The 61,198-nt window shown below is 43.5% G+C and overlaps 1 protein-coding gene across 2 annotated transcripts; it reads left to right on the top strand.

The window, feature by feature from the left end:
* Positions 1 to 11,371: 11,371 nt before the first annotated feature.
* Positions 11,372 to 39,669, top strand: tmem119b (transmembrane protein 119b). 2 transcript variants are annotated; one of them, XM_073065825.1, is made up of 3 exons: positions 11,372 to 11,787; positions 22,437 to 22,492; positions 35,063 to 39,669. In XM_073065825.1, the coding sequence occupies exon 3, from the start codon at positions 35,091 to 35,093 to the stop codon at positions 36,138 to 36,140; it is 1,050 nt and encodes a 349-aa protein (XP_072921926.1). In that variant the 5' UTR covers positions 11,372 to 11,787; positions 22,437 to 22,492; positions 35,063 to 35,090; the 3' UTR covers positions 36,141 to 39,669. The 2 variants fall into 2 exon arrangements, with proteins under 2 accessions (XP_072921926.1, XP_072921927.1); XM_073065826.1 differs by lacking the exon at positions 22,437 to 22,492.
* The last annotated feature ends 21,529 nt before the right edge of the window (positions 39,670 to 61,198 follow it).

Here is a 61,198-nt window from a genome sequence, read left to right as displayed (position 1 = left end):
AGAACAAGATTTTGAGATATATAGGCCAAAAGCAGGAAAATGGGGCTAGCTCAGTTAGGAAAGCTAGGTTGGATGAGATGGGGCAAGGGGCCTATTTCCCGTTCTGTTTGGCTCTATCGATACCTAGTCTTAGATTAGGAGTTCCCAACCTGGAGTCCAGGGGCCCCTTGCTTAATGGCATTGGTCCATGGCAAAAGAGAGGTTGGGAACCCCTACCTTACGTAAAGAATTTCACCGTTCCTTGCAATCTAGGGGGCACAGCAGCAGCAAGTCATAAACACAAGGGATTCTGCAGTTGTTGGAAATCTTGAGCAACACACACAAAGAGCTGGAGGAACTCAGCAGGTCAGGCAGAATCTATGGAAGGAAATGAACAGTCGACATGTTGGGCCAAGACGCTTCATCAGGACTGGAAACGGAGGGGGGCAGGAGCTTGGGTATGAAGGTGGGGGGAGGGAAAGGAGTACAAGCTGGTAGGTGATAGGTGGAAGCAGGTGAGGGGGAAAGTGGGTGGGTGACGAACTAAGAAGCAGGGAGGTGATAGGTGGAAGAGGTGAAGAAGGAATCTGATACAGGAGGGCAGTGGACCATGACAGAAAGGGAAGGAGGAGTGGCGCCAGAGGAAGGTGATGTGCAGGTGAGGAGAAGGGTGAGGGGTGAACTGGAACGTGTAGCTACTGAGGGATCCTGCTATCACCAGTAAGCCAATAACATTGTGCTCATCAAGGGAAGCATCAGATCATTTATAGATAAACCATGCCACACGATAAAGAAATCTGCATCAGGGTCTGGAGATTATTCCGCAGCATCACAGCTGTGATTTCATTTGTTTAGCAATGCTTCCTCCACTTTAAAAATTGTCTTTTTTCCACATTCATGAAGCTTTTTGTGTTTCATCACTTCATAACATTATATGTTCAGGCAGATGGGGCCTGTCAGCCGTACTTGGCAGCTCATCTGGGAGAAGGAAAACTCTGATCTCAAACCTCCGCTGCTTTGCGGCTGCATCCACTCACGGGGAGGGCTTCGGGACTAAACCCCAAGGAAAAATCCAGAGCTGGAGTCCGTAAGGTAGTCTTACGCTGAGTTCAACACTGACTGGTAACTCCTGTGACGCCACTGGTGCTAAACTGTATCGATCTCTGCCGTTCCTTTGGATTCATCAGCTGTGTGGAGAGGGGGAGCGTGCTACATGGGCCACAGCTTGCTCTCCATATCATACTGCCGTGGCTTCTGTATCATGTAGGCTGCTGGGACGCAATATCCATGGCTGGTTGACCAACAGAGGGCCTCAAGATGGATTTCATCTTAAGAATCTGGGTATATACACATCAATTGCTGACCAATCACATTCATTTATAAACAGCCTGGCCAGTGAAGTGTTCGGAGGAGAGAATTCGGGGCCAACCTAAAAATAAGTAGCAATTGTATGTCTCTAAACATGCAGATATTACCCAGTAGACCTTGAGTTGTGTGGCAGGTTTGAAACCTTGACCTTCAGCTACCGTCAACCTCAAATGTGTTGGTGCATGATGACAGCGGTGAATTTGAGCATCTATGTCCGTCACCACTCAGAGTGGATTCTGAAACACGGGGCTGTCAGGAGGGGAATCTGCACATCACAAATTCAAAGTAATCTTACAAAATCTACAGTAACTCATATTAATAATCAGGAAATAATGTAAAAGCAAAATACTGCTGATGCTAGAAACAGAGATAAAAACAGATAACACTCAGCAGATAGAACAGCAACCGTGGACTGAGGAACAGAGTTAACATTGCAAGTTAGTGACTTTTTACCAATTATTGATCTTCCTTGAGGCTTCAGTGGGCAATAATAATATGTACCAGTACATTAAATATTACCATTTTTAATTCAAACTAATGCCTAACATTTGCCTAGAATGTGTTTTCAGTAGTAAAAATACTCATTTTTGCCAAAGTAATAACTCAGAAGACTCCACCAAACTGAACCACAAATAGCCCTCCAAATTATAGTCCTGTCTATATTTAAATGCATTCTTTCAGGACTTGTTAGATTCTGTTCCACCAACAACCCAACAACAAGCCAAGAAACACAGTAAAATAGAAACACTTAACCTTTCACACTTCAATATATCACCCAGTGCTTTAGAATCAGTGAAATGTTCTTCAGATGGGATCACTCTTGACATGTAGAAAATGGAGAGACATTGTTGGCACTGATTAGGAAGTAGCCCAGAGGTTTACAATTTTCTTTTTGAAAACAGTTCAATATTAGAAACATAGAAAATCTAAGGCACAATACAGGCCCTTCGGCCCACAAAGTTGTGCTGAACATGTCACTACCTTAGAAATTACTAGGCTTACCCGTAGCCCTCTATTTTTCTAAGCTCCATGTACCTATCCAAAAGTCTCTTAAAAGACCCTATTGTATCTGCCTCCACCACCATTGCCGGCAGCCTATTCCACGAACTCACCACTCTCTGCGTAAAAAACTTACCCCTGACATCTCCTCTGTTCCTACTCCCCAGCACCTTAAACCTGTGCCCTCTCGTGGCAACCATTTGAGCCCTAGGAAAAAGCCTCTGACTATCCACACCATCAATGCCTCTCATATCTTATACACCTCTATCGAGTCACCTCTCATCCTCCATCGCTCCAAGGAGAAAAGGTCGAGTTCACTCGTAACGCATGCTCCCCAATCCAGGCAATATCCTTGTAAATCTCCTCTGCACCCTTTCTATGGCTTCCACATCCTTCCTGTAGTGAGGCGACCAGAACTGAGCACAGTACTCCAAGTGGGGTCTGACCAGGGTCCTATATAGCTGCAACATTACCTCTCAGTTCCTAAATTCAATTCCACAATTGATGAAGGCCAATATATCGTACGCCTTCTTAACCACAGAGTCAACCTGCGCAGCTGCTTTGAGCGTCCTGTGGACTTGGACCCCAAGATCCCTCTGATCCTCCACACTGCCAAGAATCTTACCATTAATACTATATTCTAACATCATATTTGACCTACCAAGATGAACCATCTCACACTTATCTGGGTTGAACTCCATCTGCCACTTCTCAGCCCAGTTTTGCATCCTATCGATGTCCCGCTGTAACCTCTGACAGCCCTCCACACTATCCACAACACCTCCATCCTTTGTGTCATCAGCAAATTTACTAACCCATCCCTCCACTTCCTCATCCAGGTCATTTATAAAAATCACGAAGAGTAAGAGTACCAGAACAGATCCCTGAGGCACTCCACTGGTCACCGATCTCCATGCAGAATATGACCCATCTACAGCCACTCTTTGCTTTCTGTGGGCTAGCCAGTTCTGGATGCATAAGGCAATGTCCCTTTCGATCCCATGCCTCCTTACTTTCTCAATAAGCCTTGCATGGGATACCTTATCAAAGGCCTTGCTGAAATCCATATACACTACATCTACTGTTCTTCCTTCATCAATGTGTTTAGTCACATCCTCAAAAAATCCAATCAGGCTCGTAAGGCACGACCTGCCTTTGACAAAGCCGTGCTATTATTATTGTCCAATCTTAGTGTCCAATAATTCTGTTGGATGACATGCTCTTGGTGAATACTATGAACAGGAGTTTCAGAACGAGTGAAGGATCTAGTAATTTTCACATCAGCCATGTTTTTTGAAATCTCAAATGTCTCTATTAAATGATGCTCACAGACCAAGGTTTTTCATTTATTATATTAGTATTAGTTGTTGCACCTCGTGAGCCTCCTTTCATGGTCACAGCACAGCTCCACAGCACAGAAACAAGCCCTTTGTCTCAGCTGGTCTGTGCCAAACTATTATACTGCCTAGTCCCATTGATCTGCACGTGAACCATATCCCTCCCATCCATGTAGCTATACAAATTTTTTCTAAATGTTGCAACTGAACCCACATCTACTACTTCCACTGGGAGCACTTGCCCACCATCTAAGTGGCGAAGTTCTCCTTCATGCTTTACTTTTCACCTTTAACTTATGACCTCCAGTTCTTGTTTTGCCCAATCCCAGTGGAAAAAGCCTACTCACATTTACCCTATCTCTAACCCTCATAGGGTGGCAGGGTGGAGATACGTCTCTACCAAAGGAGGCGTAAAGCACTCCTTTCCCCCACTAGCCTGCAGTTCACCCTTGGGCAAGGTGTAGCACTTGCTTATCTTACCCCTCCCCCCCCACCTGGTCAGCGTCACGTGAAGTCATGGGAGCAGGTGGGGGGTGGTCACATGAGCAGTTGGTTTTGCGACCACTGATGCCAGGCAGACAACTATTGAAGAGTGTCGATAATGACTGGCGTCACCTGTCTTACAAGGCAATGGCAAACCACTTCCGTAGAAACATTTGCCAAGAACAATTGTGGTCATGGAAGGACCGTAATCACCTACGTCATACATCACAGCACATAATGAACAATAAATCCTCATAATTTGTTATCAAATCTCCCCTCATTTCCTACGCACCAGGGAATAACATCCTAACCTATTCAATCTTTCCCTATAATGCATGTTTTCAAGTTCTGGCAACAGTCTTCTAAATATTCTCTGTACACTTTCAATCTCATTATTTTTCATTCAACTAACCCAATCAACATATTCCCACACTCATATTTGGCTTCTATTTAAGTGCAACTATATTAGTGGTCTCCAGCTATAGTTATGGCAGTTCCAGTGATGGATTGGATAGAGAAGTTTCTGCTGGGTTCTTAAGGGTTTATTTATGATTCTATTAAACTTATGGTCCGTCACTTCATTTAATCTTTTTCATGTCTAATTTATCAACCCCCAACTCTGATTCCAAGGGAGAAAAAGCACCAGCCTGTTCATTTCTTGTTTTATTCTAGTAAATATCTTTTAGCAATTTCTCCAGTGTCTCAATGGTATTGTCAAACATCCTAAAATGGATGAGTTAATCTTAGGGGAAGCCAAATGCTGAAAGTTTGCATTGGGAAAAATGCATTGATTTAACACTCTGACAATCTGCTGGGCATAGTTTGGACACCCCAGTTGTTCACTGGGTCTGTTTCCTTCACTCGTTTTCTATGGTGGCGGAGTCTAAGACCAGAGGGCTCAGCCTCAGAATAGAGGGACATCCATTTAGAATGGAGGTGAGAAGGAATTTCTTCGCCAGAGAGTGGTAAATCTGTGAAACTTGTTGCCACAGGAGGCTTTGGAGGACAAGTCATTGGGTATATTTACGGCAGTGGTTGAGAGATTCTTGATTGGTCAGGGCAAGAAGGGATATGGGTAGAAGGCAGGAGGGTGGGGCTGACAGGGAAATGGATTAGCAATGATGGAGTGGCAGAGCAGACTCAATGGCCAAATGGCCTAATCCTGTTCCTATATCTTATGGCCTTATTTTAAACTCACCAGGCCCCCATTCCTACGCCCCCTTTAAACTCAATACTTCTTGTCTTTTTAAAGTAATCCAACTCACTAGAAAGTTTATTATACTAATCTGTAATATCTTAAAAAAGGGTGAATTGTGTGTGTTGCTGCATCAGTGAGGTAATATCCAGTAGTCTGGAAAAGCTGCCAAACCAGCCCAGCAGTGCCAGATCAATGGAGATTTACTATTAGTTTATATCAACTACAGGAAATGAGATGATTGAAAAGTGGGAAGGAAAGGTGGGAAGTATAAAAATGGAAAAAGGGAAATAGAATTACTTGGCTTCTATTATCACGTTGATGTGAATGGGGTGTCCAAGGAGGGGCAGCACTTCTGATGAAAGGGCTTGTTATGCCCCATTCCAGGATAGTTGTCTCAGCTTTGGTCCCCACTGGACACTCAGCTCTCACCTGTGGCTCCGAGTAGCTGTTTGCAGACAACGGCGGCCGCACCCTAGTACACTGCTCCGGCAGACGGTGGCCTCACATCCATTGAGATAGGGACATGCCTGTCCTCGCATGCAAAGTCAGCTCCGGCGGACTGGGTGGATGAGATCCAACAGCTTAGGTGGGCGGTACTGGAATGCTCTGTGGAGAGCGAAGGGCATGACAAGACTCAGAGATGTCGTGGTTATCTACTGCAACCAAGGAAGACCCCAGTCTGTGAGGACCATTCCACTGAACCCGGGTTTCTGAGGTTGAGAGAGTGGAACTGCCCCAGTGGCTTTTCCACTTTAAAAACTCTCCTACACAGGTTTCCTGTCATCACCAGACACGATGGACAACCACCAATACCATTAGCATATTATTATTGACCTCTGAAGCCTCAAGGAAGATCAATAACTGGTAAAAGGTCACTAACCTGCAATGTTAACTCTGTTCCTCAGTCCACGGTTGCTGTTCTATCAGCTGAGTGTTATCTGTTTTTATCTCTGTTTCTAGCATCAGCAGTATTTTGCTTTTACATTATTTCCTGATTACTAGTACGAGACTTTGTAAGATTATATTTAATTTGTGATGGGCAGATGCCCAGTTACTCTGCTCTCTTACCAGTCTCATGTTCCAGAAGCCACCCCTGAGTGGTGACGGACGTGGATGATCAAATTTACTGACGCCTTCGATCTGCCGATAGATATGAGGATGGCGGTAGATGAAGGTCAATGGCTCAAAGCTGGCACACAACTCAAGGTCTACTGGGCAATAGTAATTCCTGCCCTTCTAGGGGGTTTTAAGATTTGGATATCTTACAGCGGGCACCTCAAATCACTTGAAAAATACCCCCACTTGTTTGATGCTGCATGTTGCTGTGCTCGTCAAGTTTCATCGCCAGTCGAGGTGATGATAGAATTCAAAGGTCAACTGAAGGGGTAGCCAATCAGGACAGAGGCAAGTGAACAGGGGGCGGGGGCACTATATAAACGTGAGAACTCCCAGAGTGAAACGTCAACAAGACTGAGGATACCACTTCGACTGGTGAGGAAATGTCTGCAAGCTCGGCAGACACCAGAACATCAAATGCCTCAACTTGAGTTACCAATATTCACCACCATCCTAATGTCTCCTCCTCATTCACTGGAAGGGCAAGAGAACTAACACTGGATATGTGTGAGGTGGTGCACTTTGAGACACAGAGCATAAATAACAACCTAGGAGTATTGATGTAGAAAGAGACTTTGGGCTACAGGTCCATAGCTCCCTGAATGTGGCAACACAGCTGGATAGGGCAGTGAAAAGGCATTTGTCATGCCTTTATTCATAGGCTAGGACCTTGAGTATAAGAGTTGGGATGTCATGTAGCAGACATTGGTTAGGCCACACTTACCTTATTGTGTATCATTCTGGTTACCACACTCTGCAGGAATGATGTGGTTTTAATAGAGTGCAGAAGTTATTTAGAGTCATAGAGTCATAGAAAAGGACAGCATAGAAACAGATCCTTCTGCCCATCTAGTCCGTACCAAACCTTTTAAACTGCCTACTGCCATCGACCTCCTATTGTACCTATCCAAACTTCTCTTAAACTTTGAAATCGAGCTTGCATGCACCACTTGTGCTGGCAGCTCATTCCACACTCTCACGACCCTCTGAGTGAAGAAGTTCCCCCTCATGTTCCCCTTATACTTTTCACCTTTCACCCCTAACCCATGACCTCTGGTTGTAGTCCCATCCAAGCTCAGTGGAAAAAGACTGCTTATACTTACCCTATCTATCCCCTCATAATTTTGTATACCACTATCAAATCTCTTCTCAATCTTCTACATTCCAAGGAATAAAGATGTAACCTATTCAATCTTTCCCTATAACTCTCTTCCAGATCTGGCAACACCATTTACTATGAAGCTGCCTGGAAAAGAGGGTTGTCATTATAAGATTCTCATTACATTGTTTTATTATTCTCAGCCTCTTTCCTGAAGATATTTAATTAATTATTTACTGCTTCAATGATAGCACCAACATCAAGAGGGACAATCCTTGGCCCTCTCCCTCTCCATCTCACCCTGTTGCACTATTGCATTCTAATCCAAACTTACCCCATCACAACCTTCTCCTCAAGGAATTCTATGGGTAAGGCAGATGAACTTACAGCTTAGACAAGTGCTTGGAACTATGAAGATATGTCCATTACACCATTGACCAAAGGGCCTGTCCCTGTGCAGTATTGTTCAGAGATAGGGAAAGGCATTGAGATGTAAGGGGTTCACAGCAATAGAGAGGGGATTTGGACCAGATGGAGCTACAGAGAAAGGGAGCAGTGTTGAGGCCGGAAGGGTGGGTTATTGAGACTGGGGCCTGTGTAAGGCCTGAAGGGAAATGAGGATTACATAGATAGGGACGGGTGTAGGGAGCGAAGGGTTTACAGAGACAAGGAGGAATGTAGGAGGTGAAGGGGGTTGTAGGATGGTAGAACTGAGGGGGATAATAAATCAGCCATGATTGAATGGTGGAGCAGACTCCATGGACTGAATGGCCTAATTCTGCTCCTTTAACATGATCATATCTCATCACAACACCGTGTTTTCAGTTTTACCCGAGTCCCAATTCCACACAAACTATAACTGATTTTTACAAATAAGTTTCTCAGTCTAGTACAAGGTTAAGAGGATCGTTTGTTTGACTTGAAGCTACTTGGAGATGGGAGTTCAGGGTTTATGTACAGGCCTTAAAGACAAGAAAACAATTATCTGAACATTTTAAGTCTGGAAATGAAAGGAAGTTAAGGATTTATGTACAGCCCTTAAAGACAAGGAAACAAATATCTTAACGTTTTATGTTTAGAAAGGAAAGGGCAGCATTTTAATTAATAATTTTACTGATTCATTATTGACATTCTATTGACCAGTTCTTTTGGATTTTCAAAGATTGGGAAAATGTTATTCTTAAGCAAAATATGTACAAATGCTTTCTGTACAATTGGGTGGACTGATCACCATTATTCATCACTGTCTGACCCTTGAACCTGTGACACGGTGCTAGCTTCTCTCACTGCGCTACTCCGCAGCTTTCAGCTTGCTACCCTCCATCACACATGACGTTAGTGTCAGGGCAAATTAAATAAAAAGATTAATTGCTGGCACAGATGGATCTCGTCCTTGAATGAAACATCTTCAGATTGTGTCTGTTTGTAAAATTGATTGTTCATTTCTAACTTGTACATTTTGAAAGAATGTTGTCTTTCAATCTGAGCTATTTCATTCAAATGACACAAAACTGGAACACGGATGGGTAAAAATGTGTGCAATCTGTTACAAAGTGTGGATTGAAACAATGAATGTAGGACTGTAACTGTGCTAATTTGTGCCAAATCCGGTAGCTTTCTACCTGGGTTTATACCTTTTAAAATCCAGAGTGAGCCAAAGCTAATAGAGGGAACACCCTGTGTCTTGGTAGCACAGTGGAGGGAACTCAGGAATTATTTATTTATTGAGATACAGTGTGAAATAGGTCTTTTCGGCCCGTTGAGCCACCTCCCACCCCCAGCAATCACCCAATTTAATTCTAGCCTAATCACAGGACAATTTACAATGACCAATTAACCTATCAACCAGTACGTCTTTGGACTGTGGGAGGAAGCTGGAGCACCTGGAGGAGACCCATGCAGCCAAGAGGAGATCAGTGTTTTGACCAAATCACTCAACCCTCTCATACCAGGGAGGCCTGGATTCTCCTGTAGACAAGAGGATATACCTTACAAGACTGAATTTGAGCTCAGTTCATTAGAAACATCCGAAACAGCCTGATGAGATGAATCAGAAGTGGTGGCTATGGATTATCGTAGAGTCCAAGCGAGTTTGGAAATGAAATTGGCCATCTGTTTCTGGTTCCTGCACGATGTGATTGACTTTAAATTGACTTTCCAAATGGCTTCCGAAACCACATAGTGAGATTACCTTTATCGGTCACATATTCATCGAAGAATTGAAACACCAACACAGTTGGAGGATTGTGCTGGGGAAACCCACAAGTCTCACCATGCTTCTGGTGCCAATGTGGCACACCCACAACTTACTAACCCTAATTGTAGGTCTTTGGAATGTGGGAGTAAACCAGAGCACCCGGAGGAAACCCACATGGTCATGGGGAGAACAGACAAACTCCTGACAGACAACAGTGGGAATCAAATCTCGACCGATGATCGCCGGTGCTGTAAAGCGATTGTGCTAACTGCTACGCTATCGTGCTGCTCTCCATTATTGTTCGAGGGGCAATAATGTTTGTGAAATAAAATCTGGCCTTTCCAATGATACCTGCACCTAGTGAATTCCCATCTTAAAGCATCATTTTCCTTGATTCTCATTGTTAACCGCAAACCCCTCTCCCAGGATGGACCTTCCACCTCTGATCCCCTGAGTGAGTGTCACTTCAACACCAAGGCTCTGTTTCAACACGTGTGGACAACTCAGGCTTGCCTGGAATCCCACTGTTCCTGTTCAGCCAGTGAACACCAACTGCTTGAGACCTCTCCAAAAAGGAGAAGGGACCCATAGCTCAGCTCTTCCTATCCACACCTCCAGCTCATGGGGGAAGGAAGGACTTGCACTGACTTTCCAAAACTCACAGAAAACAGGCACCATGAGCTCAGCAAGTCAATGCTAACAAGTAACCATCTGCACTGATTTATTTACCAGTTCGTGCTCCATAGACTTCTAAGCCTTGATGAGACAAAGCTTGTTTAAATAAACCTTGAATATCGTGGGGTTACCTGTCCCAGGCAGTGTGTTTCAGAATCCAGCCACACTCAGGGTGAAAGCATTCTTCCTCAGATCCTTTTCAAACCTTTTATCTCATACTCAAAATCTATATCCGTTAGTTTTAGACACCTCTGCTACACTGCGTGGGGCGCTAAACTAATGAAGTTCCTTTGAAATGAAGGGAATGCTGTAACCATCTAATTCGTTGTCAGTGCTGGCAGAGTGCAATGTGATAAAGATGGGATAACCTGCATTTAGAAGCGTTAATTGAGAAATAAATATTGGCTAGCACACTGCATGAAGCATTCCAGTCCTTCTTTGAATCAATGTGATCTGCCTTCTGAGAGAGACCCTGGATTGTTATCACTTCTTGCAGAAAGGGAGTACTTCTGGCAGAGTGGAGCTCCCTCAGTGCTGCACACAGGAGATTAGGTTATGCACTGAGGTCTTTGCAAAGCAGCTCAAACCCGCTGTGTCCTGTCTCACAGGTGAGAGAACCACTGCAAGAGTCCCGGTTCTAATGCTGGCCACTCATTTGAAGCAAAGAACAAGAAATCTGATAAAACAGTTCACCCCACTAGTATTAGAGTCCAGAAATAACTCTCTATCTGTTATATAAATACATTCCATCACTCAGAATAATTATTTCCTTCTCATTTATTTACAGAACATTGAGACAAAATTTATTTATTTTGGAGGGCAAGTTGAAAAAATATTGACAACAGGATCTGCTCCTGCTTATCTTTTCTTTTTGCAACCAGTTATTCACTTTGCTTAGACTCTTCTGTTCTGCTGAAACACACAGCCTCGAGGTCTCCCCTCCCTCCCTACAGTTTCCTCGGCTGCACAAAGCAAGCGTTCTGGTCTCGGAGCAGCGGACAAAGGTCTGACAGGAAGTCTGCTGCTGAAGAATACTGCATCCCCGCAGCACACTCCCCACATTCAACTCCAGGCTAATGAAAACAATCTGTTGAGGAAGAGAGAACGCGAGTCAGAGAGAGAAAGAGAGAACGAGAGCAGAGAGGAGACAGATCACAAGCCTTATTCCCAACTGATGGCAGGAGGAAATTAAACACAAGAGGAAGCTATTGCAAGACCAAAGACTGAGAGAACTACGGTGACTTCTGCCAACTTTGTCCTTTACCTCCAAGAGCTCCTTCGTAGAAGCTGCTTGCTGAGAGAACGATTATTTCATCCAAACCAGTAGCTCAACACGGTAAGTTTAAATTGATAATGGATTTTGTTCGAACCGCTATGAACTACAGCACAAGCAAAGATTTTTTTTCTCTCTCTCTCACTCTATCCCTTGTCTCCAGCTGCAACAAATTATCTTTTGACCACTGTGATGAAGTTTACTGCACAGCCAGCCTTCATTTAATCTGGCAATGGAGTTTCACAGAAGGAAAGAAAACACTTTACAGAACTTTCTTTCTTTCTCTGTACCATATCCTCTCCTCAACCTCCACGTCTCAATTTCTGTTTGACCTTCTGCAAACTTAAGTTATGAATTTTCAGCTAAATATGGCTGGAAACATTCCTCTCTGCTCTGTTCAGGAACATTATGAAGTCAATTGTGAATCACTTTTTAATAATTCTCCCATCAATAAGAAGTCCTCGTCAGGCATTGTTCTTCACTGAAATATCCTCAGCCGCCAGCAAGCGATGGGTAATGGTGACCGTGCACCATAAAGAAGGGCTCTCCAGAATATTAGTAAACTACATTAAAAAAAGACACCGAGTGTTAGAAATCTGAAATGGCTGGAAGGAGGTAGAAAGGAGTGAACAATTTTCTAGCTTTGTTTTGACTTTCTGCCTCAAGGACTCTTCAAATGTTTTTTCTTTTCCTTCATTTCCTGCTGCAGTTTCTTTCAGTCATGCTCGTTTCTCTCTATTCACACGTTCCTGTCCTTCTTTCCCTTCCAATCCCTCTCCCTTTTTGTTTCCCAAATGGATTTTTCAGCTCGAGGTTCATTTTCCCTCATTTCCCTCTCCTCCTATACTGTCTCTTCTCTCATGTCTCTCTCCATTGTCTTCTGTTCTTTGCTTGTAAAAACTGTCAGATAAACTGACTGAGGTTATGCAGTTAGTCCACCTAATCAGAGCCAGACAGTGGATACTATTTTTCACGATCAAACACAAATTGACCTGTTAAGAGAGATTGACTTCCTTTGCACCTTCTGGTCATTAGAATGGGAAACATCATGTAGCTAGTGAGTGAGCACAACAGGAAAGTTCACAGAATGGCACAGGGCTGTACCTCAACTCGTGGCCAAAAAACCACTGTCCAGATCATTGATAGAAACTTCCAGGCACGTTAAATGCTTTGAGACAGATGCAAGTGTGAAGAGGGCTAGTGAACCATACTGGAAAAGTCAGTTTCCATATTGATGCATCAAGATTTTCTTCTCAAGTGGCCATCACAGGGGTGATCTGGGATGGAGACTCATCCCTGCCATGCTCACGGTGAATCATCTCTGCTACCTTTGGAGGTTTTCTGAAGGCCTTCAGGGCACAGATTATTTGAGGAAGACAGAGGCCTTGTGCTGATTGTCCAATTTTACCTGTTTGGATTTCTTTCTGTTAGCCAAGGGATGAAAGACCGATTACCCAGAGACTCCGTCACACAGCTCACAAAATCCCCGGGGATACCACCTCCTAGCAGCTATGCAGGCAAGATTGTAAAGCTGGTGAGTGGGCAGTTGGAAAGTGAGGTTGCTTCTCGATCACTTCAAGCCCCAGGAGAGCGCAGTTGCTCCTTGTCCACTTTTGCTGGCTTCGTCCATTACTGTGGCCATTCTCTGATGTTAGGTCTTGGTGTACCAAAAGGGAGAGGTTGGGGTTAGAATGGAAGCAAGAACCCCCATCTGAATGGTCAATAAATGAGTATCCCAGAACCTTGCTGGGCACACTTTATACTCCTCTGATCTCACCTGTCTTCTTCTTTAGCTTTTATTTCTCCCTTGTCTCCACCTCAGTTCTGAACAACAGTCCTGACAAAAGCTGTGCCCTGAACATCTGGTCCTTCTGTTAAACAAGCAGAATGTTTAATTCTAAATACAATGGTTTCATGTTGGTCAGTTCAATAGTAAATTATGTGATCATATCACTCTGAGCATCCTGGGATCTATTTCCTGATTTTCTCCAATTTATAATATTAAGTAGGAATTGGAGGCCATTCAACCCATCGATTCAGCTCCACCATTCAATAGGATCTTGGAAGATCCAACATTACTCATCTCCACCTTTCTGCCCTTTCCCCATAATTTTAATTTTCTTACTGAGAGAAAATCGATCTCAGATTCAAGAACTACGTCATAGAGTTCTCAGTAGCAAGGAGTTCACAAGACTCACAACCCTCTGATAAAAGAAACTCTTCCTCATCTCAGTCTTAAATGATCTCCTCCTAACTTTGATTTTATGTGCTCCAGTCTTCCGAGAGGGAACATACTGTCAACATTCACCTGACGAGCTTCCTAAGACTCTTACGTGTTTCAAAAAATAAACTCTTCTCATTCTTCTAAATTCCAAGGAGGAGAGCCCCAGCTGTTATACCCTTCCCAACAGAACAATCCTTCATACATGGGACCATCTCAATGAAATAATATCTCTATAATCATCTCCAGTGAAGTAATATCTTCAGGACAGGAGGCTAAGACTGTTTGCTGACTGTAGATATAGACTTGGAAACATCTTGTACATTACCAAAATCAGAATCAAGTTGTAAAATTTATTGTTTTATAACAGCCATACAGTGCAATCATTAAAAAATTACTGTCAGTTATAATAAGAAATTGCATATATTTAAAGGGGATGTTAATAGGTTCTTAACTACTAAGGGTGTCAAAAGTTTACAGGGAGAAGGCAGAAGAATGGGGTTGGGATAATAAATCAGCCGTGATGACAGGGTGGAGATACGTCTCTACCAAAGGAGGTGTAAAGTGCTCCTTCCCTCCACTCACCTACAGGTCAACTTTAGGCAAAGTGTAGCACCTGCTTAGCACCCGATTAGGGTCACATGAAGTCAAGGGAGTGGATGGTTGTATGAGCAGCTGGTGCATATCACAAGTCCTGGATATGCCACCACTGATGCCAGGCAGACATCTTCTGAAGAGTGTTGTAAAGACACTGCCCAGAAAGAGGCAATGGCAAACCACTTCTATAGAAAAAATTGCAAAGAACAATCATGGTCATGGAAAGAACACGATCGCCTACATCATACAACAAGGCACGTAATGATGGTGTAGTGGAGCAGACTCGATGGACTGAATGGCCTAATTCTGCTCCTATATCTTATGCCTTGTGTCTTATGTCAAAATTGAACTAGTGCTCATGAGTTCATGGTTCATTCAGAAATCTGATGCTGGAGGGGAAGAAAAAATTGCTAAAATGGAAAACAACCAAACTTAGAAACTCAAACGCTTGAAATAAGAGCCAACATTCTATTAGCCTTCTCTGTTGCTGCTGTGCTTGTGTGCTGGCTTTCTAAGCTCCACGCACAAGAGCCCCAGATCCCTTTGTACTGCAGCTTTCCGCAGGTTTTCTCCATTCACTGATATTCATGGTGTATTGTTCTTCCTTCCAAAGTGAACATCACATTTTCTGAAATTATACTCCACTTGACAACTTTTTCCTCAATCAGCCTTTCTTTGTAAATTGTTTCCTCCCCAGAAGTTGTTCACTTACTTCCTCAGAGAGGGTAATGCAGTTGACACAGCGTGCGTGGTTTTTAGTAAGATCCGACACACGACGGGTTTATAAGCATAGTACAAGCACATGGTAAAAAAGAGAAGTTGGCTAAGAAACAGACAACGGAAGAGGAAGGTGAACAGTGGCATCCCCCTGGGGACCAGTGTTAGCGCGATTGCTTGTTTTGATTTAGACTTGGCGGAGCAAACCAAGGCTTCTAAATTAGACAGGACTGTGAGCTCTGAAGCATAGAGTGCAGGTGGATATGAACAGGATGCTGGTGTAACAGCTGTGGGGTAGAGGGTACAACACACACAATGTGCCGGAGGAACTCAGCAGGTCAGGCAACATCTATGGAAAAGCAGACAGTCGACGTTCCAGGCTGAGACCCTTCATCAGGGATGGAAAGAAAGATGAGGTTAGATCAAGAAGGAGAGGGGAGGAGAGGAAGATGGTTTACTTTAAGAGTTATTGACGGCAGTGAACCTCAGACCTACGCAGAGCTCCTCTATCCAATGTGGGAAATCAGGGACTGTGGCGAATATTTGTGTAGGAAGTGTATCCAGTTGCAGCTACAATCTAGATGCATTCGCCATAAGACCATAAGATATAGGAGCAGAAATAGGCCATTTGGCACATTGAGTCTGCTCCACCATTTCATCATGGCTGATCCATTTCCCTCTCAGCCCCAAACTCCTGCCTTCTCCCCAAATCCCTTCAAGCCCTGACTGATCAAAAATCTAGCAACCCCTGCCTTAAATGTACTCAGTGACTTGGCCTCTACCAACAAATGCCAGAGATTCAGCACTCTCTGACTAAAGAAATTCCTCCTCATCTCCGTTCTAAATGGACGTGCCTTTATTCTGAGGCTGTGTCCTCTGGTCTTAGGCTCCCCCACCATAGGAAACAACACTCGCCAGGTTTTAACTAGGCCCCCACTCATTCTTCTGAATTCTAGTGAATACAGGCCCAATTCAGCGTGGAGCATCCATGACACTGAGACGTACACTGGGTATCAGATTCCGTGAAGGCAAGGCAGGAATGGGTGACCACCAAGCAGAGTAGGGGAAGGTGGATAATTCAGGAATCTCCTGTGACCATACATTTGCGAACAGATACATTGTTTGGGATACTGCTGACAGACGATGTTTCATTTATTTATTTGGTGATACAGCATAGAAAAGGCACAAGGAGCCACGTCACCCAGCAACCTTCCTATTTAACCCTAGCCCAATGACAGGACGATTTACAATGACCAATTAAACTATTAACCGGTATGTCTCAGGACAGTGAAAGGAAACCAGAGCACCCGGAGGAAACCCATGTGGTTGTTGGGAGAATGTACAAACTCCTGACAGATTGTGCTGGAACTGAACTCCAAACCCTGCAATAGTGACACACTTCACAGGCAGTGCTGCACAGAAGGAGAGAACTGGAGTGATAGGGGATTGCACTGATGGTATCAATGAGTACAGAAGGAGAGAACTGGAGTGATAGGGGATTGCACTGATAGTATCAGTGAGCACAGAAGGAGAGAACTGGAGTGATAGGGGATTGCACTGATGGTATCAATGAGTACAGAAGGAGAGAACTGGAGTGATAGGGGATTGCACTGATGGTATCAATGAGTACAGAAGGAGAGAACTGGAGTGATAGGGGATTGCACTGATGGTATCAATGAGTACAGAAGGAGAGAACTGGAGTGATAGGGGATTGCACTGATGGTATCAGTGAGCACAGAAGGAGAGAACTGGAGTGATAGGGGATTGCACTGATGGTATCAATGAGTACAGAAGGAGAGAACTGGAGTGATAGGGGATTGCACTGATGGTATCAATGAGTACAGAAGGAGAGAACTGGAGTGATAGGGGATTGCACTGATGGTATCAATGAGCACAGAAGGAGAGAACTGGAGTGATAGGGGATTGCACTGATGGTATCAATGAGTACAGAAGGAGAGAACTGGAGTGATAGGGGATTGCACTGATGGTATCAATGAGCACAGAAGGAGAGAACTGGAGTGATAGGGGATTGCACTGATAGTATCAATGAGTACAGAAGGAGAGAACTGGAGTGATAGGGGATTGCACTGATGGTATCAATGAGTACAGAAGGAGAGAACTGGAGTGATAGGGGATTGCACTGATGGTATCAATGAGCACAGAAGGAGAGAACTGGAGTGATAGGGGATTGCACTGATGGTATCAATGAGTACAGAAGGAGAGAACTGGAGTGATAGGGGATTGCACTGATGGTATCAATGAGTACAGAAGGAGAGAACTGCAGTGATAGGGGATTGCACTGATGGTATCAATGAGTACAGAAGGAGAGAACTGGAGTGATAGGGGATTGCACTGATGGTATCAATGAGTACAGAAGGAGAGAACTGGAGTGATAGGGGATTGCACTGATGGTATCAATGAGTACAGAAGGAGAGAACTGGAGTGATAGGGGATTGCACTGATGGTATCAATGAGCACAGAAGTAGCTCCAGCATTGTGTGTTGCCCCCTGGTGTTAGTATTAAGGAACAGCTGCAGAACATTTTGAAGGGGAAGGGAGAGGTTGCATTCTTACCAGTTAGAGGGGAAAAGGCTGAAAAATGAATTCTAGGAGTTCGGATAAATTAAAAGGCCACACCTCAAAGATTAGTTGTAGTGACAAGTGTTAGTGAGCATTGAAACAGGGCAATGGGTCAGACATGCTGCGGGAGGAAATGATTTACATTTGTGGGGTGCCAGAACGAGTCTTGGCAAAGGTGGGCCCTGTGACTGATGTCCTCATGGTGGCTAGTGCCATTCGGGATGGTTTGAAGTAGAATGGCAGGGAGTAGAGAACTACACTGGAAGTGTAGGGAGTGAGAAACAAGAACTGAAAGTAAAGAGTTGAACGCAAATACAGAGGCATGGAGATCAAGGTTGAAAGGACACGAAGGCCACAGTACAGCAAAAGTAAAAGGACTGAAAGGTATTCCCAAAGGCTTTGTATCTTAATACATGAAACATTTGTAATAAGGTACATGAAGTAATGACATAATTAAAAGTAAACAGACATGATCTAATACCCATAATGGAGATGAGGTGCAAGTGGATCGAAGTTAGCAACTTGATATTCAGAGACATTTGATTTTTAAGAAGGACATACTGTATAGGAAGCAAAGGGTAGTGGGCTAGCGTTGTTAGCAAGTACAGTTGTGAGAGATGACCTGGGAGGGAAGATGCAGGAGATTAAAAACAGGAAAACAAAGAAGACACTGGTAGGAGTGGTGTATAGATGCCCAAACAGTGGCCACCCTGGAGGAAAGGTATAAATCAACAAGTAATGGGGCATATAAACAAAGCACACGTTACTTGTAGAAGACTTTAACCTTCATGTAATTAAACAGATTCACAGAATGCATTCAATATAATTTTCTCAAAACAATACATTATAGGGCCAGCTAGGGAATAGATTACTTTGGATCCGGTCATGGTTAATGAGGAAGCTTTGATAAATTACCTTAAAATCCTCTGGAATTAGTCATCATGGCACGATAGAATTTTGTATTCAGCTTGGAAGTGAGAAAGTGGGGAAACAACTGAGTTTAACTTAAAGGGAATACAATGGCGGGGTAGAGTTTGCTAAAGTGGACTGGGTGGATAGAATAGAAGAAAGTAGGTAAGTGGTGGCAGAAGCTTAAGGAGGTAATTCATAACTCTCAGCAGAATTTATCCCAAAATAAAAGAAAGTCTCTAAGAGAGGAATGAACTAACTTTGGCTAAACAAAGAAGTAGAGAGAGTATTAGTTGAAAGAAAACTGTTTAAGAGATGAAAATTGGCAGTGGACCTGAAAACCAGGATAAATTTTAACTCGCAAAGACAATATTTTGTATATTTTATTAATTTAGTTAAGATAATATTTTGGTCTGTGTGCTATGTTTTGTGGGTGCACTGTGGTCTGGAGGAACATAGTTTCATTTGGTTGTACATACTGCATGTACAGTCAGATGACAATAAACTTGAATTTGAAATTAAAATAGTAAAAAGCAGATAGAAAATAAACTATGAGACCGAAGCAGAGGTTCAAGTGAACGTTAGCACCCAGATTAATTATGGAGAACTAGGAAATCTCAGAGGTTTTAAACAGATACTCTGTTCAGTCTTTCTATTAGACAAATCTTCAAAGATCCCATGAATCTGTAGGCTGCCACCTCCCCAGGTCCAGGTGGCTTGCATTTTGCAATCCTGTTAGAAGTGGCCACTGAGGCTGTAACAATCCAAATTTCCTTAGATTCCTGAAAATGTTCTAGCTTTACTTGAAGGTATATTGCACAGTCACAGTGTACTTAGAATTGTGCGTTGGAGAAGAAGTCAATTCTGTCCACTTTGTAAATACTAGCTCTTTGAAGCAAATAATTAGTCCCACACTTTTCTCATTCTCAGTGCAACTGTATCCTTATTAAGAATAGAGAATTCCAGGAGGGATCAATTTTGTGCAAAAAGTAAAGAGGCTTCAGGCATTTCCCTCTGAGTCAGAGGATTGTTGGTTGCATCCCATTCTAAAGATCTGAACTCAGAAATCTTGGCTAATGCTCTGAGGGAGATGTCACTACTTGGAAGAGACATCAATCTACAGCTGTATCTGCCCTGCCGGAGGGGTATAAGAGTTCCTGTGGAAAAGGAAGAGAATTATACCTACATTTACACCTGATTGCCATCATCATTATGTGCTGCGTTGTATGCTGTAGGCGATCGTGGTGACCACGATTGTTCTTGGAAATTTTTTCTACAGAAATAGTTTGCCATTGCCTTCTTCTGGGCAGTGCCTTTACAAGACTCGTGGCCCCGGCCGCTATCAATACTCTTCAGAGACTGTCTGCCTGGCGTCATTGGTTGCATAACCAGGATTTGTGATATGTACCGGCTGCTCATATGACCATCCACCACCTGCCCAATGGCTTCACGTGACCCTGATCGGGGGGCTAAGCAAGTGCTACACTTTGTCCAAGGGTCACCTGCAGGTTAGTGGGGGGAAGAAGTGCCTTACACCTCCTTTGGTAGAGATATACCTCCACCCCACCACCACTGATCAGCATCACTAAAACACATGATCTGTTTTCATATTGCATATGATCTCCAGAGTGATTCATGACATGCTGAGGATGTGAAAGGTGGTGTAGTAGTGGAAGCCTCTTTACTTTCTGCTCTTCAAGGATTCCAGATCATGCAAGCGGTCTTATTTACCAGGACTCTTTCCTGATGAGACATTCCACAAGAATGAAACATGGTACCGCTCATTAACAGGCTCAGTGTATCATAATAGACTGAATCTGGGGAATGGGATTAAGCTTAGCAACCCTCTGGACAGAGATAAAAACAACCACAAGCCCTCTTCTTTCCTCTGAGATTTTACAATTCTGTGAACTCTTGCCTCCCAATCTACAGAATGGTTATTGTGTTATATTTTTTTAATCAGACCTCTGTTTGGTCTGATTGACTGAGCTCATCTGTGCTTGCTATGTATCGCTAGGGTTTTTATTTTATTAAGGCAACTTTTTCTGAGCTATGGCAAGATAATTGATTGGAATTAATTCCAATCGATCGGGGTGGCACAGCGACATTGAGGTTAACGTAACAGTATTACCTTGCTGGTGATCCGGATTCAATACTGACGCTCTCTGTAAGGAGTTTGTATGTTCTCCCCATAAATGCGGGGTTTCATCTGGGTGCTCTGGTTTCCTCCCACATTAGAAAGATTTACAGGACAGTAGGTTAACTGGTCAGGTGGGTGTAATTGGGTGGCGTGCGCTCATTGGGCCAGAAGGGCCTGTTATCGCGTTGTGTCTCTAAATACAGAGTAATTAAATAATTGAAGAGCTCCGACAAAGGCCTCATTCGTTCAGGGGCTGAATGGGCTCTTGACCAGCAGTATGATCAGCATGATTCATGGAACCATAGAGCTTTACAGCAGGGAAAGAGGCCCTTGGGCCCAATTCATCCATGTCTAGCTGAGCTATCCCTACTTACCTGCAATTAGCATATATCTCTCTAAACTTTTCCTCTCCATCTAAATACATTCTAAATCTTGCAATAGAAGATCCTAGCTACATTAATGAAAGCACTTTGTTCCTCTCCTGTCCTAAAGCGCGTTTTTCAAAAATGTTTAATTTAGAGGCAAGTATCCAACTCAGTACAAGTATCAACGGAGAGGTTAACATAGTTATTTTTTCTACAAAATAAATTACAAAGTCTTCAGAATATATTACTGTCTTCACAAAGCTTCTCTGGTCATTAATAATGTTTGGTAAAGCCCCCAGCTGCACAATAAATGAGGAGCTTAATTAACATTACAAGGTCAAATATAACAGAATGATTTAGGACTAACTAGTGCGTTACTTATTTCTGCTTTCAACTTTTGAACAAATTTTATAGAAATCAACTTAATTAGCTTAAAATAAGTCTCTCTTATTTTTGCTTTAAGTCGCATATTGGTCTTTAGACTGTTCAAAGATGGGGTAGTGAAGGTAGATCTAGTTTTGCATTCTGCTGCCTTTTGTATTTGTATATCCTCTGGAGGTAGACAACCGATGATTGTTTTGTGTAGATAGCTTATTCAGAAAGTGCTTGGCTACATCGCTTGTGGAGTCACCTGGCTTGATCCAAGCACCCCTACTACTCTCCTTTACCCAGTCGCTCCCTGTCCCCTTGACTGATTCATATATTCTATCGCTGCACAGGTTGAAATTTCTGGACAATTTAATCATGTGTTTGGAGTGTTGACCTCTATTTAACATTTGTATGCGCTGCCTCCTATTTTACATCTGCTTCCCCCCACTCCTCTTCTTTCCAAATTTCTCTATTTCCTATATCTTTTGCTGCCCTCAGTAATTGACTGTTCCATTTTACTTAGCGATACGGCACAGAACAAGCCATACCGCTCAGCAACACTGGCCTAGTCACAGGACAATTTACAAAGATCAATTAACCTACTAATGCACAAGTCTTTGGGCTGTGGGAGGGAACCAAAACACCCAGAGGAAACTTACGTGTTCATGGGGAAAATGTACAAACTCCTTAGAGATGGCGCGGGAATTGAACTCTGGACTCTGGAACACCCTAAGCTGAAATAGCATCATGCTAACCACTGTGCTACCGTGGCTCATTCCTCTTTGATGTGTTCTTATTTCTTTTGTTTTCTCAGTGACACCTCCTCACCCTCTCAACCTACGTCCATCACAGAATAGCCACCATTATCCGGTAGGCAAGTTTCTAGATCACCCCTTTATCTTTCGCTCTTTCTATCATGACTTGAGCATTTGCTCCTTGCTAATTTTCTCTCTTCCTGTTTCTTTCACTGCTCTCTTTCATTAGCTCTCTGTCTCTTTCCTTCCATCTTTCCCAATCGCTTTATTCGTCTCTTTCCTAACCTCTACCCCACTTACTTTATCACACACTGCTTTCTCCACTCTCTTTTGTGACACCATTTCTTTTATTGTGGCCCATATTTTTTTCTTGTGCTAACTCACCTTCCTATCCCTTTTCTCTCTGTTTCATGTGTTATCCTTCTTTTAACCTCTCCTCCCTCACTAGGCCAAAAGAGGATCTAAGCACTTGAGGCACAAGGGGACTTAGGAGCCCTTGTGCAGGATTCCCTAAAGGTTAATTTGCAGGTTGAGTCGGTGGGGAGGAAGGCAAATGCGATGTTTGCATTCATTTCGAGACGATTAAAATATAAAAGCAAGGATGTAAGGTTAAGGTTTGATAAGGCACTGGTAAGGCCTCATTTGGAGTATTGTGAGCAGTTTTGGGCCCCTTATCTAAGAAAGATGAAATTGGAGAGGATTCAAAGTTCACAAAGATGATGCCAGGATTGAAAGGCTCGTTATATAAGGAGCATTTGATGGTTCTGGGCCTCTACTCACTGGAATTCAGAAGAATGAGGAGAGATTCTTTGAAACCTATCAAATGTTGAAAGGCCTCAGAAGAGTGGATTTGAAAAGGATGTTTCCTATGGTGGGGGAGTCAAAGACCAGAGGACATGGCCTCATTATAGAGGGTGTCCTTTTAGAACAGAGATGGGGAGGAATTTCTTTAGCCAGAGGGTGGTGAATCTGTGGAATTCTTTGCCACAGGAGGCCAAGTCATTGGGTATATTTAAGACAGAGATTGATAGATTTTTGATTAGTCAAGGGTATGAAGGGATACGGGAAGAAGCTGGGAGATTGGGTCTGAGAGGGAAAATGGATCAGTCATGATGAAATGGTGGAGCAGACTTGATGGACCAAATGGCCTAATCCTACTCCTATATCTTAAGGTGTTTTGGAGTTATCGTGGGAATATTCTGTACAATTATATCCTGGCTATGTGGTCACATTGCCAAGCTGGCCTCCTGTAACGTTTGGAATCTGCTATAACTCTGCAGTTCCACAGAACGATGATGACAGTTTCTACTGAATTAATCAAATCTTTGACCTTTTTTCACCTTCCTTTCTGGAGAGTGGCCCTTTATAATTCCTGGTGCTTCAAGGCCCATTTACAACTCAGCATGGGGCTTTATAATAAATCATATTTCCAAACTTTGTGTGGTCTTTTTATTTTCCACTTTTCTCAAGTTAAGTAAGAAAACAAAATCTGCTGCAAGCTAAAATAAATGGATTGAGCTTGGGATCCAATTTATCTTTTTTTTAAATCTGCTCTGGCTATCTGAAGTAAAACCATATGTGCTGCTGTTTTCCCAGAAGCGCTGTCCAAGAATGTGAGAAATCCCACTTGATCCAGTGTCTGACAAGGTAGCAGCCTCCTGGGGATTGGTTTCCTCTAATTATTCTTTCTTCCTGGCCTGGAATGCTAACATCGTAGTCTGGAATCGACGTCCCTTTTACCCCGGGGCACTTGCTAACTCATCTAAGTGGCTTTACTTTATGCACAACAGGAATATTCAGTTTACCAATAACTCATCCCATAATCTGTAAGCTTACTTTGATTGGTGACCAAGATGTCCAAACTTATTGCCTGTACTGAAAACCAATGGCAATTTATCCTTCTGTCAGTATCAGCTAGGGGCTGAAGTGGGAGAACCCTTGGACTTGTATAGCTCTGCTACACAGAATGAGACCCCTTGAGCTACTGGCAAGTTAACCTCTGTCTCTAAACTACCAAGAGTGCCATGGCAACTTTTCACCAAGCATCCTGCTCACCACAGTTTGATTTGCTGCAACATAAAGTTGCATTTAATAAAAATATCTATTCATATACTTATTGAGATAGAGCGTGGAATAGGCCCTCTGGCCCTTCAAGCCATACCGCCCAGCAATCTCCCAACTTAATCTGAGCCCGATCAGGAGTCAATGGCCAATTAACTTACCAACCATCTTTGGACTGTGGGAGGAAACCCGAGCACCCAGAGGAAACCCAAGTGTTTACGGGGAGAACATAAAAACTCCTTACATGCAGCGGTGCGAGTTGAACCTGGATCAAGGTTCAAGTGGGAATTGTACTGTAAGGCTTTGTGCTAACCACTACACTACCATGCCACCTGATATCAGACTATTCTGCCCCACGCAACTATGCTAGGAGATACACCTATCTTCAATAAAAATATCAGAACATTCTGCTCTACATAACTGCACCAGGAGATACACATTTTCATATCTTCCTTTATCAAAGCCTGTCAACAAATACTTCTATTCCCTTTCTCTCTTGTATTTATCTTGCTTCCCCTAAATATTTCTGTGTTACCTGCGTCAAACACCCCACTGTAGTGAGCTCTGTATTGGCTTTGCATGCAAACTTTTGTGAAGTTGTAAGAACTGCTAGTTAGTAATGGAAGTTGTAGTTAAAGATGTCATAGCGCAGCACTTAGAAAAATTCAAGGCAGCCTGAGACAGTACAATTGTGTAAAATTGAAATGTTGTTTAAACAGTTTATTGGATTCTTTGGAAAAGTGACAATTGCTTGGCCAAGGGGGAACCAGTGGAAGCCTTATATTTAGATTTCCTGAAGGCATTTGATGAGGGGTCTCATTGAAGGTAATAGGGGAAATGTTATTTAATTATTCATTGAGATACAGCATGGAATAGGCCCTTCTAACCCTGCGAGCCATTGTGCCCAACAATCCCTCAATTTAACCCTAGCCTAATCACGGGACAATTTACAACGACCAATTAACCTACCAACTGCTACGTGTTTGGAATGGAGGAGGAAAGCAGACACCCAGAGGAACCCACGCGGTCACGAGGAGAATGTACATGCTCATTACAGGTAGCTTTGGGAATTGAACCCAGGTTGCCGGTACTGTAAAGCATTGTGCTAACCACTATGTTACCATGCTGCCCCAGTACAAGAGCTCCTGGTGTGGAAAATAAGGTTTGACTGGACAGGAAACAGTGAACCAGGGCATATTTTTCTGATTGGGATGATGAGGTGATAAGACAATAGACGATAGGTTCAGGAGTAGGCCATTTGGCCCTTTGAGCCAGCACCGCCATTCAATGTGAAATGGCTGATCATCCACAATCAGTACCCTGTTCCTGCCTTCTCCCCATATCCCTTGACTCTGCTATCTTTAAGAGCTCTATCTAACTCTTTCTTGAAAGCATCCAGAGAATTAGCCTCCACTGCCTTCTGAGGCAGAGCATTCCATAGATCCACAACTCTCTGGGTGAAAAGGTTTATCCTGAACTCCGTTCTAAATGGCCTACCCCTTATTCTTAAACTGTGGCCACTGGTTCTGGACTCCCCCCAACATCGGGAACATGTTTCCTGCCTCTAGCGTGTCCACTCCCTTAATAATCTTATATGTTTCAATCAGATCCCCCCTCATCCTTCTAAATTCCAGTGTATACAAGCTCAATCACTTCAGTCTTTCAACATATGACAGTCCCGCCATCCTGGGAATTAACCTCGTGAACCTATGCTGCACTCCTTCAATAGTAAGAATGGCCTTCCTCGAATTTGGAGACCAAAACTGCACACAATACTCCTGGTGTGGTCTCACCAGGGCCCTGTACAACTGCAGAAGGACCTCTTTGCTCCTACACTCAACTCCCCTTGTTATGAAGGCCAACATGCCTGCTGTACCTACATGCTTACTTTCAGTGACTGATGTACAAGAACACCTAGATCTCGTTGTACTTCCCCTTTTCCTAACTTGACACCATTCAGATAGTAATCTGCCTTCCTTTTCTTGCCACCAAAGTGGATAACCTCTCATTTATCCACATTAAACTGCATCTGCCATGCATCTGCCCACTCGCCCAACCTGTCCAAGTCACCCTGCATTCTCCTAACATTCTCCTCATATTTCACATTCCACCCAGCTTTGTGTCATCTGCAAATTTGCTAATGTTACTTTTAATCCCTTCATCTAAATCATTAATGTATATTGTAAATAGCTGCGGTCCCAGCACGGAGCCTTGTGGTACCCCACTAGTCACTGCCTGCCATTGTGAAAAGGACCTGTTAATCCCTACTCTTTGTTTCCTGTCTGCCAACCAATTTTCTATCCATGTTAGTACCCTACTCCCAATACCATGTACTCTAATTTTGCCCACTAATCTCCTATGTGGGACCTTATCAAAGGCTTTCTGAAAGTCCAGGTACACTACATCCACTGGCTCTCCCTCATCCATTTTAATAGGTACATTCTCAAAAAAGTTCCAGAAGATTAGTCAAGCATGATTTCCCCTTCGTAAATCCATGCTGACTCGGACCAATCCTGTTACTGCTATCCAAATGTGCCAATATTTCATCTTTTATGATTGGCTCCAGCATCTTCCCGTGATGGGACACAGTGAGCAGTGCCGCAGACATAACTTTGTACAACGAACATAAATGATTTGGTTGGAAGCTCTAGAGATGTGGTTGCTAATATTCGTAATGACACAATATAGGTAAGAAGTCAGTCATTCAGACCAGTGTACAAAGGGGTATGGATAGGCTAAACAACAGCACAAAGATCTGGCAAATGGAATTCCATGTAGGAAAATATAGTCGACTATTTTGTCTGAAAAATAAAAACATGTCATATCCAAAGAGTGAAAGATTACAGAGTTTTTAGATGCTGAGGGATCTGGGCATCTCAGTGCATGATCCCAAAATGGCTAGTACACTGGTGCAGCAAGTAATTAGTTGAATGAAAAGAATATTATAGTTCATTATTAGGAAAATGAAATATAATTGAATACTTACAGTCTACTGGGCATTGGTGAGATGAGACCGTGTTAGGAAATACTGTACACTGTGTGTGTATATATATGTGTTGTGTACTTACACACACACATACTTTATTGATCCCGAGGGAAATTGGGTTTCCCTCGCATGCATGCACACACACTCATATATCATCATCATTATATGCCATGACACAAGTCTTTCCATAACAATGATTGTTCTTGGCAATTTTTTTTCTACAGAAGTGGTTTCCATTGCTTTCTTCTGGACAGTGTCTTTACGAGATGGGTGACCCCAGCTGTTATCAATACTCTTCACAGACTGTGTGCCTGGCATCAGTGGTCACCACCACCTGCTCCCATGGCTTCACATGACCCCGACTGGGGGGTGGGGGGTAAGCAGGTGCTACACCTTGCCCAAGAGTTACCTGCAGGATAGCGGAGGGAAGGAGTTCCTTACACCTCCTTTGGTAGAGACGTATCCCCACCCTGTTACTCACACACACACACACACACACACACACACACACACACACACACACACACACACACACACACACACACACACACACACACACACACACACACACACACACACACACACACACATAATATTAGTCCCTTATTTATGGAAGAACATTAGTACATTGGGAGCAGTTCAGCTGAACTAATACATGAAATTGATGGTTACCTATGAGGGACATTTAGACAGGTTGGAAATTAGTAAAGTGAGAGGCAACTTCATTTAAAAGATTGTTTAAGATAGTGAGAGATCCGGGCAGGGTGGGTGTTGAGAGTACCTATAAAAGAATCTAGAACTGATAGTCTGTGTTAAAAGGTAAGGGATCAACCATTAAAGACAGATGAGTCACCAGGATGCTGGTCTTTGGGACTCTCTTCTTGCTAAGCAGTGGGAGCAAGTTAGTGAATACTTTAAGGCATGGATACTAGATAGATCTGAGTACTGTTTGTGAAGAGGTACTAGGACAGGTGGAAATGTGGATGTTAAATCAATTGGATACTCAGATCAGCTGGTCCTGGTGCAGGAGTTTTGACCTGAAACCTTGACATTTCCTTTGCTCCTCACTGAATTCCTCCAGCAGATTGTGTGTGTTTCCTGATTCCAGCATCTGCTAGGAATCAGCTAGCCTTGCCCTCACTGAATTCCTCCAGCAGATTGTGTGTGTTTCCTGATTCCAGCATCTGCTAAGAATCAGCTAGCCTTGTCCTCACTGAATTCCTCCAGCAGATTGTGTGTGTTTCCTGATTCCAGCATCTGCTAAGAATCAGCTAGCCTTGCCCTCACTGAATTCCTCCAGCAGATTGTGTGTGTTTCCTGATTCCAGCATCTGCTAGGAATCAGCTAGCCTTGTCCTCACTGAATTCCTCCAGCAGATTGTGTGTGTTTCCTGATTCCAGCATCTGCTAGGAATCAGCTAGCCTTGTCCTCACTGAATTCCTCCAGCAAACTGTGTGTTTCCTGATTCCAGCATCTGCTAGGAATCAGCTAGCCTTGTCCTCACTGAATTCCTCCAGCAAACTGTGTGTTTTTCCTGATTCCAGCATCTGCTAGGAATCAGCTAGTCTTGCCCTCACTGAATTCCTCCAGCAGATTGTGTGTGTTTCCTGATTCCAGCATCTGCTAGGAATCAGCTAGCCTTGTCCTCACTGAATTCCTCCAGCAAACTGTGTGTTTTTCCTGATTCCAGCATTTGTAGTCCCTCGTGTCAGCTAGGATCTTATTCAATGGCAGAACAGTCTCGATGGGATGAATGGCCTGCCCTCACTCTGTTTGTTTGGCTCTATCTCTGAGCTACTCACCGTGAAAATATTTCTTCTACATCACTTTAGATGCTCAATCACTGAATTTATTTAAGGCTGATTGAAATACATATTGGTAAAGAAACTGAGTAGGTCAGGCAGTAGAGAAAGAGGGGTCGTCAATCAGAAACATGGACCATTCACTGTTGCCTGACTTGTTGAGTTCATTCTTTTTGCTCCAGATTACAGTCTCCAGCGTCCCTTTGTGTCTTTTACTCAAGTCTGTATCTGATGGACTTTCAAACTGTAGGAATGGGCAGGAGACTGACATAAGACACAAGATGATTCACTCTGCAGTACTCAGCTGTGGATCTTCCTCAGTCACATTCTACAATGGCACAAAAAACATTTGGTTATTCACAGTGTGGTTGGGCCATTTCAGGTTTTGCCTGGTAGAAAACAGACTTGGTGCAACTTTCCAAAAGGAATTGGATTAGAATTAGAAGATAGAAAATTATTTTATTTGTCACATATACATTGAAACATATAGTGAAATACGCTGTTTGCATCGAGGAGCAACACTGTCCGAGGATGTGCTGGGCACACCATGCCTCATCCACCAATGCAGTCGGGTGCCAACTTACTAACCATCTCTGGAATGTGGGAGGAAACCAGAGCACCTGGAGGAAACCGACCGGTCATGGGGAGAACGTACAAGTCTCTTACAAATGGCAGTGGGAATTGAACCCCAATCGCAGGCATTGCAAACTGTTGCATTAACCGTTACATTATCATGCACCCTACTATCGGAAGGAAATGGGAAAGCTTCAGGGATATGGAAAACTGCCTCCAAGTGGGATGAATTGGATTGCTCCCATGCACAGTCCGTCACACACTCATTGGGCTGAACAGTCTCCTTTTTGACATATCGCTCTGTGATTTCTTAAAGACAAACAAGGCTCCAGTGTATGTTTTAAATTTGCAAATGAAATTTGTTCCCTTTCAAATTTTCTGTCTGTCTGTCTGATCAGGGGCTGCTTTAGAGTATCCATGTGTTGTTGAATTCATGGCACAAAGATCGGGACTTCTGGGAGCAAGAAACTGCAAATGCTGGAAATTAAAAATGAAAGCAGGAAAATCTCAGCATCGGTGAAGAGCGAAACTGAGTTATGTCTCAAGACATCTATTTGTCCAGGACCTGCAGCTTTAAACTTTTCTGAAATACCTTTGTTTTCACTTTTTTCATTTGACTGCTTCCAGTTTCCACCATCCATCCTCAGCATTATTTTAAAATATTATTTTTAATTCAGGCTGTTGGTTATTGGCCACTAGAGGCCCAACTGGGCAGTCAGGAGTTCAGTTCAGTGCACACTCTCCAGGTGCAGGCAAAGTACAATTATTAATGACTCTAGTAGCAACACACAGAAGATTGATAGTAAGTAATTCCCTTGCTCCAAATGACAAAGTAACTGTGACCAGATTAGGTTGTTTTTCTGTTAGTTCAGGGTCACTATAGGAATCAATGGTGCAATTTAATATCAGAGAATGTATACATCCCTACTCTTCACAGACATCCACAAAGCAGAGAGATAAAAACCCCAAAGAATGAATGACAGGTGTTAGAACCCCAAAGCCCCCTCCTCCCTCCCATGCACAAGCAGCAGCAAAAGCATCAGCTCCCCCTCCTTGCCCCACTTGCTCTGGCAAAAGTGTCAAATGCCCCCACCACCCACCTTGCAGGCAATAGCACAGTCCCCAGAGACCACGTCGTTCTCTAATTTTCTGCTCTCGTCAGATATTTTGTCGGTCTAACAGACTGAGCAAGTGACGTTCCTAAAGGACAGATAATCCTGATTCGGGCCACCAAGTGCAAGTATGTGGAGGACACACTGAGCAGAGATTTCATCTTCCCCCATGACACACCTAGACAGAAGCTCAGACTCTGCTGCTCTCAGGGTCCTTCGTTCTGCTGTTGGATCGGTTTTGCTTGGTGTTTGCTGCATTTGGCGACTAGCTTGCAGACGTTTCGTCACCAGTCAAGGTGTTTCTTTCTGGAAGTGCTTGTATTTAGAGAGCACCCCGTTCTCTTGCCTTGGTCCTGATTGGCTACCCCTTCAGCTGACCTTTGTATTCTATTGGCTTGTTTCTCTTTGGCTTTTTTTTGTCTCTACTTGGCCACAACTATTTCTCAGCTCACATGCACGTGTTGAATGCTGACAGATCGGAAATCACCAGCAATAAGAGCAAGCATTTTCCACGCACTTTAGATGAATCTACAACACACTGTCCTTACTGTTTATTTTAATTGACTTCAATTGTGATTAAACAAAATGAGGAAATAAAAATTGTCACCCATTTCACACCATGGTACAAGGCCAAAACAGTATCTGGATTTTGCTTGCCAGACCAGTATTTAATGCTGATTACTGCCTTTGCATTAACTGGCTGCTTCTGGGAGTAGTTATGTGACCACCACTATGTGGGTCTGAAGTCACATAAAGACCTGACCAAGTTTATATAGCAGATTTCATTTCCCAAAAAGATGTCAGTCAGTATATGGATATAAGCCCGCAAGAAAATGAATCTCAGACTTGTATATGGTGACATATATGTACTTGGATAATAAAATTCACTTTGAATTTCAAAGATTCCCAAGGCATGCAGCAGGGAACAGTAGAGGCAGCTCAGTGGCGTAGAGGTTAGGCAATGTTTTACGGTGGCTGCAGTCACCAATCGGGGTTCAATTTCCACTGATGACTGAAAGAAGATTCTCCACATGACTGCATGGGTTTCATCCTGGAGCTCCTGTTCCTCCCACATTCCAAAGACGTGCGGGTTAGGGTTAGAGGGGGAGCACGCTATGTTGGTGCCAGAAACAATCCTTGTACCATGTTGGCCATCGATTCAAATGACGTATTTCACTGTATGTTTCAATGTCATCATCATCATCATCATCATCATCACTTGCCATGATGTTGGCAACCACAGTCTCATGACCATGATAGTTCTTGGCAAATGTTTCTACAGAAGTGGTTTGCCATTGCCTTCATCTGAGCATCTTTCCAAGGTGGGTGACCCCAGCCATTATCAATACTCTTCAGAGACTGTCTGCCTGGCGTCAGTGGTCTCATAACCAGGATTTGTGAAGACCATAAGATCATAAGACATATGAGCAGAATTAGGCCATTCAGCCCATCGAGTCTACTCAGTCACTCCATCATGGCTGATCCAGGATCCCACTCAACTCCATATACCTGCCTTCTCGTCATATCCTTTGATACCCTGACCGATAAAGGAACTATCAACTTACACCTTAAATATACCCACGGACTTGGCCTTCAACACAGTCTATGTCAGAGCTTTCCACAGATTCACTACTTTCTGGCAAGAAAAATTCTTCCTTACCTCTGTTCTAAAAGGTTGCCCGTCAAATTTGAGGCTGTGCCCTCTAGTTCTGGATACCCCCATCACAGGAAACATCCTCTCCACAACCACCCTACCTAATCCTTTCAATGAGATCCCCCCGCATTCTTCCAAATTCCAGTGAGTACAAGCCCAAAGCTGCCAAACACTCCTCATATGTTAACCTCTTCATTCCTGGAACCATCCTCGTGAACATCCTCTGAACTCTCTCCAATGACAGCGCATCTTTCTGAGATATGGGGCCCAAAACTGTTGACAATACGTACTCCAACTGTGGCCCGACTAGTGTCTTACAAAGCTTCAGCATTATCTCCTTGCTTTTATATTCTATTCACTTTGAAATAAATGCCAGCATTGCATTTGCCTTCTTTACCACAGGCTCGACCTTTTGGGAGTCTTGCATGGGGACTCCAGAGTCCCTCTGCACCTCTGATGTTTGAACCTTCTCCCCATTTAGATAATAGACCGCACTATTGTTCCTTTTACCAAAATGCATTTTCATACATTTCCCAACACTGTATTCCATCTGCCACATTTTGCCCATTCTTCCAACTTGTCTAAGTCCTGCTGCAATCACATTGCTTCCACAGCACTACCTACCCCTCCACCTATCTTCATATCATCTGCAAAGTTTGCCACAAAGCCATCAGTTCCATTATCCATTGACAAACAATGTGAAAAGTAGCAGTCCCAATACCGACCCAAAGGAACAACACTGAGGAACTGGCGGCCAATCAGAAAAGTCCCCCCTTTATTCCCACTCGTTGCCTTCTGACTGTCAAGAGATTTACCATAATGCTGCCTGGCTTAGTGGTATGGAGAAGAGAGGTTTTCTCCCCCTCTGGAGCAGCAGAGGCTGAGGAAACCTTACAGAAGCTCAAACAGTTGTGAGGGGCATAGACAGCTATGCCCCTCATAACTTTTCCATGGCTGAAATGTTTAATAATAAATGTAGGCATTTAAAGAGAGAGTGGGAAAGTTCAAAGATAATATTTGGGGCAGTTTCTACACAGGGTGTGGTGGGCCTGAAATGAAGGCAGATACTGTAGAGGCATTTATGAGAGTCTTAGATAAGCATGTGAATATTCAATGGCTCCTTTTAATATCAGAGAATGTATATAGTATATGACCTGAAATTCTTACTCTTCGCAGACATTCATGAAACAGAAGAAAAACCCCAAAGAATAAATGACAGGAACATTAAATCTCCAAAACCCCCACTCCCCATCCCATACACAAGCAACAGCAAAAACGTCAACCTTCTCCCCCTCCCCCTCCCCCACCCCCAAATTGCTTCAGCAAAAGTTGTAAGCACCTCCACTCAAACTCTGTCTTTTTGTGTGTTACCCCCTAGCTGTCAGTCTGTGGTTTTGTATTACCATGTACTCCTGCTCTACTCCGGCACCTGTATCACTGAGTACTCCGTCTCTCATTATTACCTGTGTTGCTGCCACCCGTGTCTCATTGTGCTCCACCAATCATCTGCCTCTCTGTTTATTGCTCAGTGTATTTCAGTCCTGTGTTTTCACCTGTTTGTGGTCAGATTGTGCCAGTGAAGTTCTCTGTGTCTGTCCAGCAAGGCGGGCTGTTTCTGGTTTTTGAATTTCTCTGGGTGTTTTGATCTCTGTCTGAACATTGATGCCGACTTTGTTTTGCACCTTGGGATTTGTTACTCAATATCACTGTGTGTACAGTGCTAGGTCTGAGATTGGATCCCTGCTCCAGCATCCTGACAAAAGCATCAATTCCCACCACCCATGACGCAAGGAACTGAAAAGATCCCAGATGTGATGATTCAGAGTCCATCACAAGAACTACTGTCTATCCCAACAGTTCAATATCTCAACACTTGGAATATTTAGAGATTGGAGGGATATGGTCTATGTGTAGGCAGAAGGGTTTAGTTTAATTAGCATCATTATGCTAATTAATTAGCATCATTTAGCATCATTATTAGCACAACATTGTGGGCCAAAGGCTCTGTCACTGTGCTGTACCATTTGTTCTATATTCAAATACAGCCTTCACACCTTAAAAAGGAGCAAGAATTTCATTATTGACTTTTTCTACCTTTTTAAACCAGGACTGCTTGGGAAAGTGAGCACAAACGTTATCCCAGCAGAGACCAGGTAATTCAGCATCTCACCCTAAAGCATACCTGTGTAGCCTACAACATTTAATCTCAGGAATTTTTGAATAGTATTGGAAGAGTATTATACTACAGATGCTATGAAACTTAAATGAAATGTTCTAAATGATCAGCAGGCCAGGCAGCATTCTTGGAGAAGAAATAGAGCTGTTGTTTTAGGCTGATGAACTTTCATCAACACACTTGCCTAAATTTTGAGTCTGTCTCTCTTCCCTGTGATGCTGTCTCACTGATGAGCCTTTCCTGGTGTTTATTGCTTTAAACAAATATAGACAGACTCTTTAAATTTTAATCTGCTGCTTTGTTCTTTTCCTGCTTTACTAGACCTTGGACCCATCCGCGGAAGTCAACAATGGCCATTTGGTTGATGTTATTACAGCTTGTTCCTGCGATCATGGGCCGGTATACATCAAAGTCCATCTCCAATTATACCAATATTACAGCAATGTCTTCTGTAGAAGCATCTGGTATTTCTGAAACTGAAGTCACAAATGCCAGTGTGCCATATTTTACCAGTGAAGTCTCAACAGATGTTGACATCACCAGTGTAAGCTACACATCCTCTCCTGCCATTACCTCTTCCAAGCCTCCCCTCATTGGCACAATTATAATGGAGTTTATTTCGAAGCATATGGTCTTCATCATCATCGCCGCAGTCGCTCTGGTCTTACTGCTGATCATTGTATGCACCATCATATTTATGAAGCTAAGCAAGGGTTCGGCTTACTACCCATCCTCTTTCCCCACAAAAAAGTATGTGGATGAGCAGGACAAAAGGGGTTCCAGCAAGAACTTTGAGGAGGTCACTGGGATGGTCAGTGGTGAGCCTAAAGAGGACACGGTCAACTCCACAGAGCAGCTGCAAAGTGACATCCTCTCAGTGAACCACAACCTCAAAAAGAAGGCGCCATCCAAAGGTGAGGAGAAGCAAGAGGTCGATGCATCAGGAAAGGGAGAGCCCAACCAAGCAGTGGGCAAGGAGACAGGTCCAGAGGTAGGAACCAATGCGGAGGGCCAGACATCTGACAGCAACACTGCCAGAGAACCTGAAAAGGACTGGAATGAAAGATCAGCAGAGCAGGAAGACAAGAAGGGAGGAACTGAGGGAGCAGAGAAAGGGAAGAGGGGTAATGAGGAGGAGGATGGGAAGGATAAAATGGAGTTAGAAACTGGAGTGGCCCTGGGCCACAGCTTGCAACAGCCGTCCAACCAGACTGCTGATAAACCACATGTTGATGCAGACGCAGCCTCAGACAAAGTAGGTGAAGTTGGGGGCCAAGAGCCAAAGGAAGTCAAGTTTGCTGAACAGGGTGTAAGTGAATCATCCAGTGTTGCTGATCATTGCAAGGACCTCGAGGCCACCCCACTGATCTTGAAGCCCAGTGACAATGGGGCTCTCTAACCGACAGGCTGAATCGATGTTAGATTGACGTGAGGATTACTTGAATGTTGCTGACACAGAGAATTTTCTCAGCTTATACCAATGCCACTTATTTTCAAGCAGATGCTTTCAAAAACATACTTTTCAACAGTAGAATATGCAAGAGAAAGTTTTTCAGGAAAATATAAACTGTGGAAAAAAACAAGGTTTTATTACTTCTCTTAATGTTACCCCACACCTGTAAGATTAAATTTTGGTTCCCTCTATATCAAGAAGAAAATAATTAACATAAAACTTGGATAATCTAAACTATATAAATAGCTCTTACTTTAACCACCTTAAACAATTGCGGGCTTGATTAACAGATTTGATGCTTTAAATTGGAAGAATGTTCAGTCAGGTCACCCACAAGTCAAAAATCCATTGTTAACTTAACCTTGGAAATATTTCAGTTGTGCTGTCATCAATCTGCCTCATTATTAACTAAATTTCATCCATCCAGCTTGATATTTACAGCTAGCCGGTGGTGTAATGGCATCTACCTTGGACTTCGAAGTGAGTGGTCCCGGGTTCGAATCTAGCCGTCTCCTCTCACGTTTTCCATCTGTGCTAGTATTGAGCTAGCAACTCAGCCTCACAAAAAAACAGAAAATGCTTAAGAAATGGCAAACATGCTGCCCAATGAACCACAAGGTGCAGAGAGGAACAACTTGAAGCCCATTCTGAATCCCTGCTTTTGAGTCCACTGAACATCTGGGCTCAGAGAGAAGCACAACTGTTTCATGGCCCCTTCAAATCTTCCTGCAAACTGGAATTCAGTGATCTTCCTCGACTCTCAAAATTGTTCACATATCAGGTTAAGGGAACAGATTCATAGATAAGGTCCATTCCAAAGAAGCCATTTGTCAAAAAAGCAGCTAGATAATATCGTTTCTCAAAATCAAAGAACTGCTGGATGTTTTAGCCTTGCATCGGCAGGACCCAAAAATTAAAATGTTTTTTTTATCATGAGGAGTTATCTATCACAACATTGGATAATTCAGTCCTAACACAAGTGCCCATGGATTGAAAAAGCTCAATGCAAAGCATTCTTTTTTTTAATTGATTGTTCGGGCAGGATCTGAACAAAATTAAACATATAGTGATTTTAATTGGGGTGAAGCTCCTTGAAGGAAACTTAAAGCTTGTCAGACTGAGTTGCAACAGCAAATCATATAGCTTGAGCACAACTCTTCCATTTTAGCAGTAACTTTAGCCAAGAGGTCTACTTGTATTTTTTTTTAGTAAAACTAGGCACCATGTGACAAATGCTCTGAAATCTACCAGAATGCAAACATACTGGGTTCTTTATATGTGTGGAGTGAGTGATTCAGAGTGTTATCAGCTGCAGGGTGAACCCAGTGCCAGTATAACTGGGGTGCTATGGTGGTAGGCTTAATCAGTAATCACCTACGTACTTTCTTACTTACCGTCCATTACGCCGATGGTGCTTGGGGCAGCAATGAAGGTCCTCCATCTCTGTCATACTGTCGCACACAGATATAGGAGCATTCTTCATTGCTGTTTCTGTAATTTTTTTTTGACCAGTCAAGGTTGCTAGCCCTGAGCTGAACCTCCGATCCTGGAGGACTGACCGGTGGACCACTCTTGGTCTGGTCTCTACCCTTTGATCTGTTTGTTGTGGGTGACCCTACCAAGAACCAAAGCATAAAGCCCTCACTCCAGCCAACATCGCTCTCCAGGTCTTTGAGGCACACAAGCTTCCAAACCATGACAAAGTTGTGATCCTCTTGTGAGTAATCACCTATTTCGCCGGTGTTCAGCGAAATGGTCTCCCAGTCTGCGGCGGGCCTCCCCAATGTATAAATGGCCACATCAGGAGCACCGGATACAGTATATCACCCCAGTTGACTTGCAGGTGAAGTGGTGCCTCACCTGAAAGGACTGTCTGGGGCCTGGGATGGTGGTGAGGGAAGAAGTGTGGGGGCAGGTGTAGCACTTCTTCCGTTTGCAGGGATGAGTGCCCGGAGGGAGGTCGGTGGGGAGGGATGGTGGGGATGAATGCCTGGAGGGAGGTCGGGAGACCCGCCGCAGACTGGGAGACCGTTTCGCTGAACACTGGCGCTCAGTCCTCCAGCAGTGGCGGGATCTCCCTGTGGCCACACGCTTCAATTCCACAGACCACTCCCACTCCGATATGTCTGTCCATGGCCTCCTCTACCGTCAAGATGAGGCCACACACAGGTCGATGGAGCAATAACTTATCTCCCGCCTAGGTAGCCTCCTACCTGCCGGCATGAGCATTCAACTCATAGACCTCTGTTGATACCCCTTACCCCATCCCTATCTATAATTTTAGTCTGTTTCTCTTTCTCTCTCTTTTTCCCCCTCACTATAATCTCCCCCCAGCCCTACCTTTCTTTCTCTTTTATTTCCCATAATTCTCCACCTTCCCCCTAGCCCATTTCCCTCCAGCCTATCACTTCCCAGCTCTCTACTTCATCCCTCCCCCCACTTCTTATCCCCCCCTCGACCATCCCATGTTACTTCACTCCTGATAAAGGGTTTCGGCCCGAAACGTCGTCACTACCTCCTCCCATAGATGCCGTCTGGCCTGCTGGGTTCTTCCAGCATTTTGTGTTTTTATTTATTTCCAGCATCTGCAGATTCACTCGTGTTGCCTCTCAATGGAAAAATCTTGTTTTTATTTGTCTTATCTATAACCCTTATAACTTTTATTACCTCTACAAAATCTCCCCTCACTGCCCAGTCCATGGGTGCTGGAGTCTTTGCCTTGACCTTCCTAGAACAGCTCGTGCTGGGACAGCACACAAGTGCAGACATGGAACATTAGGAGAAAAGAAAGCAAACTGTAAATATTGGAAATCTTGAGATTCATGGCATGTTATCACTTCCAGATTACAGTGGAGGGTGAGCTAGCTTTGCCCACTCTGGGCAAACAACCTACTCCTGCCTTTATTGTTCTGAAGGAAGCTGATGCAGAGAATCAGTACAGTTTACATCTGTTTTACCATCTACAGTTACACTGGACATTCTTAAAACAGCAAATGCCTCCTTCCAGTTTTGATCATTCTTCCACCAGCCTTCCCCCTCCTGTTCCCAGTGATGCTCAAACTCCAAGGGATCTATCTCTCATTTACTTGGAATAACCCAGTGGGTGGTGTTGTGGTGTGGCTGAAGGGGAGTAGGAGAAGATATGGAAGGGGTCACCTGCAGCGAGAGCTTTTCAGCATTCTTCATCCCCACCCACCCCCAAGCAACCATTCAGCCTCTCCCCCTCTCCACAGGGGTGTCAAGTACTTAAGTGTGTGCAGCTGTGGTGCATTGAATTTTGTGACCTGCACACACCCTCCCAGGATGTCCAACCCTAACTACACCTCCGCTGTCCTGCACTGAGGATCTCACACAACACACAGAGCTGGTCTACATGAACTTTTCTGTGTAATGCTTTTTTTGTTGAGTTTTAAGGTCGATGTAGTGGAACTTACTGCTGGCAATATGCAATAATAAATCATTTTTAATAAAACAAGAGCTTTCCTTTCTTTTGTACATATATTTTCTAATCATTCTGGGTTCTATCTCTACAGTCCTCCTTTATTTCATCCACAGGGATCTTCCTTCTCTACAGGGCTTTGAAAATTATTCTATGTGCAAGTTTGGTGAGCTGTTGTCCCTCTGACCAACCTGAAATCAAATGAGTGGCCTAACTGAGGTCATCCCAAAAGCACAAGCCAGGGATTGAACCGATGGTGGTCCTAGCAGGGACCTTTTTTCCACACTGAGCCATCAGGGAATTCAAAGGTTCAATGGTTCATTTATTATCAAAGTATGCAGCAGTGTACAACTCTGAGATTCATCTTCTCCAGATAGCCATAAAACAAAGAAAACCATGGACATCGTTCAAGAAACACCTCAAACCCACCCCCCCCGCAAAAAAGAACAGCAACATGACTATCAACCCCACCCCATCCCAAAACAGCAAGAACATCAACCTCCAAACTCCCCCCTCCTCAGCAAGAAGAAAACTTGGCTGCAAGGATCTTGCTTTACAGGGCTTCAGGAACCACTCTATGCAAGCTTGGTGCACCGTCAGCCCTCGAATCAAGCTGAAAACAATTGAGTGGCCTGACTGAGAAAAACTGGCCCTTTATTCCAATGATAGACCCTCCCCCCATCGCGATGGTGAACCGAGTCTCACATCCCTCACTGAATGCTCACTGTGCAGAGAGGCCATTTATTTTCATCTACAGCAAGGCGGCTGTGACTGTTTGTTTCCAGAGGACTATTTCTGTGCACAGGAAGCTGCAGTTTCATAGTCCACGAGCTCAGCATTGGTTAGCAAGTTGTTGACTGTAAATGGAAGGTGGGGGAGTTCCAGCAAGGCTCCTCAGTGTGAACCATCACTAGCTGAATGCCTTCATCCAATGCCAGGTCAGATATGAAACTCTCTGGGTTTAATTACTGTCTTTACCTACAGATGAAGGGATTGAACTTACCACCCAATGATAATACAATAGGTTTGGGATCCTGCATCAGTTTCTACTGAGTCCAACTCCATGTCACAAACAATGCCTAACCCAAACTATGTGAGCAAGTAATTTTTTCAACCAAATGGTACACAGACGGTAAGGGTCCTAGGGGACTATAAGCGCAGATTTGTCACCCAAGACCATTTCTCTCAGATTCTCGTAGAAATAGCTGGGCTCTTTTATATATTACCATGTGTTTGCAAATTCTGGGGGTTTTATGCCTGCATTTGTGAGTCATGAGACAGATTCACTGCTGAGCTTGAGGGAAAAGTGGTTACTTTCTTTATTGCTACACCCAGGACATCAGAGCAAATTACTGTATACACAACATTCTGAGGGGAAATTGCTCAAAGTTCTTAAAAGGGAAATGGAAAGATAAAGCATAAAAATCATTAAATGAACTAAACTTCCCCCCAACTGTCCATTCTCAATACAGAAACCAGTTCATTCATCTTGTTTCAAATATTCTATACCCTGCTTACCCAGAGTGCAAACTGGATATAATTTCACTGTCGTGACCCAACATAAGGTGAGTTGCAAACTCCATGGAGAGTCCCTCAACAGGACCACCTAATTTCACTACTCCATGCCTTTCCCAATGGCAGAGCTGTCTAGAACCAGATGGCATAGTTCTGAGGTAAAGAGTAGGAGGTTTAGAAGGGATAAAAGGAAAAAGTATTTATGGAAATCTCACAATGTCTAATAAGTACGAAGGAAATTATCTGAACCGCTGAGTCATAGATGGCTTTAGATGACATATGGGTTTAATATAGGTGGGTCCTCGATAGTCAGCACAGACATGGTTGGCCAAATGGCCTGTTTCTCTGCAGTGCGATGCTATCAAATCTCTCTGATTCTATAACTCTATAATGAATGTCACCAATGTTCCCTCTATTCTTTGTGCAGCTGCGCGGACCAACCATTGTTCTGAGCAGGAAATTTTTACACAGCCTGAAAACCGCGCAGCACTTTAAATGTTTAATTCTGTAATAGGCATACTATGAACATTCAGAATGAAGATTGAAAAATCACACACTTCTGATTTGATTTATTCATTGAAGGGGGTAATGAAATACAGTATAACAAAGAAAATCGTTCACGTTTTATAGACTTTTTCTAGCTGCGTCCAATTCTAGCTGGGCGGCAACGAAGGCGGAAGCATTTCAGTTAATGTGCAGCCATGCACCCACACAGCTTAGAGGAAACAGTGAAGATCACTTCCTCTAAGTCTAGACCAGGGGGTTCCCAACCTTTTTAATGCCCCTACCATTATCCGAGGGGTTCGTGGTCCTCAGGTTGGGAACCCCGGGTCTAGACAGTCGTGTGTACCTCCTCTCCACCCCACCCCGTCCATCTGTGGATCCTTTATTCAATATCCTGCTTTCTAACGGGCCTCCTCAATTTTCAAACCTACAATTTCAACTCTCTTGTTAGTTGTTTTTCTTGACTTGCTCTTAATTGCCCAATGTTGAAACCAGTAAAATATTCTGCCAAAACTGGGCTCCTCCAGGCCATACCTTTCCTCTCAGGTTTGCTTCACACCAAGCTCAAAAATATGCCTATTTGGAAAGGGTGTTACAGAGTGTTACACTGCTAAAGAGTATCACACCAGAAAATGTTATTGTTTTCAAATGTTATCACATCAAAGAAGTGGTGAATCTGTGGAATTCTTTGCCACAGGCAGCTGTGGAGGCCAAATCTTTAAGTATATTCACAGCAGAGGTTGATAGATTCTTAACTGGAAAGGGCAGAAAGGATACAAGGAGAAGGCAGGAGATTGGGGCTGAAAGGAAAATTGGTTCAGCCATGATAAAATGGCAGAACAGACTCGATGAGCCAAATAACCTAACTCTGCTCCTGTAGTTTATGGTCTTATGGTCTTATCAGACAGCAGCACTCTGACTGGGAAGGTTATTATCACAAACTCCACCATAGACTTGGGCCTGTAACAGAGGGTGATACTTTGCTCAATATTGTGAAAGACTATTTGGGTGAAACATTAAAACTGAGCTAGTGGTTTCCTGAAAAGCCCAGTAGCACTATAGGTGAAGGAGAAACCGTTTCTAGTCATTCTCTCTCATTCACCACTACAAACTGGTTGATTTGCCTATTGATGTTTTGCGGATGTTGGTGCGACTGTAACGAAACCCAATTTCCCTTGGGATCAATAAAGTATGTCTGTCTGGAACCTGGGGAGAATACATTGCCAGCTGTTGGAAAGATGCATGACTCCATTTCAAAAGTAACTCACTAACTGTGATGGTCATAGCCCATAACATAAGACCATAAAACACAGAGCAGGAACAGAATTAGACCATTCAGCCATTGAGTCTGATCCACCATGGCTGATTCATTATCCCTCTCAACCCCTTCTTCTGCCTTCTCCGTGTAACTTAGATGCTTTCACTAATTAAGAACCTATCAACCTCATGACTTGGCCCCCACAGCTGTCATTGGCAATGAATTCCAAAGATTCACCACTCTCTGGCTAAAGAAATTCCTCCTCATCTCTATTCTAGAGGGAAGTGCTTGTATTCTGAGGCTGTGTCCTCTGTCCTTAGACTCCCCTTCTATAGGAAACATCCTCTCCATGCCCACTCTACCTAGGCTTTTCAATATTCGATAGGCTTCAGTGAGATCTCCCCTCATTCTTCTAATCTCCAGTGAGTACAGGCCCAGAGCCATCAAACACTCCTCATACATTAACCCTTTCATTCCCAAGATCATTCATGTGAATCTCCTCTGGACTCTCCAATGGCAGCACATCCTTTCTTAGATAAGGGGCCCAAAACCATTCACAGTACTCCAAGTGCTTTAGAAAGCATCAGCACTACATTCTGTTGGAATGAATGCAATCAATGCATTTCCCTTCCTTACTACTGACTCGACCTGCAAGTTAACCTTTAGGGAATTCTGCATGAGGACTCCCAAATCCTTTTGTACCTCAGATTTCTGAATTTGCTCCCCATCTAGAAAATAGTCTATGCCTTGATTCCTTCTCCCAAAGTGCGTGGCCATACACTTTCCTACACTGTATTCAATCTGCCACTTCTTTGCCCATTCTCCCAATATGTCTAAGTCCTTCTGATTTCTCCTACCAAACTCTGCACAGACCCTGTGCATCAGTGGGAGGAACATCTGTGCAAAAGATCCTCGGAGCTGCTGGTAACAGCGAGGCTGTCACTCAGTGATGGATTGACAATCATAAGATCATTGTGTTCTGGCAGTTTACTTTTCAAAGGAGAGTCACGGCTTGGTGTTAATGAATATTAGTTAGGGCAACAGAATTATTGTTTCCAAATCAAATCAATGCACTACTGACCTAAACCTAATCTTCTTGCTCCTTTAGTGTTCCTAGATTTTCAGCTATTAGAATACACTTCGACACGTCTACAGAATGGGTGAGCCCACATGTCATCACCATTGAGTTCGTGAAAACTAAGTTCACCCTTCCTCTGCATTCTGTTTGTAGTCACTTAATTTGTTTATGTTCTTTTGTTATTTCCTGTTTATGTATTTGTAATTTATTGTGGCTCTCTGATCAGTGTCATCAAAGAGTCATGGAGTTATATACCAGGAAAACATGCCTTTCAATGCAAATCATGCATGCTGACCAATGTGTTAGTCCCATTTGCGTGTATCACTATTAACCTCTCCTATTCATGATCCCATCCATATGCCTTTTAAATGGATGGCACCCATCTCTACCATTTCTTCTAGCAACTTGTTCAACATACCCACCAGCACTTGTGGTCCGAGTGGGAACATAGCTATCTTCTATTCATGCTGTGTCCCTTACCCACAATGACGCCTCCAGAAATCCACAAGTTTTTTAGGTCTCTGAGATCTTGGCTAACCATTCTCTCCAGGACAGAGCAGACAGATGGGCCTGGTTATCTTATCTTGAGCTCAACTGCTGCTGCTGATATTTAGAAACAGAAGAGGACAAATCAGTCTTAGGCATGAGATGGCTTAAGATCAACTTGACAGCTTTTCTTTCAGTTACATGTGAGGCCCATTCTTATAAAACTAAAAGCTGCCTTACCTTTTGGGAAGGGAACCTTCAAAGAATCATGCTTCATTCAGGCCTTTTTGAGGTTTGAACAGACCTGCTCAGCTGCACAAGTAGTTGCAAGATGAGAAAGTGGGGACAAAATATAGCCACCCCCATTTCATTTCAGTTGTAACATTGAAACGAACCTGCATTTTGCAGATGGAGCTGAGGGGCTCTACAAAACAGTCCCTCTATCTACGTCAGGTCTCCCCAGTGTAGAGGAGTGCCAGAGGCAGTGGACGACTGTATCAGATTCGCATGTGAAGTGTTGCCTCAACTGGGAAATACTGTTTGGGCCTTGAATGGAGGTGAAGGAGGAGGTGAATGGGCAGGTGTAGCACTTCTGCCACTGGCAGGGATGTGCAATAGGGAGATTCGTGCGAAGGAACGAATGGACAAGGGAACCACAGAGAGAGCAATCCCTGTGGAAGGCAGAGATTGGGGGTGGGGGACAGGTAGAGTTGTATTTGGTGGTAGGGTCCTGTTGAAGATGGCAGTAGTTGCAGAGGATGATGTGTTGAATGCGGAGACGCGTGGGGTGGTAGATGAGGACAAGAGGAACTCTTTCCATGTTAAGGCAGTAGGAAGCTGGGTAGAGTGCAGATGTCCATGAAATGGAGGAGATGCAGGTGAGGGCAGCATCAATGGTGGAGGAAGGGAAATCCCGTTCTTTGAAGAAGGATATCTCTGATGTCCTGGAAAGAAAGCCTCATTCTAGGATATCAGTAGACAGTTTGTCTCCAGTAATGGAGACAGAGAGATCAAAAAAGGGGAGAGGGATGTCAGAAATGGACCAAGTGAAGTTAAGGGCAGGGTGAAAATTGGAGGTAAATTTGATGACTTTGACGAGCTCAGCATGGATACATGAAGCAGCACCAATGTAGCACAGAAAGAGTTCGGGAGCATTTCTGGAGGGAAGACTTGGAATGTGGACCGTTCCACATATGCAACGAAAAGGAAGGCATAGCTGGGGCCATGTGAGTGCCCATGCCCACCCCTTGAGTCTGGAGAAAAGTGGGAGGAGCCAAAAGAGAAATTGTTGAGGGTGAGGACCAGCTCCGCCAGCTGGAGGAGGGTGGTGGTGGAGGGTAAGTGGTTTGCCTGTTGTCGAGAAAGAAGCAGAGAGCCTTAAGGCCTTCTTGATGGGGAAATAGAAGTGTATAGCGACTGGACATCCACGGTGAAAATGAGGTGATTAGGGCCAGGGAACTGAAAGTTGTTGAGGAGGTTGAGATCATGTGAAGTGTCGTGGATGAAGGTGGGAAGGGACTGAAACAAGGGTGATAAAATGGAGTCAAGGTATGTGGATACGAGTTCAGTAGAGCAGGAACAGGCAGAAGCAGTGGGCCTACCCAAACAGTCGAGTTTGTGGATCCTGGGTAGAAATCAGGTTTCATTAAACTGGAAAACTGTAAAGTTAACTCCTTTATTTACAAAAAAGACAGTGAAACAGAAGTAAGTCATACAGGTCAGTTAGCTTCATAACTGTTGTAGGGAAAATGTTAGGAGCTAATATTAGAGATGTTATAGCAGGATGCTTAAAACTTTTAAGGAATTAGGAAAAGTCAGCCATGGTTTTTGAAAGAGAAACCATGTTTGGAGATCTTCGAGGAGGTGGAATTTGATGTGGGTAATGAAGAAATGGTGGATGGACTGGGATTTAAAGAAAACATTTAATAAGGCAATTTGATAAAGGATAATGCAGAAAATAAAAGTTCATGAGTAACAGAAAGTAACATATTGGCATAGATAGTAGATTGGTCAGCCAACAGGAAGTGTTCAATTGGTCTTTTTCTGATTTGTAAGATATTACAAAAGGTATCAAAATCAGAGTCAGGAACAGGTTTAATATTGCTGGCTTATGTCATGAAATATGTTATTTTAGAAACATAGAAACATAGAAAACCTACACCATAATACAGGCCTTTCAGCCCACAATACTGTGCTGAACATGTACTTACTGTAGAAATTAACTCGGGTTACCCATAGCGCTCTGTTTTTCTAAGTTCCATGTACCTATACAGGAGTCTCTTAAAAGACCCTATCATAACTGCCTCCAACACCGTTGCCAGCAGCCCATTCCACACACTCATCACTCTCTGCGTAAAAAAACTTAACCCTGACATCTCCTCTGTACCTGCTTCCAAGCTTCTCTTCCCCCTCCATTCCTGATGAAGGGTCTCGGCCCAAAACGTTGGCTACTCTTTTCTCACAGATGCTGCCTGATCTGCTGAGTTCTTTCAGCGTTGTGTACGTATTCTTAAAAATGTTCCCTCTCATGTTAACCATTTCAGCCCTGGGAAAACGCCTCTGACTATCCATACAATCAATGCCTCTTATCATCTTATTCACTTCTATCAGGTCACCTCTCATCCTCCATTGCTCCAAGGAGAAAAGGCCAAGTTCACACAACCTATCCTCATAAGGCATGCTCCCCAATCCAGGCAACATCCTTGTAAATCTCCTCTGCACCCTTCCTATGGCTTCATCATCCTTCCTGTAGTGAGGCCACCAGAACTGAGCACAGTACTCCAAGTGGGGTCTAACCAGGGTCCTATATTGCTGCAACATTACCTCTCGGCTCTTACACTAAATCCCACAATTGATTAAGGCCAATGCACTGTATGCTTTCTTAACCACAGAGTCAACCTGCGTAACAGCTTTGAGTGTCCTACGGACTCAAACCCCAAGATCCCTCTGATCCTCCACATTGGCAAGAATCTTACTATTAATACTATATTCTGCCATCATATTTGACCTACCAAAATGAACCACTTCACACTTAACAACAACAGCTTACTATCTTTCCTTTCAGTTAGTCCTGATGAAGGGTCTCAGCCCGAAACGTCGAAAGCGCTTCTCCCTATAGATGCTGCCTGGCCTGCTGTGTTCCACCAGCATTTTGTGTGTGTTGTTTGAATTTCCAGCATCTGCAGATTTCCTCGTGTTTGCACCTCACACTTATCTGGGTTGAACTCCATCTGCCACTTCTCAGCCCAGTTTTGCATCCTATCAATGTCCTGCTGTAACCTCTGACAGCCCTCCACACTATTCACAACACCTCCAACCTTTGTGTCATCAGCAAATTTACTAACCCATCCCTCCACTTCCTCATGCAGGTCATTTATAAAAATCACAAGGAGTAGGGGTCCCAGAACAGATCGCTGAGGCACACCACTGGTCAGCGGCCTCCATGCAGAATATGACCCGTCTACAACCACTCTTTGCCTTCTGTGGGCAAGCCAGTTCTGGATCCACAGAGCAATGTCCCCTTGGATCCCATGCCTCCTTACTTTCTCAGTAAGCCTTGCATAGGGTACCTTGTCAAATGTTTTGCTGAAATCCAGATACACTACATCTACTATTCTTTGTGGCAGTAGTACATTGCAATACATAATAATAAAAATTATACATTACAATAAGTTTGTATAAAAAATATAAATTAAATAAGTAACACAAAAAGATAGTAAAAACAGTGAGGTAGTGTTCATGGGTTCATTGTCCATTCAGAAACCTGATGGTAAAGGAGAAGAAGCTGGTGCTGAAAAATTAAGTGTGTGTCTTTGGGCTTCTGTACATACCCCTTGATGGTAGCAATGAGAAGAGGGCGTGGCCTGCATGATGGGGCCCTGAATGATAGATGCCACCTTTTTGAGGCATCACGTTTTGAAGGTGTCCTGGATGCTGGGGAGGCTAGTGCCCATGATGGAGCTGGCTGAGTTCCTGCCTTTCTGCAGCTTTTTCCCAACCTGTGCAGTGGCCCTTCCGTACCAGACCCCGATGCAACCAGTTAGAATATTCTCCATGGTACACCTGTAGAAATTTGCGAGAGTATTTGGTGACGTACCAAGTCTCCTCATGCACCTAATGAAAGACAGCTGCTGCTGTGCCTTCTTTGTAATTGCATCAATATGCTGGACCCAGGATAGATCTTCAGAGACGTCAACAACTAGATACTTGAAACTGCTCAACTCTTCCACTGCTGATCACTTGATGAGGACTGGAGTTGTTCCCTCGACTTCCCCTTCGTGAAGTCCACAACCAATACCTTAGTCTTACTGAAGTTGAGTGCAAGGTTGTTGTTGTGACACCACTCAACCAGCTCATCTATCTTACTCTCCTGTACGCCTCCTCATCACCATCTGAAATTCTGCCAACAAGAGTAGTGTTACCGGCAAATTTATAGATAGTGTTTGAGCTCTGCCTAGTCACACAGTTGCGGGTGTAGAGAGAGTAGAGCAATGGGCTAAGCACACATCCTTGAGTTGTGCCAGTGAAGCTGTTATTTCCAATCTGTACTGACATGATCTCCAGGTGACAGGGCAGGCTTGGAAAAAGCTGCAGAAATTTGTAAATTCAGCCAGCTCCATCATGGAAACCATTTACAGAGGGAGGTACAGAGGCCCAGTTTTTATTGACTGAATCAACAAACAGCAGCTTGAGGTAGGTATTGCTCTTGTCCAAATGATCCAAGGCCAAATGGAGAGGCAGTAAGATTGCATCCGCTGTAGACCTACTGTGCTGATAGGCAAATTGCAGTGGGTCCAGGTCCTTGCTTAGGCAGGAGGTGATCCTACTCATGACCAATCTCTCAAAGCACTTCATCACAGTAGATATGAGCGCCAGTGGGCGACAGTCATTGAGACGGCTCACCTTGCTCTTCTTGGGCATTGGTATGATTGTCACCCTTTTAAAGCAGGCTGGAACATCTGACTGCAGCACTGAGAAATTGAAGATGTTCTTGAACACTCCCACAAGTTGGTTGGCACAGCTTTTCAGCACCCTACCAGGTACACTATCAGGTCCTGACGCCTTGTGAGGGTTCACCCTCTGGAAAGATGTTCTGTTGTCAGCCTCCAAGACAAAGATCACAGGGTCAAGAGATACCACAGGTGTTTTCTCCCTTTCAAAGTGTGCATAGAAGGCATGGAGCTCAGCTGGGACTAAAACATCACAGCCATTCGTGATGTGAAGTTTTGATTTGTAGGAAGTAATGGCCTGTAAATCCTGCCAGAGCTAACATGTATCAGATTCCATCTCTAACCTCAAACAGAATTGTATTTTTCATCTTTAAAATACTCTTTCAAAGGTCATATCTGGCCTTCTTATATAGTTCTGGATCACTGGTTTTGAATGCCACCGATCCAGCCCTCAGCAGACTAAAGATCTATCTCTTGGTTCCTCCATGGTTTTGGTTTGGGTATGTCCGGTATGTTCTCGAAGGCACACACTCATCCACACAGATCTTGATGAAGCTGGTGACAACTGTGGTGTATTCATTCAGAAGGGAAGATGAATCCCTGACCACCTACCTCCCTTGACCATACCTTCTTGGTCCTATCACTGGTGCTGCAGTCTTCAGTCTCTGCCTATGCGTGGGAGTAGAAGTACAGCCAGGAGGTTGGACTTGCCAAAGTTTGGGCATGGGATGGTGCGGTAAGTGTTCTTGATGTGGTGTAACAGTGGTCCAAATGTGTTGGCTTCTCTGATTGCACAGGTGATATGTTGGCAGTAACTGTTCAGAGGTTCTTCAAATTGGCCTGGTTGAAATCCCCTGCAATGATAGGGAAGGTATCAGGGTGCACAGTGTCATGCCTGCTGATTATAATGCTCATCTCCTTCCATGCCTGAGGTGGAATGTACACCACCGCCAGGACGACGGCAGAAATCTCCCTCAACAGATAAAATGGATAATGTTTGTCCATTAGATGTTCCAAGTTGGGTGAGCAGGACTGAGACAGAACCGGCAGGTCTGTGTACCACAATGAGTTAATTATAAGGCATACCCCCGCTCATCTATCTTCAAACAACTCAACTGGCCTGTCTTTACAGTGAATGGTGAATGCAGGACTGCATTGGGAATAGTCCGGTGAGCCATGTTCCCACGAAGCAAAGTACACAGCAGTTCCTGAAGTCCCTCTGGTACAACAATCCTGCTCTGAGGTCTTCAGTTTATTTTCCAGAGACTGTACATTCGCCAGTAGGATACTTGGGAATGGAGGTCTAAAGCCTCTGTGTTTCAATTGTACCTGTCAAACCGCTCAACTTCTCAGCTTCCATTTTCTTAATAGGAACGGCACTGAAGACCCAAGTCTGTCATCCGGGATCCACCGATTTTGAGAATCAACAGATTTTTTAAACATCCTAAAATGATGTTGCTTACAGAAGTACCCATGGCGGTGACTGTGGATTTCAGCTACATTAGTCCTAAATGGGAATATTTGATCATTCTCATCGGAACTGCACACAAAGCATCACCATTTATCGGTGCTATCTAAACTGTGATGTCGCCACCGACATCAGAGCTTATGCCTCAATAATGCAAAATGTATATAAATGACTTGTATGAAGGCACTCAGGGCATGGTTGTACATGATACACAGGTAGGAAACTAAATGGTGAAAAGAACAGAAGTAGTTTAGTGAAAGGATTACATACTAAGCACATGAGTAAAAACCTGACAAATGATATACAGACATAAAGGTTTTAAAGCACAGTAAAAGACCCTTCAGCCAAGCAAATCCATGCTGGCTAACGTGCCTTCTTGAGCTAGACCCTCTTGCCTTCACTTGGGCCATATCTCTCAACAGTTGTACAACACCCACACTGAGCTTGTATGCAAACTTGGCTCATTAGTGTCTCTGTTAACAGCCATGGGACTCAGCGGTGAGGAGGCCACCTTTCACAAACAATATACACCTAGGGTCGGTATGATTTGGGGTTCAACCAAACAGAAACCTTATGATGTTTCGATTAAAGAAACATGGATTTAATCGAATGCTCTGTAAATATTGCCCATACAAAATTGTTGGCTGGCAAGAAATAACAGATCATACACCACATAGAATTATAAAGGAAGTATATTTACAAATTTCAGCTTTATGGAACAGTTAGTAGGAAAGAGAAAGGGGTAAAAAAGGACCCATTTCAGTTAACCCTGTCCAAATCCTCTTTGAATCCTCTTTGGCTGCAGGGGAAGTGCCGGAGGACTGGAGAATGGCAAATGTAGTTCCCTTGTTTAAAAAAGGTAATAGGGAGAAACGTGGGAACTATAGACCAGTGAGTCTTACATCGGTGGTATGCAAACTACTGGAAAGGATTCTTAAGGATAGGATCTATGAGCATTTGGAAAAGTACAGTCTACTCATGAATAGTCAACATGGCTTTGTGAAGGGAAGATCGTGCCTCACAAGCCTGATTGAGATTTTTGAAGAGGTAACAAAAGAAATTGACGAGGGTAGGGCAGTGGATGTGGTCTACATGGACTTTAGCAAAGCATTTGACAAGGTCCCTCATGAGAGACTCATCCAGAAAGTCATGAAACATGGGATAAGTGGAACCTTGGCTGTTTGGATAAAAAAATTGGCTTAAAGGAAGAAAGAAGAGGGTAGTTGTGGAAGGAAAGTATTCTGCCTGGAGGTCAGTGACTAGTGGAATGCCGCAGGGATCTGTCCTGGGATCCCTGCTATTTGTAATTTTTATAAATGACCTGGATGAAGAGGCAGAAGGATGGGTGAGAAAGTTTGCGGATGACAGAAAGATTGGAGGAGTTGTGGATGGAGCTGTAGGTTGTCGAAGGTTACAAGAGGATATAGACAGGCTGCAGAGTTGGGCAGAAAAATGGCAGATGGAGTTCAATCCAGACAAGTGTGAGGTGATGCATTTTGGAAGGACAAACCAGAAGACTGAGTACAGGATTAATTGTCAATTACTTAAGAGTGTGGGTGAACAAAGGGACCTTGGGGTTCAAATCCATACATCCCTCAAGGTCACTGCACAGGTTGATAGGGTAGTTAAGAAGGCCTATGGGATGCTAGGCTTCATTAATAGGGGGATTGAGTTCAAGAGTAGAGAGGTCATGTTGCAACTCTACAAATCTCTGGTGAGACTGCACAGAGTATTGTGTTCAATTCTGGTCACCTCATTATAGGAAGGATGTGGAAGCTATGGAGAGGGGGCAGAGGAGATTTACCAGGATGTTGCCTGGTTTGGAGAACAAATCATATGAAGCAAGGTTAGCAGAGCTGGGACTTTTCTCTTTGGAGCGTAGAAGAATGAGAGGGGTCTACAAGATTATGAGAGGCATAGATAGGGTGGATAGTCAGTACCTGTTTCCCAGGGCACCAATAGCAAACACCAGAGGACATATGTACAAAATTAAGGGAGGGAAGTTGAGGGGACACATCAGGGGTAAGTTTTTTACACAGAGGGTTGTGAGTGCCTGGAATGACTTGCCAGAGATGGTGGTGGAGGCTAAAACATTAGGGGTATTTAAGAGCCTCTTGGACACACACATGGATGAAAGAAAAATGGAGGGTTATGGGGTAGAGTGGGTTTAGTACTATTTTTAAGGATTATATGGGTCAGCACAACATGGAGGGCTGAAGGGCCTGTACTGTGCTGTAGTGCTCTATGGTAAATGTGCAAATTAAGTTGGAGCTCATCTTGAAATTGCCTTTTTTCCTCAGCGCTAGACCCATGGTCCATGTGAATCACAAACCACATTTCGAACTTTGCTCAAAAACCCTCCCAAGCAAACAGGCTCTCTCTCAGGAGTTTTGGCCCTTCCCCCTTGGGGCCATTCATCTGTACAAAGCACTCTATGCAATAGGGAAGCTCCTTTCTCAGCCATATTCCCTACTGTCCCTTCCACAGCTCCCACCAAAACATGACCCGCAGACCACCCTGTCCGTCACAAATCGCGCTCTGCCCAGCTCTCTCTAGAGCCTTCTCCCAATACCCCAACCCTGATTGGCTGACACAACATTCCCAAGTCAAACATCATAGCCCGTTATCTTCAGCCGAAAGCAAACGTTCCACCCGCAGAACACACTGCTCTTGCAGAAGCTGCTAAAGTGAAATATCACAGTAGAAATCTTAACCAGGGCACTACACACGAGTCTGGTCAAGTACCTTTTAAATTTTGTAAACATAACAGCCTCTAACACGTCCTCTGACAGCCTACTCCAAAAACCCACCACCTATCATGTGAAAAACGTGTCTGTTAGTTCCCTTTAAATCTTCCACACTCACCTTAAACTTATTCCCTCTAGATTCAACAGCCCTGGGGGGGGGGGGGGGAGCTATCTATCTTGTTCCTTCTGATTTTACATACCTTTTTAAGGTCAGCCCTCAGCCTTGCTCACTCCAGGGAAAACAGTCCCAGCTTATCCAAGCTCTCCAATAACTCAAGCCTGCCAATCCTGGCAATATCCTTGTGAATCTTTCCTGCACCTTCTGGAGTTTAATCATATGCTTCCTAGAGGGTGGCAATTGGATTTGAACAAAATATTCTGTTCATAATCTCACCAACATCTGTAACATGAATATCTGTAACATGACATCCCAGTGCTGTGCATCTTTTTTGACCACTCTAACTGTTGCTGCCATGTCCAGAGATTTAAAATGTGTGAGAAAATATCAGATTGTCTATTTTGTCCAAAATTTCTTTGCAATTAAATACACTGTATTACTTCAACAGTGGGAGATTATAGGGATCTGAGATGCTGGGAGATGAGAAAGTTGTAGTGCATAATCTCCAAAAGGATAAAATGCAGGCATGGGAAAGCCAACAAGATGGTTTGCTTATTGCAAGGCAAAATGCATACAGCAGTTAGGTTTTGCTTCAGTTGTAAAGCTCATTGTGAAGCCACATATGTAATTGTGGTGAACTACATATACCTGTCTAGCCATGCCCCCTGCTGACTGCTCCTGTGGCTCCTCCCACAGACCCCGGTATAAAGGCAATTGAGGCCTGAGCCCGGCCCTCAGTCTCCAGGATGTAGTATGGTGGTCAACTACTACTTGTTCTTTCTTCCAGTCAATAAAAGCCAATATCTCGCCTTTACGTCTCAGAGAGAGTTATTGATGATGCATCAGTAATACTGCTTCCTTATTTAAAGAACGATACTATTACATTGTAACACAGTTCGGACAAGGTTTACTGGAAAGGGTGGGTGATTTTACGAGGAAAGATTGCACAGGCTAAGCATATATCCACTGGAGCTCTGAGAAACAGTGTGACTTACCATCTTCAAAGGAATCTATTAAAATACTGAGGGATTTTGTCAGGTTGACTGTGAAGAGGAGGTCTCATCTTGTGGGAGAACTGAGAATTAATGGTCTTTAGTTAATCTTTAGGGAATCCTGGATCAGGACTACCAAGTCCCTTTGCATCCTTTCATAAATCCTTATTGACACCTCCCAATCCCAGTATTGTTTTTGAAACGTCTTTTTGCTACTCCCTTAAAAATTAGACATTAGCATTTTCTCTACTCCCGAAGTCAGGCAAACTGAGCTGTAGTTGCCTGCTTTATCACCCCTTCCCTTCTTAATTAAAGGGATTACATTTGCTGTCTTCCACTCTTTGGAACAACTCTGGAATCTGTAGACTTTTGGATGATGACGATCAGCGCAATATGCACCCTCTCTATAGCATTTTTTTTTTCACTTTATCCTGTAATGCAGACCATCCCTTTCTGAGAATGCATTGATTTTCAGTTCTATTAATTGCTGCAAAACTATTCTTATTCATTCTAATTCCTTTCATCTGCTTATTCTCTCCAATCTGTTGTTCTCAAATATTTCTAAGAGATTCTCCTGGTCCTCTTCCACAAATGCAAACTCAGAATATTTACTTTTCTACTGTTTCCTTAATTCCCAGTGTAATTTCTCCTGTCTCCATCTATATACAATTCACATTAATTTTTGATAATCTTTTCTTATTTAATTAAGTATGGAAGCTTTTGATGTAGTAAGAGCGACCTTGAAGAAATGCAACGACCCCACTGACTCTTGAAGAAACGCAACGACCCCGCTGACTCTTGAAGAAATGCAACGACCCCACTGGCTCTTGAAGAAACGCAAGGACCCCGCTGACTCTTGAAGAAACGCAAGGACCCCGCTGACTCTTGAAGAAACGCAACGACCCCGCTGACTCTTGAAGAAACGCAACGACCCCGCTGACTCTTGAAGAAACGCAAGGACCCCACTGACTCTTGAAGAAATGCAACGACCCCGCTGACTCTTGAAGAAACGCAACGACTCCGCTGACTCTTGAAGAAATGCAACGACCCCACTGACTCTTGAAGAAACACAAGGACCCCGCTGACTCTTGAAGAAACGCAACGACCCCGCTGACTCTTGAAGAAACGCAACGACCCCACTGACTCTTGAAGAAACGCAATGACCCCGCTGACTCTTGAAGAAAGGCAACGACCCCGCTGACTCTTGAAGAAACGCAACGACCCCGCTGACTCTTGAAGAAATGCAACAACCCCGCTGACTCTTGAAGAAACGCAACGACCCCACTGACTCTTGAAGAAATGCAACGACCCCGCTGACTCTTGAAGAAACGCAATGACCCCACTGACTCTTGAAGAAATGCAACAACCCCGCTGACTCTTGAAGAAACGCAACGACCCCACTGACTCTTGAAGAAACGCAACGACCCCGCTGACTCTTGAAGAAATGCAACGACCCCGCTGACTCTTGAAGAAACGCAACGACCCCACTGACTCTTGAAGAAATGCAACGACCCCACTGACTCTTGAAGAAACGCAACAACACCACTGACTCTTGAAGAAACACAACGACCCTGCTGACTCTTGAAGAAATGCAACGACCCCACTGACTCTTGAAGAAACGCAACAACACCACTGACTCTTGAAGAAACACAACGACCCTGCTGACTCTTGAAGAAATGCAACGACCCCACTGACTCTTGACAACTTGTGGCCCATAACAACTCAAAATAGAGAAGAAGCACTTGGGATGGTATTGGGAACCTCAACGCCCTGCTAAGTGACAGAAGGAGTGAACTACCCCACCAAGTACACAGATCCAAACACCTTTTGCACACACAATCACTCGCCAGCTATTGTTATAGGTGTGTGTGTGTGCAAGGTGGGGTGAGGGAGGGTGAAATGGGAAGGAGGCTTGTTTTGAATTTAACATGCTTGGGAATGTGGTGGAAAAGCAGGTGGCTGGGATTTGGGGTTGCTGCTTACATCAGTGAGTGTTTGGTTGGGATACTCACTGATAATGACAACATTGCCCAGGGTTGGTGAGGGTGTTTTGGGTTGGGAGATGCAGTTAGGATTGGGGGCTGTGGTTGGCATTGGGGGTGTCAGCTGCAGTTTTGGTGTAGTTGTCAGAATGGAGATGTTATGGGGTGTAGGAATGGAACCACCCCACAAAGTACACTGTGTCAAACACCTGCAATATTGGTGGAAGAGTCTGCAATTCCAATATTACTATTCATTAGTCACTTTAGACTCCACAGAACTGGAGAAGAAGTAAATGATCCTTGATTACAAAGTAGTGTCTGAGAAGAAGCAGGAAAAAGATTACCTCTACTACCTGAGGCCCTATAGACCGGGGTTCCCAACCTCTTTTATGCCATGGACCAAGGGATCCGTTGAACACAAGTTGCGAACCCCTGCTGTAGAATATGCTGAGAAGGGTTTTCTGTCCCTAATTGTTTAACTCCATCCACACTAATTCTACTTGATTTTCTCTTGGACCCTTTCTCTCCAATAGCTTTATCCCATCCTACATTAACAGGACTATCCCTCTATTTTTTTTCTATTTTGCCTATTATTTTTAAAGGTTTAGTGTCCTGGAGTATTTAACTTCTGACATTGATCTCTTTGTAACCAAATCTCCTTAATGGCCGTTAGATTTACACATCTTGATTTAAACTGTTGACAACTATTTCTATTTATGCCAGTAATGAATGCTACACACAGGCAGATAAAAAGTTGTCAATTCTGTTCTTTTAACGTTATTCTCTACTCTGATACTATCTGGAAGTAAATTCTTAAATTTATATGCTCTGTCCCTTCCTGGAATACTCTGGTTTTCATTACCCATTTTGCTTTGATGCACTATTGTGTTGTCCATTCTCTTTTACTTGATTACATTTTCCATCACCAAAACCTTCAATGCATTTTCCATCTCTCCCCCATCCTTACATATTTAGTTTCAAGCCTTATTCAACATTCGCTCTAACTTTTTTTTTACAGCTGCATGGGCCAACCATTGCTCTGAGCAGGAAAATTTTAATGGCCTGAACACTGCACGGCACTTTATAATAACATTATATAAATGAAAATTCTATCTGCGTGTTAAGAAAGGCTATGTGCACTTGAACATTCCATTTACTGTGCGGCCAGATAACTGCACACTTTAGAGGGAACAGTGGTCTTATTTAAGGCTGTAGTTACTCTATTTGCCAGGGCACTAGGCCACTCTTTTTCAACTGAATCCCTTTCTAATGGAATAGCCGCCTTTCTCTCCAGAAAAGGTGTAAATACCCCACAAGTTGAAATCCATTACTCTTACACCAATCTTTGGACTACATATTCTGATCTCATTAATTCCATATGAAATGGTGCATGTGGTTAAGACCATAAGACCATGAGATATAGGAGCAGAATTAGGCCATTTGGCCCATTGAGTCTGCTCCACCATTTCACCATGAGTGATCCAACTTTCCTCTCAGCCCCAATCTCCTGTCTTCTCCCCATAACCTTTACTGCCCTGATTAATCAAGAATCTATTAACCTCTGTCTTAAATATACCAATGACTTGGCCTCCACAGCTGCCTATTGTGATGAATTCCACAGATTCTCCACTCTCAGGCTGAAGAAATTCCTCCTTATCTCCATTCCAAAAGGATGACACTCTATTATGAGGCTCTATCCTCTGGTCTTAGACTCTCCCACCATAGGAAACATCCTCTCCATCTCTATTCCAAAAGGATGACACTCTATTATGAGGCTCTATCCTCTGGTCTTAGACTCTCCCACCATAGGAAACATCCTCTCCATCTCCACTCTATTGAGGCCTTTCAATAGGTTTCAAAGAGATAACCCATCATCTTCTGAATTCCAATGAGAAGAGGCCCAGAGCCATCAAATGCTCCTCATATCATAAGCCTATCAATCCTGGAATCACTTTTGTGGACCTCCTTTGAACCTTCTCCAGTTTCAGCACAGCCCTTCTTAGATAAGGGGCCCAAAACTGCTCACAATACTCCAAGTGAGGCCTCACCAATGCTTTATAAAGCCTCAACATTACATCCTTGCTTTTATTTAGTAGCAATAGTTAGGTTATAAGCCAGAAATTGTTACTGCTGTGGCTCTACTTTCTAACTTGGACCCGTAGCAGTAGTGAAAATAAGTATTCTGCCTAAACTTATCTGGTTAAGCCTGCCAATTTTAAATCCACTGGGGCCAGACAGCTTTGCATCTGATGATGGTTGAAGGAGGTATAGCGTTCTCGAAGGGGAACAACTGGGCCAGTCTCCACCTGCAAAACTCCTATTCTGCATATCTCAACAGGTGGCTATACAATTACAGCTCAGTCGTTGGCCTTTGAACATCTGCTTCCTTTTCTAATTTTATTTTTAAACAAAAGTCATGATCGCTCTGAAAACAGGAACTATAAGGAGTGTATATCCTCTTGAGAAGTTTTTAAGAAAAATAACCTTTATTACAAGAATATCTTTCAAACCTTTCTGCAACTTCATGTTGTACACATGCATCATTGCCTTAAGCTGCAGCAAACGATTTATAATTACCTTTTAGACCAATCTACTGCAGCTCAGTGAAGAGTTATGGTATTTTTGGATAATGAGGTAATTTCACACTTCTTTTTTTATAAGTACTTAAAATTATATTATCTTTCATGTCCCTTTCATGAAATTCATCATGTTTTAGAACCAATGAAAATCTTTTAAAACGCCGACACATCTTTTAAACTGCCTTTCAACAGAGATGCACCTCAAGTTTGTGTGCGTTGCCCAGTCTCTACACTCATGACTATGTGGCTAAGTACAGTTCAAACACCATATACAATGCCATGCAGTTTCAGGTACATATATAGAGCGAGGGTGCCAAAGACTTTTGCACAGTTTGTATACTATGTTTTTCCGGTTACCAAATAACACAATACTGCTGAGCTAATACAAAGCTAAGCACTCTTATTTCTGTTTCCCAACCACCTTTCCTATTTTAACCAATATACAGTACTCTGCAAAACTCTTAGGCACCCTCACTTTATGTACGTCCCTAAGACTTTTGCACAATACCATATAAATTCACAGATGACACCACTGTGGTTGGTAAAATGTCACTTGGTAGCGAGGCGGGCGTACAAAAGTATCATAGATTGGCTGGTTGAGTGGTGTCACGACAATAGTCTTGCACTCAATGTCAGCAAACTGATTGTGGATTCAGGAAGGAGAAATCCTTATCAAGGGGTCAGTAGTGGAAAGGGTGAGTTCCTGGGTATCAACATCTCAGAGGATTTATCCTGGACGCATTGTATCGATGCAACCACGAAGAAGGCCTGCCAGCAGCTATACTTCATTTGAGGAGATTTGGTATGTTATCAAAGACTCTTGTAAATTCCTATAGATGTAGAGTGCAGAGCAGTCTCACAAGTTGCATATTTGGCTGGTATGGATGCTCCAAGGGGCTGCAAAGGGTTGGAGACTCAGTCAGCTCCATCATGAGCACGTCTCCCACTATCAGGAACATCTTCAAGAGACAATGCCTCAAGAAGGGGACATCCATCATCATGGCCTAAGGACCCACACTATTTTCCCTTTTCTCGTTACTTCCATTAAGAAGGAGTTAACGATTTAGGAAATTCATCCGCCCCACCATCAGATTTCTGAGCATTCCTTTCACTTTGTGCTATTTATTTATTTGTGTATTTAGAGATTCTCATGTCTTTGCACTATAACGTTGCAGCAAACCAATGAACTTCACATCAAATGTCAGTGATAATAAACCTGTTTCTCTAAAGATTGCTATGAAGATGGAACACAGTAGCCAATTTCGAATAAACTGAGCTTCCAGAGAGAATAATGTGATATTTGCCAGATTATACAGTACCCTTTCTTTCAGGAAAGTGGATTGAGGGATAGGTTTTGGCTGTGATATACTACATTTAAATAATCATAATTTAAGTAACATTTACCTACCCATTAGATTCATCATCATTGTTATGTGCCATGTCAATATGATGTGGCCGATCAATGTCTTTGATTGTTCATGTTTGCTCTTGGCAAATATTTCTATAGAAGTGGTTTGCCATTGCCTTCTGAGTAGTATCTTTACAAGTCAGGTGACCCCAACCATGATCAATACTCTTCAGAGACTGTCTGCCTGGCATCAGTGGTCACATAACCAGGACTTGTGATATGCACCAGCTGCTCATATGACCATCCACCACCTGCTCCCATGGCTTCACGTGACCATGATCAGGCAGGGGATGGGGTGGAGGGGGGGTGGTTCTAAGCAGGTGCTACACCTTGCCCAAGGGTGACCTGCAGGCTAGCAGAGGGAAGGAGCACCTTACATCTCCTTTGGTAGAGATGTATCATCACCCCGTCACTATACAGAAGAACAATAACTACAAAGAGAAGGGTATAGACTCCTCTGTTATGTCACAGATGTGCTCTG

This window comes from Hemitrygon akajei, chromosome 14, assembly GCF_048418815.1.
Source record: "Hemitrygon akajei chromosome 14, sHemAka1.3, whole genome shotgun sequence".
In the NCBI taxonomy this organism is placed as follows: Eukaryota; Metazoa; Chordata; class Chondrichthyes; order Myliobatiformes; family Dasyatidae; genus Hemitrygon; species Hemitrygon akajei.
Note: the sequence above shows the minus strand (reverse complement) of the source record. Positions and strands in the feature narration are given on the sequence as shown.

What these genes read in the sequence shown, in the direction of transcription:
- tmem119b (XM_073065826.1), top strand. Translation starts at nt 35,091, where the DNA reads ATGGCCATTTGGTTGATGTTATTACAGCTTGTTCCTGCGATCATGGGC.